General features: G+C 37.9%; 3 protein-coding genes across 3 annotated transcripts; 2 read left to right on the plus strand and 1 right to left on the minus strand.

Moving 5' to 3' along the window:
- The first annotated feature begins 15363 nt into the window (after positions 1-15363).
- LOC141611729 (cellulose synthase A catalytic subunit 1 [UDP-forming]) lies at positions 15364-25352 on the plus strand. Its single transcript, XM_074430338.1, has 14 exons — positions 15364-16125; positions 16900-17095; positions 17982-18160; positions 18445-18565; positions 18658-18844; positions 19649-19915; positions 20415-20760; positions 21010-21147; positions 21239-21364; positions 22063-22275; positions 22367-22622; positions 23093-23289; positions 23755-24105; positions 24521-25352. The coding sequence occupies exons 1-14, from the start codon at positions 16042-16044 to the stop codon at positions 25106-25108; spliced, it is 3249 nt and encodes a 1082-aa protein (XP_074286439.1). The 5' UTR covers positions 15364-16041; the 3' UTR covers positions 25109-25352.
- Positions 25353-30207: 4855 nt separating this feature from the next.
- On the plus strand, positions 30208-32582 carry LOC141613522 (uncharacterized). Its single transcript, XM_074432261.1, has 2 exons — positions 30208-30949; positions 31291-32582. Exons 1-2 carry the CDS (start codon positions 30208-30210, stop codon positions 32580-32582), a joined length of 2034 nt encoding a protein of 677 aa, XP_074288362.1.
- A 30869-nt stretch (positions 32583-63451) lies between these two features.
- LOC141613523 (uncharacterized) lies at positions 63452-63895 on the minus strand. Its single transcript, XM_074432262.1, has one exon. The coding sequence runs from the start codon at positions 63893-63895 to the stop codon at positions 63452-63454; it is 444 nt and encodes a 147-aa protein (XP_074288363.1).
- Positions 63896-72089: the final 8194 nt, after the last annotated feature.

Here is a 72089-nt window from a genome sequence, read left to right on the forward strand (position 1 = left end):
ATCGCACTCCTTCGAAGTCGCCTTAGTTACCCTTAGGCCACCTTCTCACCGATGTTTTCCTTTAGGGTCCCACTCCCCTAGCATAACCTTTATATATCCTTTAGGTTCTAGCCTTAGCTCTTAAGCTTACCCATAGCTCCTACGCGCCTCCGGAAGCATCTCGAGAAAGAAGTCTCAGTATGGTCTCTTCTTATGGCTGGCGAGCTTCCTTACGTAGTCTAATGGACTTTAAACAACCCTCCTCGATAGTCGACAGACTCTAAAATGTTCTCGACGATAGTCCCTTGGCTCAGACCCCTTGAGCCGCCTCACGTCGCCATAGTCGTCAGGTTGTAATCTTCGATTGACCTGATGGCTATACTTTGACTTTCGCCTTGTCCAAGCCTCAGTCAAAGTGGGGGCTCTGTAGATACCTCATTTCTGCACCTCCCGCAAGCCACCTGGTGATGATAGCTCAAATACTTGTGTCTACCCCTTGGTCGTCATCTACGCGCCATTACGGTCGTTTTGACAGTAATTAGAGTACATTTGGAGTCCGGGTCAAAACCCGTCTTCATTTTCTAATAAACCGTTTAAAATGCCGAGATGGAATGTTCTGGAATATTCCGGATATTTCTATTCCATATTTTAATATTAATATTTTGGCAAAATATATCCCGAAATTATATTTTAAACAATAAGGAAGTCGAGATCTACCGCAATTCCATAACAGAAACGCGGAAAATCTTTCTTCCGCAGGAGGAAACTCCTGGGGAAAGGACGCAGCACCTGTTGCGCCTCTTCCAAGAGCCGCATGGGCTCGCGCGCCTCTTCCCAGCTCTTTTCTGCGTATTTTAAGATCTTTTCGAGATTTGTTTCCAAAGTTTTACCGAAACCCTAATTCCTCCGTGTGATTAGTATAAATAGGGAGCTTCGTTCCTCATATTTCTCACGCGAGTGTCCGCCCTTCTCTTCTCCCTTTGCATTCTAAGACCGTGCTCTTTGCTTATTGGCGTCTACGTGCTTGAACTTTCGACCACGTAAGCTCGGATCCTTCTGAGTACCAGCCTCGTTTTGCATGACCGACCAATTTGACCAACTCCACTCAATCAACTTAATCAATTTAATTTAATTCCTCTTACGAGGGCACTTTCGTCATACATTCGAGTCGAGCAATCACTAATCGTTAACTTAGTCAATCTCGTTTCGTCAAACATGTAAGTATGAGGGTGTAAATCCCATGTTTTATTATTGTATAAACTATTATAAGGTTTACGTCGAAAGCATGTTTAAAACCGATTTACAAAACCCTTTTATCAAACCTATTTTTACGGATTAATAGAAGACAGACGTCGAGAAGAAACGCAGCAACTACTGCGCCTCTTCGAAGAGTCGCAGCATCTGCTGCACCTCTTCCTGAGGCTGCTGCAGTTCCTGCTTTTCTTCTTCTTCCTCGTCTTTCTGTTAACTCGTCTTCTTTCATTTTTCTTTCTTATTTTCTTCTTTCTTCTTTCTTCATTCGTATATAATAATTATAATCATAACATGTACAATATCATCTTTAAATTCCGACTTAAATCCCAAGTAATCGATATTTGCGGGTTTTCGTCATTAAAATCAAACCCGGATTTTGGAGATTCGATTCATTCATGTCAAATCTCTGGGATTCGACTTTTGTATATTTTCATCAGTTTATCGCGTCTTACATTCATTTTCGTCTTAGTAATTTGACCTAAATTAGTTGTAATTAATCTCTTATTAATATTTAATACACTCATAATTAGTTTATAATTCGTTCTAATTCATTTAAGTTCATTCTTTATTGCTTTTATGACCAATTCGCGTGTAAATAACCTGTTAAATCACTTCTACTTGAGTCGAGTACCAATAATCGATCATTAAATTACCAACGCACATTAACAATATGCAGTTCCGGCTTCACAGCCAGAACTCACCTTAGGAACAGACGCAGTGACCACTGCGCCTCTTCCAAGGGACGCAACTCTGCTGCGCCTGTTCCGGGGTGATTTATGTCCCTGAACTTCCGTTTCTGCTTTGACCTAGTTTATTAGTCTTACGTATTAATCAACTATTTATCGTAATATCGCCAGTAACCTGTCCGTCTTCTAACCTTTATTATTTTCCTTTTCTTTTCTCAAATTATCCGTTTTAAACGTATTTTCGACGTAAATCATCAAGTCATTGTAATTATTGTAATTTTAATTATTATATTTCATTTATTATACTCTTTATCATCGTATTGTTTGCTTGTTCTCACATGTAATCAATCCTAAATCTCTACTTCGACCCATTGTATGTTAAATTACGTGTTCACCTAATCTCACATGCTAGGTTTAATCTATTGGATGTTGCATTGCATGCATATAATCGACAACATATCAAATATAGATGATTTTCCCTAATCATTAGTAGAGGCCGCTATCGAGGCGGGCGGGATTATGTGTTCAGTAAAAGGACTTCCTAATACGTACCCTCACCCCTTACTCCAGATCTCTGTGAACATCCGTGTTCATTGGCATCCACGAGATTCATTCTAGACATAGAATGCTAAGGGTAACGAGTTCTTAGTGTCTATGTCATTACTTTGTATCTTGACATGACGCGAGGTATTCGAACGGTTTCCAGTTTTCCACAATAAATTGGTGGCGACTCCACAAATGCAAACGCTTGTTTTCCCAAGCGACCTCGTGGGCCCCCCGTGTCTACAGTGGTACAATCATAGGTTTTGTCCCAATTATTCTTTCCGGAATTCATTTTGACATGGATTGAAAAAAGTTCATCAAAATTCAAGATATAATAAATCAAATCATTCAAAACCAGTCCTAAAATTAACGGGTTTTTAACTCTCTAATGTTCAATTCACTGATTAATTCTTTATGACATACTCTATTTTTCTTTGATAAATAAACCAGTGGGCGTTGACGTTTTCCTAGAATTTTTTGTAGACCTCTCTGAGATGAATAATCTTTTTATGTAATTCCAAACTAGTTTAGATCCCGCGCAATAAATGCGCGGTAATTGTAGAGTTTTTATTTTTAGAAAAAAAAAATTAACTATAAAACTATTCAAAAATTTGAGTAATATGTCATGAAATGTATATATTTATAAATAAAATTAATGAAATTGTTTATTGTTTTTTATTAGCATATCATTTAGTTCCGATTTAGCATACAAAGAACGGGTTTTTTATCACAAAAATCTTAGAGATAAATTTTAAAAATAAGAGATTATATCAAAATAGGAAAGTAATAAGAGATTTTATCAAAATAGGAAATGTAGTTTAGGCAGGAAAACTTGAAATTTTTCCTATTCTTTTAGTAAATAGGGGATTTTTATCACAAAAATCTTAGAGACAAAATTTTAAAAATAAGAGATTATATCAAAATAGGAAAGTAATAAGAGATTTTATCAAAATAGGAAATGTAGTTTAGGCGGGAAAACTTGAAATTTTTCCTATTCTTTTAGTAAATAGGGGATGTAAAGTAAGTCTTCGTATCTTAGTGGTAAAACATAAAACTTGAAATTCAACAAATCCCCTGTTTTCCTCTTTTTTTTCATGTGAAATCAAGGATATAAATGCATTTTTATTCATAAATTCTTAAGCTTTCTTACTCCTAAATATGAAATTTTATCAATCAGTAATAATCATGCGAGCTTTTTAAACTGGTATACACATTTTCTTATTTTTTATTAAAAACAACTATGGTGATTCCTTTATAAATCTAATTGAATTGATACGTCAGCAAATTATTATCGTATATCAGAATTGAAGCCAAGACGGCGTAGGCATCGATTTATCTAGTATATAATAGTGAATATATAAAATTATCATAAATGCATTTTAAATTGTGGATACATACGTATTCTTAATAGACTAAAACGACTGTCGTTATTAGTATCAAACCAGTAACGATTCATACAAGCTAAAACTTCTAGTCGATAATTAGGCCAAAGATAGACTTTATACTTTATAACTATAACTGTATTGTTTTCGTGCCTAAGATCTTCGTTTTCATCAAAAAAACTACTACAGTTTTGTATATGATTCCTGTTATAAGATACTGCATTCCTATACATAATATTATTATTATTATTATTATTATTATTATTATTATTATTATTATTATTATTATTGTTACTTGAATTCAAACACATTAGAATTCTCAATTTTCTACGACGCCTAGGTGATAAAATAGTTTCAGGAACAAGTAAATTAAATTTATACCTTGGAATCCATTCATCTGGATTTTTCTTATCAATATTGTCGATGTTTCTTTTTTTATTTTATTTTTGTTTACTTTTATGAATCAATGAAATATGTCCTATAGTTTGGTATAAAATGAATTGTTCGTTGTCTTTTACAGACAGACAAATGGGTTCAATACTAAATATCCCTCTTTTTATCAATTGTGGAAGAGTTAAATCTTGCTGAATCAGCATTATATTCAGATTCATTTCTCTTCTTTCAATCGAGGATATTGTAATTTCTCTGGGATTTGTCAATCTAAGCAGAAGACAATAGACTTTGATATTATTGAGTAATTTTTTATTCAAAGAACCCTCCTATCTCAATTGAAAAAGCAAATATCTTTTAAGGAAGAAATCGAGTTTCGCTTTTGTACTATTCTTGTTTTGTTTTTTTTCCCCTACGACCTTTAATATCTGATCCTATATAATTTTCTTGAATATCTTTTTGGTGCTTTAAGATAACAAACTCAGAATTTTTTTGAACGTCGGATCCGGAATCTCTTTGACTTATGACTTCTTTTTCGCCTTGATTCATATTCTCTAATTCCATAGATTTTATTTCATTTAATATTCTAGATGTTGTAAAATGATTTGTTTTTTTCGTTCTATTGATGTTTTTCTTTTTGCTAAAATTATCAATTCCATTAAAATTTGAAAAAAATTGAATTTATTGGTATAACCCACGGTTTCATTTTATATGCATTATAAAGCAATAAGAATTTGGGGAAGAGCAAAAATTCTAGATTCGATATAGGGTGACTTAGTAATTCTTCATTCATTCCCATCCAATCAAAAGATATTTTATTTTTATGGGATTTTTTTATTTCTTGATAAACTGTGCGGTAAAAAAGATCTTTCTTTTCAGTTTTATCAACAATTTTATAATTTTTCGTTTTAGTCTTAGTATTTTCAGTACTCCCGCTACTAATATTGATTCGAGCCTCAATGTCCATTTTTTTTCTAAGACAAAAATGGATAATTTTCCAATCAAAATATTTTCTATTTGTATTTTCTCTATATCCGGAATAATATTTATTCCTAAATAATTAGTAATAGGGATACTACACCACATATCAATTAATTTGTTTGTAGATATGTAATAATTAGAAGTATAAAATAATTCTTGGTTTTTATTTACTTGTAATGGTTCGCCATAACTATATGAATCCTTCTTATCTTCATAAAAAATGAAATTATATGCTAAAATATTATATTTCTCTTTTTTTTTTTAAATTCTCTTTTTGATCGAGCAATAAATAGTTTTCGGAATTTTTTATATTTTTAGCATTAAATAATTGGTCTTTTTTATTCGAATTCCTTTTGTTCTTTTGTAAAAAAATTTCAACCTCACAATATTCAGTGACTCGATTGCGCCTTTTTTTTAGTCCTAATTGCGACCATTATATTGCTTTTTAATTTTAACCATTTTTCCATTGAGTCCATCCATAATTTTGAAGTTTTTTAGGCTTTAACTTAGAAGAAGTTATTACTTGTGTTACAAAATAATTTTTTATTTCATTTTTTAGAAATAAAAACGTTCTGCGAAAGTGAAAGATAGACCTTAACTTATATAAGTATAAGTTGATAACTTCGGCTTGTGATAATTTATAAAATACATATGCTTGTGACAAAAAAAAGAAATCCGAAATAATCTTTAAATTCTTATTAATATGACTAACAAAATATAAAAGTGATTTTATGAATTGAATTGTTTTTTTATTTGTTTTCTCAACCCTTTCTTTAATTTTTTCATTATTATCAAGGCGTTTTTCATTAAAATTCTTTGTTGATTCAAGACAAAATTCTATATTAATTCAGGAAATATTAATTAGTAAACCTAGAGTAGTGCCGCCCAAGCAAGCACCAATGGGCCCCGGTCGACGTGCCCAATAGGCCTGGGGGGTCGCGTGGATTTTCGCGCCGAACTTGTCCGTTTTCGCAACTTTTAGATTCGTTTTGCATGCCGGAATGACCATTTTACATTTCTACCAGCGATTCAATATTTGAATAAAGACCCGCACACTCTTACACTTTTTTACCGGGATAAACCCATTTTATTTATATGGGTCGTAAGAAGTACGAGTCGCCTTGTGTTCGCATGGCTATGTTTCGGAAAAAATCTTATTTAGCAATCCACAGCGGATGCTACCAACTTCAAATTCAAAACCCACGCTGAAGGCCCAATTATTCAAACTTTTGGTCGAAATGTTCAAATTCAATCCACGGGTCAATGACCCGGTTTTTTCTAAAATGATCCTTTTTCAAAGATCGATGATCCAATTAGTGATGCATCCCCAGCGGATACTCTCAATTCAAATTCAAAACCCGGGCCTAAGGCCCAATTCTTCAAAATGATTCAATTCTCAAAGATCGATGATCTAATTACATATTTATGTGATGGTTATTGTCGTATGTGTTTTTCCATATTTCAAATGTAACAGGAAATACTTCAACTGGAGGCTCTGAAGCCGTTGGCTTTAGAGACCGTTATCAGAATGAACGGATGACATCCACCAGAGTTTTAACTCAATTCAATACAAGAGCACGAAATGGAAGAATTCCGCCGCTGAAAGCAATGAGCATCTGTCAATAGATGATTCAATTCAATAAAAGAGTCAATACAAGAGAGGAATAATTCCGGAGCTGAAAGCAAATATTTGAGAGTGACGACAATGTTCTTGGGAAAAGTCTCATCCATTTGGGCATAGATTAGCAGAATGCATGTCAGCAGTTGTCGAGCTACGACACGGGTTTGATTCCGTCACAACAGATACGTAGGCGCCTCACTTCAGGCTCAACCTACCTTTTATTCAAGATAAATGGGTCGATGACCAACGATGATTCAATCAACATACAAGAGCAAAGGTTAAATCCCCAGCGAAGCTTCAGGTATGATCTCTTCATATGGATAGCGAGCTTATATACGCGAGTCTAATGGACTATAAATGACCCACATAATCCTCGGGTCGAGAGGGGCTTGTAGTATACTTTAACTAGCGCCTTGTCCAATCCTCAGTCAAAGTGACGGCTTTTGTAGATACCCGTATCTGTCGATATTGACATTTATAGAAATCCCGATATACACCCGATAATGATAGGACGACATGTATTGTTCAGTTGGCAGTGCCACTATTTGTAGCTCGTTTAACGATGTTGAATGGACGTCTTCGATGGATATTTATTTTAAATGAAATTTAAATTAATGTTTATTTTTTAAAATAAATTCATTTTATTGTTTTAATTTGAGTATATTTTTCAAGTTTATATTATTGAAAATGAAGTAAATATTTTATGTGGATTTATTTAATTTGATTTGGTAAATCATTTTGAATTTTAATCATTTTATAAAGCGTATTTGAAAAACTCGTTTTTTAGCTCGATTTCTAGTTCGATTTTGAGCACGATTTAAACTCGTTTTGGGCTCAAATTTCAAGGCAAACTTCCACCCAATCCCAGGTTCGAACCCCATAACCCACATTCCAAGCCCTCTATTTTTCAACCATACACAACTCCCATAAACAACCCAACACCGAGCCTCAACCCGTGCTCCTCCCAAGCCTAATCAAAGTCCTTATGCCTCGAAACCCATGCCCATACCAACTCCTAGCCACGCCCAACACTCCAAATCAAATCCCCTAGCTTGCCCACTAAGAAACAACTCAAAATATCTCACACAAACCCTTCCCTAAAACCATTTCAGCAACCCCTTCCCTAAGCCACGAACCCGTCCCATTTCTTGTACCAAATCTGTCTCAAACCCTCTTCTCTCAAGCCAAGACCCATATACATTCATCCATGACTCCTTCCTCAAGTAACCAACCTTCTAGAGCCTTCCAAACACCTCACATTTCAGCCAAAAAACTCTAACTCCCTCTCCAAGTCAATCGACTAAACCCTACCTTCACTCCCTATATATACGTCTTATTCCATCCCCTTCATTTCAAACCCTTAACACCCAAAGCAAGAAGGTTAGTGTTAATAATAGAAGGGAGATATAACTGAATGAGGTGATTAACATTAAGGTAAACGGTTACAATATATAGGGAGTTGCCTTGGGGAATAATCCAAGAATATTCCTAAATAATATCCTAACTACTATCCTCTAATAATATCTCCATATATTCTCTAATACACTCCCTCAGTCAAAGTGGTAGGTAATGGATACTTTGACTGGACACAAATAGTTGATGCCATTGTAGATGAACTGAGGTGATCGTTGTTGACGCTTGAGCCGGATGTAGTGCCTTGCCGTTGTTGGAGATCATGCCAATAGTAGAGCCACATAACACTAATACAATTAATCGTGCACGAGCGTCGAAACAACTCGTAAGACACAAATTAAACTAACGCCAAGGTGCGCGAGGGCCGAAGCAAACTCGTGAAACACCGACAACATAAAAGGAAAAAAAAGGAAAAAAAAATGGTGCACGAGGGCTGAAGCAAACTCGTGAAACACCGGTACGGTGAGGGCCGAAGCAAACTGATCAACCGTACAAAAAAAATAAAACAACAATCCTAAACCAATAACAAAACACACGTCCAGGCTCTTCTATTCGGTTGGGCGAACCCGAGGCGGACGAGGAGAAGGCAATGATGGGGACGTGGCTGAGGTTTAGACCGGTGGCGGTTGCCAAAGCAACAAGGCAGAAAAGGTTGTTTTACCAGCCATAGACAACACGACAAGACAAGAATTATGGCGGCACGGCATAGACGGAATCGGCGGCATCTGCGAAGGCACACCGACGTGAAGAACATAAGAGGGATCGGAGGCGGAGAAATTATTTATTCCTAATAATAATCGTCTAAGGTTTCGGCTGGTTCGTGAATGGTTTAGACGGGGGTTATCGAAGGTGGTGGTTATGGGGCCAGGGTAGGCGGATGGTGAGGGCAGCGAGCTAGGCGGCATCGTTCAAGTTTTGAGTGATGACGGAAGGGGAAGGGGAGCGGTAGAAGGTTAACATTTTCGGGTTGGTGGTGGTCTGGTTATGCGGTGACAACGGCGTGGTTGCACGGAGGGCTGGCAGTGTTTAGTTGGTTGAAGGATAGAAGGGTAGGCGATGGCTGTGTATGGTTGGGGAAGATGACGGGATGGTTTGGGTTTTGTGGGCTACGGAGACCTAGATTATTTTATTGAAAAGATTGAAAAACTAAAGTGCAGCACACTACTACTGAATGAATCATGCGCATGACTTGCTAACTAACGATGTTACGGATACCTGCCGGAGATGGTATAACAGGACCATCTCCGGCCGGCAATTTAAACACGGGGTTGTTGCAAAGCGGAAGAGTTTCGAGGGATCGTTTTTAGGCTGATACCATGTTAATAATAGAAGGGAGATATAACTGAATGAGGTGATTAACATTAAGGTAAACGGTTACAATATATAGGGAGTTGCCTTGGGGAATAATCCAAGAATATTCCTAAATAATATCCTCTAATAATATCTCCATATATTCTCTAATAGTTAGCACGCGCACAATCATACACTCACATACGCCCCTCAACCCATAAGAAAAACATACTCAAAAACCGTCCCAAACCTAGCTCGAATCCCCTCGAAAAACAGAGTGTTTCAACACTCTATTTGTGCGGTTTTTCTAGCATGACCAGCCCCCTATTTGCCTCGTTTTTTGTGCCCTTATACCTAAAACAACCCCTGCTTGTTTACATATCTCAAATCTAAACTATTCCACAATTCCAAAACATCTTTCCAATCGAATTTTCGTTGAGAAACGAGTTCACAATTCAAGTTTGAAAAATAGCCCTTTTTTTCGAAGAAAAAACGTGATTGCAAAGCAATTTGTATTCGTTGACGACGGCCCCTCGGGACAAGATCTACTATCGATTACAACACAAGATTTTGTCAACGATATATGTAGGTTGAGAGTGCATAATAATCCCTCTTTTTTCTCTTTTATTTCGTTTGTTTACACTTTTTTTATGTTATTTTTCGATTATATAAGATCGTCTTACACTAACTAAATGAAACTTAGTTTAGTAAGAGTATGAGTTAAAGTACCATTCTGACACCCGCGTTGACTCGAGTTTAAAAGGCTTAATTCGTCTGGAGTGACCGAAATGCCTCACTCATTTGCATATCCTCATGTTGGAAGAGGGCAATTTATTAAAATGAGTTTATTTAGATTCGTGAAACGGACTTTTTATGCTTATTGTTGGTCACGTTTTACTCGGTCTTTTTACTCCTTTATTCGTTTTTTATTAACTATAATCGTGGCACAATTCTCGAGGCAAGACTTGCTAAATAACATATTTAAATCGAAGATTTATTTTAACTTGTTAAATCTCCATTTCACTAGACATTTTAGGACATAAAATTAACTAGTTAATATGTAAATGAAATTTACAACTTCACTATTTCTAATTTAATTCATCCCTTCTTTCACTAATTTCTCGCCAGTAGGAAGTGTGTGCTTATCATTCTTCCGTTTACACTCGATGACTAAAATGGAAAATTTTCGACTCAAGTCATGCCTCGAAAACTGTGTAGATGGCACGACTTTCTCGTCATTTTTTTTTTTACCTTTTTTTAGTCTTTTTAGCTTCAGTTTTTGACGATCCTATTTTCATAAACAGAGGTCGCTATTAATTTACTAGCATTTTGAATTCGATTTAATTAATAGATCGTATTTAATTTGCTATTCTCTTGTTTGTTTCAACTTGCTTTATAAAATAATTTGACTAACTTAGAATTAGTTAGTTTTGATTCATTTTGTTTCCAAGTCAAGTGAATTTTCTAAAACCTTGATTTTATTTAGTTAGACTTGAATAACGTCTAATTAAAAATTAAGCGATGTGCGCACAGTACAAGGAATGACCCAAGGCCACGTTTGGGCCGTGAGCCATACCTCTTTCGTCACGGTTTTCAAATCCCTTTTGGGCACGTTTTTCAAGGCCTAAGGTCGTGCTTCACGTTGTGTGCCGTAGGTTGTTTTCTATTTGATTTATGCATTAATCTCTAACGTTTGCTATTCTATCTTATGCTAAGCGTAAGCCCTTTCTATCCCTCTCTTTGTTTGCGTTCTCTATTTTCAAATGAACTCACGTGGTAAATTAACTTGACAAGTTTGTTTGCATTAAATCGACTTAGAAACTCAATTCAGATGTTAAGAATTAAGACAATGGTTGCATTTCTCACATGTGCTCATAACCAAAATAGCCATCATTTTCCATTAGTAGAGGTTGTATTGCAACGGGCAGGGTTGTGTGTTTTTCTAATGAAATTATTTACAACTTCTTAACACGTAAGTAATCTCACACGAATTTGAAATCTCTAAAATTGGTTTTCTAAATTCCATTTAAAAATTTAGTGTCGAGTCTTTTAATATGTAATTTTTTTTTGTAAAGAAATATTGCGTGGATGAATTTCCCTTGTCCACAAGAGTCTCATATCAGTAATAGTTTACGACCTCTAGTACAACGATGCAAGCAACTTATCAATTTGGAAAGATGGATCGTCAAAATTGACCATGTTTTTAGAGAGGCAAATCGAGCGGTAGATTGGCTTGCTAATAGAGATGTCGATTCATCTCATGCCATCACTATCCTGGAATCTCCTACTCAAGGTCTTCGAGCTATCCTCCGTGAAGATAATCTTGGGGCTGTTTTCCCCCGTTTAGTATCGATTTAGCATTGTAATCCCGGGGCTTAGCCCGTCTTGCGTACCAAAAAAAAAACGAGTCTTATGACTTTTTTTTCCATTATAATTATAATCAAATCTATAAAATATAATTAAAAGGCTACTCTAAAATGACAAATAAACGCCACCTAGACAAAGCCACGTAGGATCCAAAAAGCCACCTAGATTAAAATTTAATGTGACGTGGCATATTTAAATGTGATGTTGCATATTTTTAATATGACATGGCGAATTAATGTGACATGGATTGTCAATTTATTATTACATGACATTAATTTAAATCATTTATCTATAAATTAATTTAATTCACTTATATCTACTGTATAATATTAAAGGATATTATTATTATTCTTAAATTAATTTTGTATATTAAATATATTGTCTTCTAAAATTTATATAACTCTTACAAATTTACATCAAATTTCATAATTTATAATTAATATTGACATTTTAATTGAAATTTTTGTAATAAAACATGTTAATAAATTTCATAATTTATAATTAAAATTGAATTTTTAATTGAATTGTTTGTAATAAAACATGTTAAGGAATTAATTAAACCTCTTCATATTACTAAACACTCACCATTATTAACATTTTCCTATTTAATTCATTGTTTTAAAAATTTTTGTAATAAAACCTGTTAATAAATTAATTAAACCTCTTCATATTACTGAACACCCACCATTATCAACATTTTCTTATTTAATTTTTTTAATTAAACATGGTAATAAATTGATTAAAACATACTTAATACACACCAAATTAATTAAACATTTTTCCTATTTAATTAATTTTTGTAATATAATATGTTAATAATTTTATTAAAACTCCTTATATTACTTAACACCCATAATCTTCATTAACATTTTGTCCTATTTAATTCATCTCTTGAGATCCTTGGCAATCAATTATCTAATTTAATAATACCACAAAATAAATTAAAAATTAAATTAAAATATGGGAATTTATGGTTGTGTAATGACTATAAAACCTACCATACCTATAATAGTTTCTATTCACTTTATTTATTTAAAATATGCCCATTTGTCACGAGTTTCTAAGTTGTGGATTGTATTTTATGGTTTTATTTATTTATTTTATTATATTGAGTATATTGAGTATTATTGTCAAGTATTATTGTTGAGTGTTGTTGTTGTATATTTTAATTTGTTATGTTGTTGATTTTATGAATCGTTTGCTTTATATTTGAATTCATGTTTCCAGTTGGTTTAATTTAAGTGACTTACACGTGACAATGTTTTGATTCGTTTGCCAAGTTTTTGCCATGTTGATGTTTTATCTTTTGGTCAATGTATTTTTTATATAACTTTAAAGCACCATGAAACATATGTGAATGCAGATAAGGCAAACTATCACGTGGGTAATCTGAAGAGAGAAGAAATACAAAAGGCACGAAACTAAGGTAAAATTAAAGGTAAAAAACTGTAAGGTAGAAACTGATAAGTAATGGATGATTGTTGATCTCAAAATAGAAGTCTTATAATACTTCTTTTAATTTGTTATTAAACGTATATTGTGGTGTAATTTTACTATTATACTTTCCCGACCAACCTATTTGAATTTGTATTTTTGTATTCACGAGTATAATCATCTCTAACGCATATTTTTCTTTTTCATTTTATATGAACTATTATCAAGGCATGTAATAAAAGGAAGCGAAAGTGAACCTTCGGGTAAATATTAAATAGTATGATTTCTAAATTCTACTTCGCATGTTTTTAAGTTCATGTGTTTTTTTTTTGTCAAAATAGGAATAATACATAAAACTTACTCTCATAATTTCCTTAAAAAAAACCTACTCTCATAATTAATGGTAAATAAATAAGTATAAATAATTGAATGAAAAATCTTTAAAATTTCACAATTTACTTTTTGAACCATCATGACAACAATTAATCATTTTAATTATGTCATTTCCTCTTCCAATTTAAGTTTTCTTCAACTCCCACCTTTTGATTGTTTTTCTATAAAATTTACTATACTTTTTTAAGTGGTTTATGCTTTTTTAACCATTATAATTAAGATGATCGTTGATCTCAAAATGGAGATCTTATAATATTTCTTTAAATTTGTTATTAAACGTATATTGTTGTGTAATTTTACTATTATGCTTTCCCGATCAACCTATTTGAATTTGTATTTTTGTATTCATGAGTATAATCATCTCTAACATATATTTTTCTTTTTCATTTCATATGAACTATTATCAAGGCATGTACTAAAAGGAAGCATACTAAAAGGAAGCGAAAGTGAACCTTCAGATAAATATTAAATAGTATGGTTTCTAAATTCTAATCCGTATATTTTTAAGTTTATGTGTTTTTTTTTTCAAAACCGGAATAGATTATTTTATAGTCTTTAATACTATTTTTATTTTTATATAGGATCGTGGACATAAGTATAACAAGAGATGGATCAAATTTTTGAAATAGTAATAAGGAACTTAAAAAATTTAATGAACCTTTTGGAATTCGGATTTAGGGAATATAGTTTTTTAGATTATTGAGCAATTGAAATGAAAATTTAATTCGTAATACATGGAGTAGATACCGATCATACCGTTGAATCGTATCTAATATTTTTCTATCGATATAATAAATGTTTTTCGGATGTAAATAATATTTGAAGCATGCACGTGGTGATAAGACTTCAAAGATATTTCTATGGGGAGTTGGTCTTGCTTAAGACGGGTCGAATATTGAAACGGGTAGTTACACTCACAAAACAAATAGAGGGGACAAGGTGGGGACAACCCCATGTGCCTCCCACTATCACCCAAATGGGCATTTTGTCTCACAAAATGGTATCCGTCTACAATTTCAGACGGATACTGCCGGTCTTAAGTAAGAATTTGTGTTCTATGGGAGGGTTGATGGAGAGGTCTGAAAATAATTTGGAGATGACTATACTGAGGTATTGAGTTTACAACCTTATAAGGCGTTATTGAAGATTTTTCCATACGGAATTTATTATATACGGATGGTTTTAACTTTTAATATTTAAAAAACTCACTTTATTATATTGCGGAGTAAAACACACGTATATATAATGAGTCGTCTTTGTCATTGCTCCGTTGTCAAGTTTCTCAAAATTAGTAGTTATACCACATTGTCACTTGCAGGATTCGATTTAAAAAAATAAACCAAAGTTGTAAAAGAAATAAGATATTAACTAACTAATTTCTATGTATTTCAAGACTGTATATTTTTAAATGGATCAACAACTAATTGCTCGAACAAATATTAACAATACGATAAAAATATCAAAACTAAAACAGATAAACCCGTGAATTTCACGGGTCATAAACCTAGTTAATTACCCCTTAAAACGCATGAACTTTCAACCTAATTTAGAAATAAAGTCTTGGTGAAAGTGACGAAATTACCCTTGGTAGGAACAGCTAAATGACAGCGATGCTCCAAGTGACACTTCCAACAAAGTCCGAACTTGGACTTCTGAGTTCTGACTGAGCCTCTATAAATCTGATGAGGGGGTAAAACAGTAAAAATGGTAAGACAGTCTAGCAAACAATCGAGTCCACCGACGGAGTAGTCGTACTACCGACACTCACTCATTTTGTTAAAGTACAGACTGTCACCCAACACATCTAAACAAATCCCAAAATGCCTTAATTATAAACATTTCTCTCATTTCATTTGTTTACTTAAACATAAAATTATTGTGTTTTACTGTATTATTATCATTATTTTAATATTTTATTATTAGTAGCTGAAATCAAGTGACAATAAGAGCCATTTAAAGAGAAAAAAGAAGAAAGATATATAGATGAGCAAGTAAAGAGAGGGAGACGAAGAAGCAGAGGTGTGTATGATATGTACCCATCTCATTTGCTCAAATTTCTTACAATTTGAGCAATTACCCATTTCAGATCTTCCCAAAATACCCCTCACCCATTAAAATTTAGGATTGAAATCATCACATGTGAGGGTTAGATTGGTAGTGATTGATTGAAGCTGGGGAGAATTTTATATCCTTTTCATTTCCTGCAATTTTACAGATTTGAGCATTTACCCACTTCAGATCTCCCTAAAATACCCCTCCCCCACAAAATTTGATCACATTTTAGAGTTTTGAGTTTTGGGTAGCTTCAATGGAGGCTACTGGTGGAATGGTTGCTGGATCTTACCAAAGAAAAGAGCTTGTTAGGATTCGTCATGATAGTACTGATAGTGGGGTGAGTTTCATCAACTCAATTTTTTTTTTCGTTAAAATATTTTGATTGTGTTAATATATTTTGATTGTGATGTAATTTTTTTATTTTTATTTTTATTTATTTTTTAAGGTTTGAAGCTTACATTTTTGGTCTAAGATCTGTGCTGATGGCGATTTGTGGTGTTATTTTCTTAGTTGATTTTAGTAATGGTGGTTGGTAGATCAATATTTAAGGACTAATAATGTATTGAATTGAATTGATGTCTTGTTTATGAGAATGTTTCAACATTAGAGAGATAATGATGGATGACAATGTTTATAGCGAGAATAGTGAATGATTATTTTGGACTAAGATCTCGTAAAGATGGCAACTATGACTATAATCTGTTCAATTTTGGCTTTTCATTGGCTGTTTGATACTTGATGGCCTCAGTGATCAAAGATCAAATTTGTTGATCTTATTTGAGATCTTAGGTATCCCTTACTAAGCTCACTGTGTCCACGATACGAGATTTGATCAAGTTCAAATTTCAAATATATGTTATTGATCCGATGAAGATGTGTTATCAGTAAAATTTTATCAACTAGTATTGTTATCTTATATACTTATGTGCTGTGAAAACTGTCAGATGCCTGTGAGATGTGGCCTTTGGATAGTTACCTGTTAGTGTGTTTGGTTTTGTCGATTTGGTAGCGATCTTTAATATGTTTCAGCTTGTGGTGTTAGCCTTGTTAGTTGTGACCCGTTTTTTGCTATTACATTGACTTGGAGTTCACTTTTTGTGGGAAATTGCAGTCCAAACCTTTGAAGAATTTGGATGGCCAATTATGTCAAATCTGCGGGGATACCGTGGGAGTTACTCCAAGTGGTGATGTATTTGTTGCTTGCAATGAATGTGCTTTTCCAGTTTGTAGGCCTTGCTATGAATACGAGAGAAAAGATGGAAACCAATGTTGCCCTCAGTGCAAGACTAGATATAAGAGACTCAAAGGTCAGTCTTTTTTTTTTTTGCTGTCCTTTTTTCTGTCTATCCCATTTATATTCTCCTCAAACTGATGATCAAATGATGCCAACGACCATTTATTTACCCAAGTATACATAAATGATACAATGTAAACTTAGATCACATTTTCTTATGTTATCCCTATTGGAAATATTACCTAAACCGTCTCAAAGATTCTTTCCTAGTATATTGTTAGTAGAATTTCCTCATGATATCTTTCCTATTCCTATTTGTGAATAATTGTACTTTATTACATTAGGAAAACAATGTACTAGGAAATAATCTTTGAGACGGTTAAGTAATATTTCATTATTCCAATAATCCCTTGAAAAATCTTCACCAAAAAAAAAATAATCCCTTGAAAAATGTTATAGCTGCCGTATATTGTGAGAAGTTCAAATTAATATAAGGGTTTTTCTAACGTGTGCCCTAATAATCCAAAAAAAGAAAGATTATTGAGAATATATCATCAATGATTGATATACAAACTCACATTTACCATAATTAGTGAAATATTCTCAACAATCTTTTCTTTGTTTGGATTATTAACATGTGCCCTTAGGGCATACGGAGTAACATCTATTGACCATAGAAGTATAATACTCCCTCCGTCCCGGTCAATTGTTGTCCTTTTGTTTTGGCACAAAGACCAAGGAAAGAGGAAATGACCAATAACTAAATGACAAGTGGAACAAATTGAATGAGAATGATCAAATTACTCATCAAGTTCATTCTTAAAATAGAAAGGACAACAAATGACTGAGACACCCAAAAATGGAAAAGGACAACAAATGACCGGGACAGAGGGAGTAATAAGGAGTTAGGGAGTATTTATTAACTACGATGGGTAAAACTGACGCTGCATTTTTTACAGGGAGTCCTCGAGTGGAAGGAGATGAGGATGAGGAGGATGTTGATGATATAGAGAATGAATTCAATTATGCCAGAGGAGCTAGCAAAGCTAAACAACAATGGCATGGAGAGGATATTGACCTCTCTTCATCCTCTAGGCATGAATCTCAGCCAATTCCTCTCCTAACTCATGGTCAATCGGTGGGTAAAAATTACAGTTCTTTTACTCTTCTTTTTCTTATTCTTTGCATTGTTAGAAACTTAGAAGCCCTCTTTCAGGGCAAACATCGTCTATGTGATGTTGAATGTTTTGTTTGGTTACCAAGTGGTCAGTACCTATATTTCTTCGACCCTTCACTTTGGTGATGTGTCCTGTGTCAACACCTCGACATGTCACGACACTTCATTCACATAATGCCAGATAGCTCTATCAACTTGTTTTTTTGTTGTACTTTTCTGCTGGCTTATCAATCTGAATATGTCAGGTTTCTGGAGAAATACCAATGGCTACACCAGACAACCGATCTGTGAGAAGCAATTCAGGTCCTCTAGGTCCTGAGAAACGTGGTAACCACTCGCTTCCTTATGTTGACCCATGCCAACCAGGTAATTTAATGACCTTATCATTGTAGCACTTCCTTCTTTATTATATGGTGTAGTTTTTTCATCATGGATGAAATGCAATGTGTTTGTGACAGTTCCTGTGAGAATTGTGGACCCTTCAAAAGACTTGAATTCCTATGGGCTTGGTAGTGTTGATTGGAAAGAAAGGGTTGAAGGCTGGAAGCTTAAGCAGGAGAAGAATAATGTGCACACTAACCGTTACTCCGAAGGAAAAGGAGGTGACATTGAAGGCTCTGGTTCGAATGGGGAAGAACTACAGTTGTGAGCATCTCTCTTGTGGTTTCTGGTATTTTCTGTGCATATTTCTCATGTGGTGTGACGTGACAGCTCAGTGAAAGGACCATGTTAGCTGTATTCGTACCCTCCCTTACCCTGCTTGTTCTGGCCTAGAAGTTTTCATATGATTTGATGCTTACATTCACTTTCATAACTTCTTTCAGAGACATTTCCTTGCTTGCCCAAACCATTTGTCTAAGATTCATTGTTTATTTTGGTTTGGGTGTATTCCAAGGATTTTGCAACTGCACAAGTCCACATGAGATGGTCTCATGATATTATTATTTTAAGACCGATTCATATAAGAAATGGGGTAGGTATTCTACAGTCTAGTGGATTAATGGGGAAGTAGGTGGAGTTTATGACTAAATGGGAGGGTCTCACATTATATGAACATGAAACTGTCTAGTGGATTAATGGGGAAGTAGGTGGAGTTTATGACTAAATGGGAGGGTCTCACATTATATGAACATGAAACCGTCTTTTGCGAGACTAAGGCCCTGTTATTGTAGATAGTTTCAAATCAGGTCAGGTTAGGCCCTATAAGTTCAATTCAGTTCCGTTTTACTTTTCACTTTAGTTCAGGTTGGTCTTATAAGTTTAGTTCAGTTAAAAAAGTTTTCAGTCCATAAGAACGGGTCGTAATTGTTACAAGGAAGGGTTGATAAAGATTAAGATTTTCATCACCCATAATGTGGACCATTAATGATCAAATCATGTATGAGAATTGTGATAATATCAGACTTCAGATTTCTCTTTTCTATGATTAACACAAGTCTTGTTTTACAGGGCTGATGATATTCGTCAACCTATGAGTCGTATCGTCCCTGTTTCTTCAGCCCATCTCACCCCTTATCGTGCTGTGATCATTCTTCGTCTCATCATCCTTGCCATCTTCTTGCAATATCGTATTACTCATCCTGTCAAGAATGCATATCCTCTATGGCTTACATCTGTAATTTGTGAGATCTGGTTTGCTTTGTCTTGGCTTTTGGATCAGTTTCCAAAATGGTACCCCATCAACCGTGAGACGTACCTTGACAGGCTTGCACTAAGGTTTGTTCTTTGATTTTAAATGCATCCCTTCTTTAGACACAAGTACTTGTATAGTTGTATGAGATTGTCTCACAGTGAAACTTACTAACTAATAACTACTACTTACCCATATAATTGGATTAGATATTAAGAAGTAATTGAAAACATCTTACCATGAGACATAGTTTTAGTTATTGGCCGTAACGCCTTTACCAGACCGAGATCTAAAGGGTTTGGAGTTCACTGCGACCGCATTTTACCGCGTTTTGAAATGATATTGACCGCATTTAGCGAGATTAGGTGGTGGTGACCAGTCCCGTCATGCGATAGAAAACAAGATTAAATTCCATAGTTGAGACTACTCTTGGTAAATAATTTCCCGTGCACCCATCTCGGGGGAAAAGATAGTGTCGTACACTACTTGCTGATCTTCATATAGTTGTATGACTATCATAACATTGTTTGGGATGTTGTAGTGAAGTTCTTATGTTCCTTGCAATTTCTTTTTCACTTCTGCTAGGTATGATCGGGAGGGAGAACCTTCACAGTTAGCTCCTATTGACGTCTTTGTCAGTACAGTGGATCCTATGAAAGAACCACCTATAATAACAGCTAATACTGTGCTGTCCATTTTGGCGGTGGAGTATCCAGTAGACAAAGTTTCTTGTTATGTTTCTGATGATGGGTCAGCGATGTTGACTTTCGAGGCACTTTCTGAAACTGCCGAGTTTGCAAGAAAATGGGTGCCATTCTGTAAAAAGTTCACTATCGAGCCAAGGGCTCCAGAATTTTACTTCGCTCAGAAGATAGATTACTTGAAAGACAAGATTCAGCCTTCTTTTGTTAAGGAACGCCGAGCAATGAAGGTAAACTTTTTAGGCATAGATTGTCTTAAGAGCCATTTTTGTAATAAACCATCCCCCTGTTCAAAATTTCCCTCACAAAGTGGTATTGGGATATTCAGAATAGTACGAGACTTTAGAAAGATATTAAATTATGTATATTAATTCAAAATTTTCATTTTATTGTTATTTGAGTATGATAAAATGATAAAATTTTACCTTTCAACAGTCGTATTCACACTTTTACATTGTTTTTCTTTACTTTTTTTGCAGAGGGAATATGAGGAGTTCAAAGTAAGAATCAATTCTCTTGTTGCTAAAGCACAAAAGATGCCTGAAGAAGGTTGGACAATGCAAGATGGTACAGCTTGGCCTGGAAACAACCCAAGGGACCATCCAGGAATGATCCAAGTAAGTTGAATTTCTTAGACAATAAATGTGGTGTCCTTTGATTTCTAGGCTGATATCAAAGACTCAAAATCCTCTAATCTTTGCTTTACAGGTGTTTTTGGGCCACAGTGGAGGGCTTGACACAGATGGAAATGAGTTGCCGCGGTTGGTCTATGTTTCTCGTGAGAAGAGACCTGGATTTCAACATCACAAAAAAGCTGGTGCCATGAATGCTTTGGTTTGTATTTTCTCAATTTCTGTAATTTCAGCTCTTCGTAATCGTTTTGGAGTGTGCACTATTTATTTATCTCACATTCTCTTCGAAATATTACTTTGAAATCCTCATATTCCTTTGAAATCCTCATATTCCTTTTCGACATATCTAAGTCTATTGTTCATGTGCCTCTTTAGGGTTAGTTTTTGTAAAGTGGAAATGACTTAATTGCCCTCTATTTTTCTGCAAACAACTCATTGTCGATGGGCCCTCTATCTTTTGTATGTGGAACTTGTCTTTTCAATCTAAATGTTTCCAAAATCAAATGAAAGTAATTCACATAGATAAGAGGGAGTAGTATAGTTGCCGACTTGCATTGCTGTGCTTTCATTAGACTCTAAAGCTCTTGTCCGCAAGAGCGCGAACCACATTGTGTACGACTTGCCAAGGTTTACACGATTGCGTTTTGAGGCGATATTGGCCAAAATTTGTGGCCCCACAACTAAGTTCAGGCTGCCACGATCTATTACAAGATCAGGCTGCCACTATTTACACCAAGCATTATGTCTCAAACAAAGATTTAAGGCCATGCCAGTGACCTATTTCTTTCTTTCTTTCACTTATTAAGCATTGTGCCCTGATCTGCGCACAGCTTATACTCCTTTTTTGTCCACTGTATTTGCTGCATGTGTACTTGAGATTAATTATATTTTGCTGTGCAGATTCGTGTGTCTGCAGTTTTGACCAATGGTGCATATATACTCAATGTCGATTGTGATCACTACTTCAACAACAGCAAATGTCTTAAAGAGGCCATGTGTTTCATGATGGATCCAGCTTATGGAAAGAAAACCTGCTATGTGCAGTTCCCTCAGAGATTTGATGGCATAGATTTGCATGATCGATATGCTAACAGAAATATAGTGTTTTTTGATGTATGCGACGACCTCTCATTTATCCAAGTTTTACATTAAATTACATTTTAGTCTACAAGTTTGAATAATTTGTTATCCTTACATTTATTAGGTCAACATGAAAGGGTTGGATGGCCTCCAAGGACCTGTTTATGTGGGAACTGGATGTTGTTTCAACAGGCAAGCTCTCTATGGCTATGATCCAGTCTTGACTGAAGAAGATTTGCAGCCAAATATCATTGTCAAGAATTGTTGTGGATCGAGGAAGAAGAAGAACAAAAAGTACACGGATAAGAAGAGGGGACCTAAAAGAAGTGAATCATCTATACCTATTTTCAACATGGAAGACATCGAAGAGGGAGTTGAAGGTAAGTAAATTAAGTTCATGTTTTCAACCCCTTTAGTTAACGGTCATATATCTTTAGAGTACTTGATCAAATCACTTTGGTAGTAATTGTGGTAATATCTGATACTCCCTCCATTCACTTGGATTTGGATTCACTGCATTTTTCGTTTTGGATCATTCAAACAAAATCATCACATTCCTGCTCAGGGGTTTGATTACGAATATGCCATTTCAAAGTCTGTGGATTCCACTGTCCATCGACTTATTTTACTTTCTCCCTCTATTCACTTGACATAAATGCCGTTCCCAGTTAGACCTTTCTTAAAACTTATGTCATGTGGGAATGTAAATCCAAATGAACAAAGGGGCCACCTTTTTACAAGTTTGTACTTCTATCACGGCAAGAAAGATTAAATACCAGTGTAAGGTGCTAATACTAAGATCCAGAACTGTCCAAACATAAAGTGCTCACCTGCTCTTTTGATCACACAGGGTATGACGACGAGAAGTCTATTCTTGTCTCTCAAAAGAGACTGGAAAAGCGTTTTGGTCAGTCTCCAGTGTTCATTGCAGCCACGTTCATGGAGATGGGTGGTATTCCACCTTCAACAAACCCTGCAACTCTTTTGAGAGAAGCCATCCATGTCATCAGCTGTGGATACGAGGACAAGTCAGAATGGGGTAAAGAGGTGAGCATACAGCTACCTCCTCTGCTCTTTTTTTTTTTTTAGTGATGATTTCTTGATTTACGTAATTTTACTTCAATACACCAATCAATTGCTTTCCTATGTGACAGTGCTATAGTATGATAGATACCCATACGGAGAGTAGCCAAGAGGAAAATACTTGTATTACATCACATTACTTCTATTCTGAAATTTGATATTTTGTTATGATGACGAACAGTTTTTTAAGTCATCTAAGTTCATCATTATTAAGTACTCTCTCCATTTAATTCAATTAGCCCCATTATTCAAAATTGTTCTTACATAAAAAAGCAAATGCGAATAAGTAGGGGAAATAGAGGGAGTAGGTTGCATGATAATTATTCCTTATATTTCTGAGCTGCATACTGTTAACAATCTGGGATTTCTTAATCATGAGACAATCTGTATAGTAATTCCTGCATAATTGACAATGTACTTTGTGCGCAGATTGGGTGGATTTACGGTTCCGTCACCGAAGATATTCTGACAGGGTTCAAGATGCATGCCCGAGGCTGGATTTCGATCTACTGCATGCCACCAAGGCCGGCATTTAAGGGTTCAGCTCCCCTCAATCTTTCGGATCGTTTGAACCAGGTCCTTCGGTGGGCTTTGGGATCCATCGAGATTATGCTTAGCAGGCATTGTCCCATATGGTATGGCTACAATGGGAAGCTGAAATTTTTGGAGAGATTGGCGTACATCAATACCGTCGTTTATCCCTTGACGTCAATTCCACTCATTGCCTACTGTATTCTGCCTGCTATGTGTCTCCTTACTGACAGATTTATCATTCCTGAGGTGCGTAGATGTCCGAGCTGTAATTTCTCTCAAATATCTTCCCGTTTTTCTAAATTTCTGTTCCTTCAGTCACCTAGAACCTTCTTGAATAAAGCTGTCCATAAGCCAAGTTTTGAGCCTTCTACCTCCATGGCTCCTCGCAGTTTATTGTCCCTGTTTGACTTGTGTGGTTCAAATTTTTCTAGTTTGACCATTAAATTTCTTACTAAAGGAAAATGAGTTTGCGCCACGCACAAGTATAAGTATTATGTTCTCACATGAAATATTATACTAATACAATATGACCCTCCCATCACCTTCATATTGCCATATCAAATGTACTTGTAGGCTGTAGCTAGTGTATTGTGAGAAGGTATTAGGAAGGACATATTTGTTACTCTGTTGGTATTTGACCTGACTTGGTGCTCTTTTGCAGATAAGCAACTTGGCTAGTCTATGGTTCATCATGCTCTTCGTGTCTATTGCTGCTACCGGAATCCTCGAACTTAGGTGGAGTGGAGTTTCCATTGAAGATTGGTGGAGAAACGAACAGTTTTGGGTCATTGGTGGTACCTCGGCCCATCTTTTTGCTGTCTTTCAGGGTTTGTTAAAGGTGCTTGCTGGTATAGACACCAACTTTACAGTCACTTCCAAGGCAGCCGATGAGGATGGTGACTTTGCCGAGCTTTACTTATTCAAATGGACGTCGCTCCTCATCCCGCCCACTACTGTCCTCATCGTCAACTTGGTCGGAGTCGTTGCTGGCGTTTCATACGCCATTAACAGCGGGTACCAGTCATGGGGTCCACTCTTCGGGAAACTTTTCTTCGCTCTTTGGGTGATAGTTCACTTGTACCCTTTCCTCAAGGGTTTGTTGGGACGTCAAAATCGGACCCCGACCATTGTCATTGTCTGGTCCATTCTATTGGCATCCATCTTCTCCTTGCTTTGGGTCAGGATCAACCCATTCATGTCCGACCCGAATAAAATATCGGCTGCTAATCAATGTGGTATCAATTGCTAAGATGCTCCCTAAGTTATGTTGTTTCTTCTTTTTGGCCCAAACTCTCAGCTTTGTAATCGAACCGTGTACCGAGTTCGTTGGTATTTATGTATGTAGCATTGTGGTAAGTTATAATTGTAGAAAACGTATACAACTGTATTCTTTTGGACAATTACTTTATATACTCTGGTGAATTCTTGTATTTAGTATCGTTGTTAACATTGAATGTCATGGTTTTACTCATCTTCCCTCTTTTGGGGTAAAACATTGTCAAATTTTGGTCAAAGAAACTCATTTGCTCAAGAATTTATTAGCAAAGTTGATGACTTGATGCAATGTAATAAGCTGAAGCCACCGTAAATAACATTTGCTTAGAAGTAAAGTTGAAGTTTTGACTTTTGCGTTCTATTAACATTTCCCAAACTCTTCCCTCAAAAAAAAAAAACATTTCCCAAACTCCACTCATAGTAAATACAAATACTCAATTTAGATTGCTTAAAATACTCAAATTAAATCGCTTAAAATATTACGATCGCCACTTCATATGAGACACCTTTTTAATAAGTAACTAAGTATAAATATCTTTCAAAGTATGATATATATTGACTTGCGAATTTAAGAAATTAAGTTATTTTAAGGTATAATAATATAACTACGGAGTACTTTAGGGTATATTTGGTAGGAAAAAAAAGGAGGGAAAGGGAGGGGGAATGAGGGAAGGGAAAGGAAGGGAAGGGGAGGGGAGAGGAGGGAGAATGCAGGAGTTGATTTTCCCTTCAAATCTTGTCTATATTGGTGGGAAAATAATTGTCTTGTAGGAGGGAAATAGAGTGATTCATTTTACCTCTCACCCAAATCCTTCCACCTTCATTTTGTTACCAACCAATGAATTTTTCATCCTTCTGATTCCCTTCCCTCTTTTTCACTCTAAATCACTCAATCCAAACACACATATACGGTCTCATACAAAGAGACGATTTTGTATGTAACAAAACCAACCCATTTAAATAATGCTTAAAAAATAAAGCCCTCTATAACTAAAAGAATAAGCATCCTAACTTTTTTTCCCGCTCAATTACAATAGCTAGGGAGTGGGTCATGTTAGATACTGTCATTCTATCAAATTATTGTGTTAATTTTTTGCCTGAGTCCATGCCTAATAGACTTCGAGCCTGTCACCCTCGGGTGGCTTACCTGGTATACGTGGTTTGCAGGCTATTACGTATACCCGAGGGTTTATCCAGTGCGCACCGAAGGTAGCGGCTGCGGGTTCCCTCGTTACCAAAAAAAAAAAAAAATAATTATTGTGTAATAAAAGCTAGACCCACTTGTGTAAAAGTTCAATAACCAATTCCCATAAAACAAGAAATTTCATTTGCTGCAAATAATTTCATTTGCTGTAAATAATTTCAATAACCAATTCTAGTGTTAATGGATAAAGTAGGTTTTTGGAATGTTCGTGGAATGAATAACCCAAATAAACAGCTAGATATTAAGAGATTTTTATATCAGAATAAGGTTGGTTTATTTGGCTTAGTGGAAACTAAAATAAAAGAGCATGACTTCTTAAATGTTCTGCATAGATTAGGTCATTATTGGGAGGGCATCATCCTGGAGGACGAGTTTGGTTAATGTGGCTGCCACAATTATTTTCTATTCAGCTCCTTGCTAGTTCAGATCAGCACATTACTGTTGAGGCTACTGAACTTAGCTCTGGAGATTCCTTTTGGTATACTGTGGTTTATGGTTTTAATTCTGAAGGGGAGAGGCAGAGCTTATGGAGCCACCTCAATACTCTTAAAGATAATTGTTCTAAACCTTGGTGCATATGTGGTGACTTTAATTCTTTATTTAACTATAATGAGAGGCTTGGGAGTGATGTGACTTGGAATGAAATCAGAGAATTTAGGCAGTGTGTGAGTTATTGTGAAGTTACTGATATTCAGGCTTATGGTTCCTTCTTTACTTGGAACAATAAGCAGGACCCCTCCACAAGAGTCTTCTCTAGAATTGACAGATTCATGGTTAACATTGACTGGATGCTTCTTTACCCTGATAGTAAGGCATATTTCATGAATGAGGGCAATTTTGATCATTGCCCCTGCATTGTATCTAGGAAACCTGATACCCCTGCTAGGAAACCTAGCTTCAGATACTTCAACATGTGGAGTCTTGACCCTCAGTTTAAAGATATTATTCAACAGGAGTGGAAAAGAATTGTGGTTGGGGTCAAAATGTATCAAGTGGTTACTAAGCTTAGAAATTTGAAGAAACCACTGAAGCTTCTTAATAAGAATAAGTTTTCTGATGTGGAACGTACTGCTGATATGGCTAGAATTGTGTTGGATGATTTGCAGACTCAGCTCCATCAGCACCCTCATGATACTCAGATCAGTCTTGCTGAAAGAGAGGCTGCTGCTTCTTATGCCATTTTACAGAATGCAAAAATTAGCTACTTGAAACAGAAATCCAAAGCTGATTGGTTGCAAGGGGGTGATGAAAACTCCAGATATTTTCATAGTCAGATAAAACAGAGACAAATTCAGAACAAAGTTTTTCAGATTAAAGATGTTCATGGGAATCTTCATCAGGATCCTTAAGACATTGAGAGTGCCTTCTTGGAGTATTATGTTAGCCTGTTGGGGACTAGCAAGACTACTACTAAAGTTCATAAAGCCACTGTTAGATCTGGTAAAGTTGTTGATGCTTCCTTGGCTAACATTCTTTTACAGCCTGTCACTTCTGAGGAAATTAAGGATTGCTTCTTCTCTATTCCAGCTTCTAAAAGTCCTGGTCCAGATGGTTTTAATAGTCAGTTCTTTAAGGACTCTTGGGACTTGGTGGGGCCTGGCATTTGTGATGCTATTAAGGACTTTTTTTCTACTGGCAAACTACTCAAACAGCTCAATACTACCAATATTATCCTTATTCCCAAAGTCAGTAACCCTACAAGTGTCCTTGAATTCAGACCTATAGCCTGTTGCAATACTATTTACAAATGTATTGCTAAACTCCTTTGCAACAGGTTGGGGAGTGTCTTGCCTGATCTTGCGAGTGTTAATCAAGGGGGCTTCATTAAAGGTAGAAATATTGTTGAGAATGTCCTTATTTGTCAGGACCTTGTGAGGTTATACAATAGGAAAGCTGCCTCCCCTAGGTGCCTTGTCAATATTGATCTGAGGAAGGCTTATGATAGTGTTGAGTGGGACTTCCTTTCTCAGATGCTCCATCACCTTAAGTTCCCTGATCAGTTCATTGGGTGGATTATGAGTTGTGTCTCTTCTCCTACATATTCTTTGACTCTTAATGGAAATTCTTTTGGTTTTTTCAAAGGTAAACGTGGACTTAGACAAGGTGATCCTCTATCCTCTCTCCTCTTTAATATTTGTATGGAATATCTATCCAGGATTCTCACTGTTGTAGGGCATCAAGATGATTTTAGATTCCATCCACTGTGTGGTCATTTGAGACTGAATCACCTTTTATTTGCTGATGACCTCCTTCTCTTCTCCAAAGGCACTGATACTTCTATTATGTGGATCCTAAGGGCTTTTGCTACCTTCTCAGCTGCCTCTAGATTAAGTCTTAACAAAGAGAAGACTGAAATTTACTTCAATGGTGTTCAACCTCAGACTGTGGAGGATATTTTGCAGATTTCTGGGTTTAAAAAGGGTTCCCTTCCCTTCAAGTATCTGGGGGTCCCTATCTCGTCTAAGAAGCTCACTAAAGCTGAGGGGAGGAAACTTATGGATAAGATTACTGCTAGGATTAGATCTTGGGGGGCTAATCATCTGTCTTATGCTGGTAGACTTACATTGGTCACCTCAGTTCTACAGTCCTTGCATTCTTATTGGTCTACAATCTTTTTAATTCCTAATGGTATAATGAATAGGATTGACAGTCTTTGTAGGAATTTCTTATGGGGGGGCAAGGACTCTTACTTACGTGCTCCTGCAGTGAGTTGGGATAAATGTTGCCTACCCAAAGCTGAAGGTGGCTTGGGAATCAAGCACTCTAAAAATTGGAACAAGGCTTTGCTTGGAAAGTATGTGTGGTGGATTGCCTCAAAGAAAGATCATTTGTGGGTGAAGTGGGTTTCTCATGTTTATTTGAAGGGTCTTCACTGGACCAACTATGATCCTCCACCTGATTGCAGCTGGTCTTGGAAAAAAATTGCACATATTATGGCCACTTTTAGGCCTGCTTACTCTGTTGATTGCTAGATGGGGAAGCAGGCTGATTATTCTGTTAAAGAAGGGTACAACTGGTTAAGAGGTACTAATCCTGAAGTCAGTTGGTGGAGAGTCTGCTGGTGCTCTATGAATGTTCCTAAAGCTTCCTTTATCTATTGGGCTGCTGTTCTAGGCAGGTTACTTACTAAAGATCGTCTGGCTCGTATGGGTGGTGTCTCTGATCTTAGCTGTTTTCTCTGTGCCAGTCATGGTGAATCTCATGACCATCTCTTTTCTGACTGCTGCTATTCTTCCAGATGTGTGCAGATACTGCAACATAAGCTTCAATTTTCGTTTGACCCTCGTGGCCTTGTCAGCTGGTATAAAAGAGGGAGAAGGAATAGTCTTTTGGTGAGAAGGATCACTTGTGCTTGTTATATTCAACTGGTATATCTTATTTGGCAGGAGCGGAACAAAGCAAGATTGTACTTCAAAGTCACCCAACCTGATATTATTGTTACTCAAGGAATTCAGTTAGTGTGCACTCGGTTTAGAACAAGAAACAAGTCTGCTATTACTAGAGATGATGAAGCGTGGATCCAACATTTGACTCAATAGATTGATAGATTGTTAGTAGGACATTTTTGATTATACTAGATAGATACTAGTTTGTAATCAGTTACATATACGAACTTTTTGTACTCCTTGTTGATGATTAATATACTTAACCTTTCCCAAAAAAATAATTACTACAATACAATTTCAATTCCAAGAATAGTGATGGAATATAGTAATGTCGTTATATGAAATAAAATAATCTCTCTCTTTATACACCAGGAACAACTTATTAACTTGTTCAAAGGTTATTAACACACTAGTGGAGTTACCTAATAAGTTTCAGGTTAATTGGAATAGAACAAGGCGGATATGAGTAAAGCATATGATAGGATGGATTGGAATTTTATTGAAGGAACCCTTTCCATATTGGGACTACCTCGGAAGGTCATTGACCTTATTATGCAATGCATTTCTACTGTTTCATATGAGGTTCTTATTAATGGTATCCCTTCGTCTTCTATCAAGCCGTCTTGTGGTTTACGTCAAGGTGATCCTCTATCACCCTATATTTTTGTGTTATGTACGGAAATGTTATCACTTAACCTTCTGAAGGCTGAGGAAGACGGGAATCTACGTGGTACTTCTGTATGTAGAAATAGTCTTCCGTTGTCTCATCTGCTCTTTGCGGATGACTCCATTTTTTTCGTGGAAGGTCACGAAAAATCTTGTCAGGTACTTTTTTCTATCCTTGAGAAATATTGTCGAGCGTCTGGTCAAGCAATAAATCATGATAAGTCTGCACTTTTAATTAGCCCAAGTTCTACAATGTCTTTTGCTAAAACATGTATGCAAGCACCGATTTCTAACTCATTAGGCACTTACCTAGGTTTACCATCGGATGTTGGTAATGCTCTTGAAAAAGTGACCAAAAAATGTCTTTTTAATTTTGTCATTGAAAAGATACAGCGAAGAATAGCTTCTTGGAATGGGATTCTACTGTCTCCAGCTGGTCGTCTAACTCTTATTACGTCTGTCCTTTCCTCTATCTCTATTTACTTTCTATCGGTATTTAAATTACCGGTAAGTGTGTCTAACAAGATTGATTCTATGTTGTCACATTTTTGGTGGAAAGGTTGTCGTGTGGGAAAGACTATTAGTTGGTGTAGTAAACTTTTTCTGAGTCAATCTAAATCTTTGGGTGGTTTGGGTGTTCGGAATTTAAAATGCTTCAATCAAGCGTTTTAGCTAAAGTCGCCTGGCGTATTATTTCTAATCCATCTTCGTTGATTGGTCGTACTTTGGGTCTTAAGTATGGTATGATAAATCTTTTAAATGGAAGTAAAAAGAGTCCTACTTCTAATGTCTCTTGGGGAGGAAGAAGTATTCTATAGGGCTACGATCTTATTAAACCTTCTTGAGCTTGGAAAATTTCCCCACATTCTTCTCTGAATGTGTGGTCTGTGAAATGGGTAGAGGGGTGTTGTCCATCTCCTAAGGATACAGAGTTGCTTGCTAATAGTCCGAACCTATCATCTTTACAAGTGAGGCACTTAATTAATGTGGAGTCTTTATCTTGGGATGAATTCCGTGTGTGTTGTTTCTTTGAAGAGGGATGGGTGGGTAAAATCTTAGCCATACCTATTAGTTTATCACTTTCTGAGGATATTCTTTACTGGAATGAGTCGCATGGGGGGCAATATATGGTGAAGCAGGGGTATTTCTTAGCTCATCAACGTCATTGGAATGAAAATGCAACAAGGAAGGATTTAAGCAGACTTGGGGATGATTATAAGATGTTTATAAAGAAAACTTTGTGGCATTTACCGGGACCAAGAGTTTGGTCTGTTCTTCTCTGGAAGATTTTAACCGACTCTTTGCCGGTGGGTTATGAGTTCCAAAGGCGACGACTTGATAGGTTTGTTTTGGAATGCCCTATGTTGGATACGTGTTCAACAATTGAAACTACTGCTCATTTGTTTCGAGATTGTGAGGTAGCCAAAAGACTGTGGTTGGGAAGTTATTTGGGCATTAAGATCGTCAATGGCTTACAGTTGGATATCTTTAAAAGATGGATCATAAATTGGACTAATCTACTTAAGAAGTCTAAGGACAATAATGTAGGTCTTCTATCTTTCTTATGTACGCTTTGGACATTATGGAAGGTCCGTAACTGTAATGCTTTTGGGGATGGATGTAATGCTATGGCGGGGTGTCGACTGTATGAGGGTCATTTCAATTTAGCAAGATCAGTGATTGATAATCTTTCTCCAACTGGGCCACCAGGGTTTGCAAAAACTATCACCTTTGATGATGACTCTGATGTGCTTCAAAGATTACGGGCAGGGGAGGAGATTAATCTTTTTGATTTACGCTATAAGTGTATTAAGTATTCTATCTGTGTGGATTCATCATGGACTCCTTCTTGGAAAATTGGAGTTGGATGGGTTTGTTATGGACTAGAAGGTTCTGCCACATCCTGCTCTATGTCTTCCTTTGCACAAAGCCCGGAACAAGCGGAGGGAAGGGGTATTTTGGAGGCACTTCTGTGGGCACGCAGGATGAAACACTTGCACATCTCTATTGCCTCTGATTGTCTTTGTTTACTTGCTCAAATTGTTGAAGGAGAGTCCAACAACCATTTGACAACTACAATTGTTCCCGATATCATGGATTTGGCTAAAGAGTTTCATTGTATTTCTTTTTCTTTTATTAGTAGATCTTGTAATGTTGCCGCTCATAAACTAGCATACTCGGCTAGTCGATGAGTTTGGCGTTTCATCTTGTCAAAAAAAAAAAAAAATTGGAATAGAAATGGTACATATGTAATACTCGGTCTTTGTGGGACCCGTACTTAGACCTTGAGACGCATGAGAGGAGGTTTAGACCGATAAGAGAGCACTCGGAAGGGAAGGATAACCTTACACTACACCTGAGCCTAGACCGAGTGGTGTTGCAGCGGATCAAGTGGGTCTAAAGGTACACTTGACCGAGTGAGTCCACTCGACCGAGTGGACTCGGCACTCGGTCGAGTGCCGCTGTTTCAGAACACGGGATTTAATCCCTTTCCCCTCTAACCCTAAAATCATTTCCACCATCCTCCTTATCTCTCCAAACTCCCTCCCCTCTCTCTAAAACCCTCACAAAGACCTTGCACTTGGGATTCAAGCTTGGATTAGGAGATCTACCACCTTCCTCTTCATTTCCTTCACCTAGTAAGTAAAGATCTCTCCTTTTCTAGTCTTTAATCCATAACTTTTGAGGGAATTCGTCATGGGTAATTAATTAGTGTTTAGTAGGTGTATTTGGGGTAATTAAGGGGTGATAATAAGGGGTTTTGTAGTGTATATTAGTATAGGATGTATTGTGATAGGTATCATGTGATTTGTATAGGATGAGACAGTTCCTTGAGACGGTTTCAGTCCGAATTCGAGTAGCTTGAGGAGATTGTTAAAAGGTAGGTTAATCCTACTCGGTTTCAATGATGTGAAGTTGTTTATGTTGATGTCGTAGTTGGTCTTGCATAATTAGGGTATTTGCATTATAACATGTTTAGTGGTAATCACATCATTAAGAGGATGATTATGATATGTTGGTTGTGGTTCATGCATTGGTTACCGTCATATGTGTTGGAGGATTTGTTGTTATTGTTGTAGTTATTGTGGTTGTTTTGGAGACGTAAGACGGTTGGGAGACCGTCTTACGCTTAAGTCGCCTCTTGGAGCTTCCCACTCCAAGAGGGATGTGCACATTAATGGCTTGAGTTACGGAGAGACTCGTGTGGTTGAGACACGACGTCTGGCAGGGGATCCGGTTGGCTTCCGGACCCAGTATGTCTGGTACTTGTTTGTGGTTATCGGTATGTATGGGCGTGTCCCGGTACTAGGGTGGGTGTCGGTATTCCTGGGCGTGTCCCGGTACCGTGGTGGTGGTCATTTAGTATTATGTCATTCACATCTATAGTCATATTGTATATTCACACTTTAGTTTTGTCGTCGTTTAATTGTTCATTGAAACTGACGTTTGTTGTGTCTGTGTGTTTGTCACCTGTCTCTTTTGAGGTGGCCTGTGTTGATCCATATGATATCCTTTGGTCATATGGGGAGCAGGTTAGATGTAGATTGTCGGATAGTACGCGGGAGACGGGGCGAGCTTGATAAGTCACGAGACGAGTGTAGCTAGTTAGATGAGTATAGTAACCACGAGTTGTATTTTTATTCATTAGCTGATGGTTTGTAATCACTAAACTTGTCATTTATAATAAATGTTTCTTTATCGTATCTCCGATTTACTGCCTCGGGAAACCGAGAAGGTAACATCTCCCAATTACCTTGGCCGGGTAAGAAGGGAGTGTTACAAAGTGGTATCAGAGCGACGATTTTGGAACCTACACCAATGAACCAAAATGAACCTAGGTGCGTCTAATAAAATGAACCCGACTTAAGTACGATAGGAGATCGGTTTTGGATGAGTGGGCGCCCTCATATCAAAACTAGTGCCTATTGTCTCGGTTGGTCACTACGTGGGTGGTTAAAAGTATGGGTGAACACTAGGTGGAAAGCTGTATGGTGGCATGATTGCATGAAAGTGTGTGGAAGTTGAATGCCAGGTTGTTAGGAGTACTATGCTTAGAAATAGTAGTATATGTTGGTATACGAATGATGACATGGCTTTTGAATTTTAGACCGTGTGCTAAATGAATGCATGTTAGTGTAATTGTCGTATATGATTGGTGAATTATGTTGGTAGAGTAGCCATTAGTACTACGATATTATACAAAAGATGGTAAAATGGGATGACATATGAGCTAACTCGGGTGAGTCACCGAAAGCCGATGGACTCCCGAACCTTCTCTTTGTGTTGCAAGGATTTCATCGTTCTCTTTCGACTCGAAATTTCCAACCATAAGCAACCACTCTACCGAGTACGAGTTCGCACCCGACCGAGTAACCTCTCACTCGACTGAGTGGGCCCTGACACTCGACCGAGTGGACCATTTTCCAGAAGATGGAAATATCCTGAAAAATAGGGCACTCGACCGAGTGAACTAGGCCACTCGACCGAGTGAAAAACTCACTCGACCGAGTGAACTTGCCACTCCACCGAGTGGAGCTGGGATGGGATTTACACGGGTTTGATTCTCTATTCTTCATTCCTTATCTTTTTCATATCTCATTTTCACCTCACTCCAACAACACCAAAATTCCACTAAAAATAATTCTAAAACTCCATTTTTGGTGATTTGCTACTTGGCTAAGTTTTCCACTCACAATTTCCGTCTCAAATCTCTCCTAATTAGCAATGTAAGTAGACCATTCTTCTTCTTATTCCTTTATCTTGAAGTTGGTAGATCTACACTAGTGTGCTTGAGGCGTGTCAATTAATTTCATGCTTTTACTTAATACATAGCAACAAGATAGCTTCCTACTTTGTGGTTGTTGCTAAAAATCAATTGTTGTGTCAAAATTTTGGTCATCACCAAGGAAAACGAAATTTTGATGATGAATTTATATGTGGATTTTGGTGATTGTTGATGTGTATAATTGGACAACAAAGGCTTAACCTTTGTTGTTATGGATGGATTTTGTTTGAATATGTGAAAATTTCGCCTTAAAACTTTGACTTAAATTTTCTAATTTCAGACAAGTCATGCCCAAATTTTGATTTTCTTGAGTAAAGGTTGGTTTAATTGTCTTATAAGACTACCAAGTCTAATTGGTAATACGGTATGTGATCTCAAAATGAAATTTCCCATCTTAAAATTTGGGTGAAACTCTTAAAAGCTTCCTAAGTATCCATGAACAACTTTGATTTTGTCTTGAAAATGGTTTGAGAAGTGTCGATAAATTAGGAATTTGATGGTTATTACTACTATAATATGAGGTAAATTCGGAAAGTTTCATCTTAAAAATGTAAAAGAATTTCTCAAACTTTAACACTCACTATGTCAAAAACTTCGTTTTGATGCTCACTACATGGTCAATTACTAAATTGGGAATTTGGGGGAGAATTTCATCCGCTTTCAAAGTTAGTCACAAGTCTCATCTTTCCTTCTATGTCTTGTGTGTGATTTCTCTTGTAGCATGTCAAGAAACACGAGGAGCAACCGTGGGAGAAACAACCGTCAACCCCAACCTGAACAGGAGGCACCACCCGTCTTTACCCACCCAGGATACCCGGGGTTAGAATTTGAAAGTGAACCCCATAGGAATACCTTCCTAGCCCTCACCGAGAGACGTATAAACGCCACTAGGTGTGTATCGGAGAATGTCTTAGAAGCCTTGGGGATAGAGGCGCAAGTGCATGATATCTTTAGCGTGCTTGGAATGGAGGGATTGTATAACTTAGCGGAAATAAGCTACCATACCCTTACCTTAGAATTTTTGAGCTCCTTCCTCTACAATTAAAAAGACCACACCGTGAGTTTCCGACTCAAGAACACCTACTTTCACCTATCTAGTGATGTCTTTGCGAAGCGGCTAGGTGAAGAAAAAAGGACCCCCCATACCCTTGACAAGGGGGGGAAGGAAATGAAAGCCACAAAATACATCAACCTTTACACGGGTAACCGCAATACCGACGTTAGTGCCATGAAAATAAATGATGTGGAACACCCCGTTTTGAAAATTTTCCTTCGCCTTTTGACCAACCTCCTTTACGGAAGAAAGGACCCTAGTAAACTCAATTCCTAGAAAGTACTACTTCTAAGCTCGTACCTCAATCCATACTACGAGAGGAGTTTTTACTTTAGCCCCGTGTCTATGGTGTGCTTAGCATTTGAAAGGATGACCAAGTCCGACAAGTGCTCCTTTGATTGTGGCGCCCTAGTGACTAGGCTATCCAAGAACCTCTTGGGTTATGAACCGGGGGGCAATTGATAGACCCATGAGTTCGGAGGTGCCATACTTCGACATTGCCTACATGAAAGACATGTTTTGGGTTGTGGACAGGAAAGACAAAAATGGGTACTCATGGAGAGTGAACACGGACTTATACATCAAGCTTCCCGCAAACGGGAGATTGCCCGAAACCTCTCACTTACCCCAACTAGCCCCACCTCGCCCTCCGGCCCGATCCTACCTCATCCCCGAAAGTCTTACTTACACTCTTGATGGTGAAGCGGTACGTGGGGAACCAACCCCACAACTCCTTTCCGATCCTCCGAGGACTTCTCCACATGCCCCATCGTCCTCCCATGTGCCCATTACCTCGCCGCCCTTTGATCGCCCTAGACACTCCACTTACGTCCCGCCCTCCTCTTTTATGCACGAACCTTCACCGCACCATGACCCTCCCCGACATTCCATGAACATGCCGTCTTTAACTGAAGGATACAACCAACCACCGCCGGCCTATGGTCACCAATACCCCATGGCGGACCTAGTTGAGAGAGTGAACAACTCTTTGGTCCTAAGAGATATGCATGATTTCACCTATAACCAAAGGGTAAGGCTGACTGAACGCCCTAGTTTTTGGTCCGGGGATGGGGACACTTCCGGGGTATTCAAAGCCTATGGTATTCAACCCTCGGATTGGGGTCACAGGATTCCTCACAGTGACGGACACTTGCTTGGTCCTTGGGCGGGACCTCACTATACCATCGGGAGTTTCTTCAATGATACGCACCAAAGTTGAGGCTACCAAGAGAATGTGGGTGGCGATTACTAGGGTAATGTGGGTAGTTCGTACCGAGAGGAGGTGGGAGGTGTCTCTCACGAGGGTGGGGGCAATGTTTTCTACAGAAGCAGGAGTGAAGGTGGAGCATCTAGTTAGGCACCAGGAGTTATGTAGTATCACGGCCGCTATGTCAACGCAATTGTAGAAGACGCGACGATGGACACCTCGTGTAATACTACGGTTTTATGAGTCTCTGGATACTCTATCGAGTGGGGCTTACTCTGTCGAGTAAGTATGTTTAGTATACGAAACAGTAGTCTGCCTGTAGGGTACTCGATCGAGTAGCCTTGGCACTCGATCGAGTACGTGACTTACTCGATCGAGTAAGTCGGTTATTGGGTGTTGTTTGACGGGTTTTGTTAATAAGGCGGATTAATATATAATACCTTTCGTCATCTTCTTTAAACACTTTTACAAAACCTAATTCACTGATTAAGAGAGATTTCAAGTTACGTTGCTTTGTTCTTCCGCTTTATTGGCAAATCCCGGAGCTAGAGGTGTCGGTTTCCTTTTTTCTTATACCTTTGTGATCCTTGCCTCAAGGGTAAGTTCTACATATCATTGTTTTATAGCATTTGGTTAATGTTGGTTAAACCCTAATTTGGGAATTGGGGGTTTTATGATTGTATTGTTGTGGTAGTAATTGTATGAATATGTGTATATGAGGAGGGTTCGTAGAAGAGAGGTTTTGAGACAGCTGCTAAATCGTCTGAGTCTGTGATTGCATTCCAGGTAGGGTTTTCCTACTCGGTATTAATTACATGATGTGTGTGGTGGTTGTATTATTATTGTTGATTTATCGTACTGCTGGTGATTATGACGGTTGTTGATTAATATCGTTGATTGTTGTTGTTGTATTTGTTTGTGATCTTCGGTGTGCGTCCCTGGCTGAGTGGAGTCACTTGCGGGAGTGGCTTCACGCCCTTGATTCGCCTTCTGTGGAACCCGCCACAGAAGGGATGTGCACATTAAGGAACATGGGTTTATCGCTCGATGGAGATGAGCGAGGCTTAGGTGGGAACGACTGCGGTCCCCCACTGGCAGTGTGGAGTATCTGTTGCGATGGGTACTCTGGCAGGACTAAACACTTTAGTGTGTAGTCAGTTGTGTGGAGGTTGATTATGGAGTTTGGGGTTTGATGTGACGATTGAGCTGTTTGGCATTGTTTTATCGTGATTTGTATTGTGTAATTAGTATTGACCCCGTTGTTTGTTTTGTAAAACTGTGGTGATCCATTCTGGGATGGTGAGCAGTTATTGAGCAGGTTTGATATGATGCATATGGGCTAGCTGGGATGAGTCATCACTTGCAGTTAGAAGAGTCTTCCGCTGTGTCAGACGACGTCCTTTAGTTTTTCAGTTTTATCAGTAGACAGTTTTGGTTTGGTTGTATTTCACTTTACAGTTTGGTTTGAGACATGTAATCACTTAAACTATATTTACTTTTAAAGTACGTTTCTTTATTGTCTTATGATATCCATTGCCTCGGATAACCGAGATGGTGACGTTCCTATACCTGAGTGGTCATGGTAAGGCACTTGGAGTATGGGGGTGTCACAAAGTGGTATCAGAGCGACGTTCCTGAAACCTGTAACCAATGAATCTAATGAATATAGGGAATCAAATTAAAATGAACCCGAGGTAGAAGTTTTAGGAGCTAATGCAAAGGCTTGGGAGACGTCCTAAAGCCGCGAACTCGCCCTGCAATTTTGAACCGGTCACATGGGGTACGTGTCGGGATCGTATGTGTTGTCTTCTGGTTTGTGTATCTATATAGTAGCACGTGGTGTGAATTGATGGATGTATGAATGTGGAGGATTGGAGGTGTGGAATAGAAGTTGAAAGATATGTGATTTATATGTTGGATTGGATGAAGGCATGTTGTTTGTTTTATAATGTGGCATATTAGTGATATGAAGTAAATTGTTTTGTTGAGTATATAAAGAGTTGCATATATCTGCATGCATATTTGTTGCTGTTATGTTGAAAGTATATAAGTTGTATATAATGTTGGGAAGGTAAGATGAACATGCGGGTAGTGTTTACGAGTCAGCATGGCTCGATCGAGCGAGTCTGACTCGATCGAGGGGGTAGTTTATGTTTTATGGGCAGAAGCGAGCTTTTGGGCACTCGATCGAGTAAGTAGGGGCACTCAATCGAGTGGGGTCAGCTCGATCGAGTGGGTTAGAGGCTCGATCGAGTATGTGTTAGAAAAGTTTCTGGTCAGATTCTGGAGTCGAGGCACTCGATCAAGTAGGTGTGGCACTCGATCGAGTGGCCTAAACTCGATCAAGTTTGTTTTGGTGCTCGATCGAGTGGGTTCTGTACAGGTTGTATGCGTGTTTTGGGTTATAGTATGAGTGTTTATGTCTACCTTTTCTTATATAGTTACAAGATGCCGCCAAAGAAAACCGCCTTGTATGCTAGGGCTGAGAGCATGAACATTGTGTTGGGAAATGTGTCCTCAACAATAGTGCGATTACATGATTTAAATATCATTACTAAATCTCATTTTAAGAATACAATTGGAAAGTAATTTTGTTACTGTCAACTGGTCAACATATATCGGTAATGATTGGCTGACTAGAGTTTGACATTACTGTCGTGTGTGGTGGTGGTGATCAGTTGACCCCTAGGTCATACCTATAGGGCAATACTCTTAATTGATTATTTAATTAATCGTATAATGTTGCGAGTTAATTAAATTACTTGAAAATTGACGGACGATTTTGGAAGTAAAATTTACGTATCATATTAAAATATGATTTAATAAGATACGGTCTGAGTAATTGAATTGTATCATTACGCGGATGAAATTATTGTTTAAAGAAACAATCGGAACTGAATGAATTATTATAAATACAATCAGTTGTAATTTATAAATGGTAAAATATTTTGGCACAAGTAATTATAAAATTACTAAGTCGATTTTTTGTATGTGACGTATTTTTGATAATACGTTGATTTTTAATATGTTAAAAATACATAACAAATTTATGTCACATATGACATGTGACATATTGACAATTGACAAAAATAATATGGAATCCATATTATAGATTGGGCCGAAAAATTGGAGGAGAATTAAGCTAAAATTGTGTTTACATTTTTAGTGGTGAACATAATGATTAAAAGCAAGTATAGCCATGCAACCCTATAAGACATTGTGAAGACAAATGAGGGCATGCATTGGCTCTCCTACCTCTCTCCTTTGGGCCGGTTTTTGAGAGTGGAAAAACTAATTGTTTTTCCTCTCAATTTTACCTAATATACAATAATGAAAGATTATTATTCATTCATTCTTTCCACCATCTAAAATATGAGTTTTAGAGAGATAAAAACTCCCATCTTCTTCCTCCCCAAAAACCGAAATATTCAAGAGTTATATAAATATTTTGGTTCAATTTTCTACCTAATTAATATTATACTAGTCTTGTAATATTAATTAAATTAAGAGAAAGCCTTGGGTATAAAGCTTAGGGAGAGATCCTACACTTGGATCTTGGTTCACCCATAAGGAAAAGCTCAAGAACAAGAGAGAAAGGTGATCTCTCTTGTGCCCAATATAACCGAAATCTACAATGTAAGGACTTGATTTCTCTTCTCTTATATTATTGTTTGCATGCATAAAATCCGTTTTAATTTTATGACAAATTTTTAGACATATAAGAGTATGTTATAATGTATATAGATCTACATTTCCTTCAATCGGTATCAAGAGCCACGGTTGTTTGCATGCAAATTGGTTAAAAGTTTTTCCGAGTTATATGAATAACAAAATAAAACTTGAAAAATTTGTGTTATTATGATATATCACGAAATAATTACATGCATGTTAATATTTCTGGTCCTAAAGTGTTTTAGGATATTTTGGTTAATTTTTCGGATTTTTATTGTTCATATATAATAATAATGACATTTAAATGTGATTTTATGAGTAAAAATGTCATTTTTGGTCGAAAATTAGCTATACTTCGAATTTTCACTTGGTTTTTGGATATGTTGTTACATATATTATTTTGAGATAACCTGTAAATTTTCATAATTTTTGGACTTGTTATGCTCGAAAAATGAATTTTTCACTATTAAATTCGGATTTAAGAGAAAAATAGGTTAATATGAGTTAAATTTCGAATCTGGTCATAGAAAATTAATATGTTGTCACATGCAATTTTACAAGATGTGTGTAAAATAATTGGCTATAAAGAAGTCTTTTAGCATGATTTATGAATTTTTGAAGAAAAATGGCATAAATAGTGACATTATTAGTTGAAAATTAATAAAACATAACCTATGACTTAGGAAAAACGTCTAATGTTGCATTTTATTATATTTTTCAGATCTAAAATTGAAAAGTTAATGAAAATAATTTTTCCATGTTTTTATGATTTTTTATTAAATATCGATAAACCGCAACATTGTTTTTCCGGAAAAATTTCGAAATTTTTAACCTAAGATTTTGAACATTATGAGTGTCATGGAATTTTTCCAGAATGTTCATGAATTTAAATTTCAAATTTCAAATTTATTTGAAATTTTTGGATTTATTTGAAGTTTAATAGCTTATTTTTGTAATTTTTGTCCATTTATGAACAATTTTGTAAATAAAAGTTAATTATGGTCAAATTATTAGTGAAGACTATATTTTGAGTCCTAAGAGGTTAGGGTAATTAACTTATGCATAAATATGAGTTTATGTATTTTTGTGATTATAAAATGTTGAAATCACGCAAATCCGTAAAAACCGAGTAATATACGATATTGGCTAATTAAAAGGCGATTTAGCATAAAAATTCAGCATGTTCATACATATTATAATGCTGCATTTTTCTTTATGATTGTCATAATTTTAATTTATGTAATTTTGAATTATGTAATTTTACTTAGTATGGCCTTAGATTTAATTGGTATTTCCCGAAATGTATGGGAATATCGATTCGGTTGTAATTTTAATTGTGATCTCGTATCACCGTTTTGTAATTTAATAGATTTATTTTATTTTAGTTACAAATGTATAATAGGAAATTATGTAATTCATTATGTAATTTTATTCATTCCGGAGTTCCCAAAGACGGATTTCTTCAAGAATGACGATACATAAAGACGGTGTTACCTCGAGATGCGTGCCACAACCGAAGTTCAAGGGACCAATGGAGTTGGTTTCCGAATATGTAATAGATTAAGAGTTTTTCTATTTTAGGAAAGGCCATACTAGGATTTATTTACTTTTATGCTTGCATTTTATTTTATGTCACATGCATTGCTAAATCGCCATAACTAAAACATGCATTTTTTATTTTATCGAGTTTATCGACCGTGTCAATTAAAATTATCGTAGTTCACCGCTTTAGTTCACTTAAAACGTGATAGATAATAAATTGACATGACCTCTCGCTAAAACAATTAATTGAGACATAGCCTTACCAAATAGTAGAAACCATGAAAACCTATTTCGCGAGGGAGTGCGCTCGGCCACACCGGGGTACAAACCTTGTTACGTAGGGGAAGTGGGTGATGAATGTTAATCCACCGAATTCATGTTGATAAGGGATGTATCGGCTACCCCGTGCCCAAATTGATGTGGGTTTGGATAATGGACACATTTATTCGAAATTTGGATTGAACTCAACAAACGTATTTGATAAGGGATGTATCGGCTACCCCGTGCCCTTGTTGATGTGTTTTGGGCTATAGATAAACATTAGAGTAATTTTATCGACCAAGAGTTCTAAAAGTAGAATCGATTAAAAGGTTAATCCACCGAGTTATATTGATGAAGGTTGCATCGGCTACCCCGTGCCTAAGTCGATATGAATTTGGGTCTTGGAATCATTTATCATAGTTGGGTAGAGGTCACTATGTAAATGCTTTACTTGTTATTTACAAGTATTAATATAACGATGAATGTTTTTTGTTTTCCACTATTCCGTTATCATATTGTTCTATTTCTTTACCACAATTCATATACGATATCATTTCGTTTTTGATTCAAATCTCCATTAAAATATCGTAACTAAAGACAAATATGAATTTGCTTCTAAAACCTCAAATGAACCATTGTTAAGGATCTCTTGTAAAGAGTATAGATTAAAAGTTGTTCATTATCAAACAGGTTTTTGATACTTGACTAACACATCTACTTACAATGGATTGTTTTTCCATATACTTAAAAGAATTAAGTACATTGAAGCGATAAATTGTTTTGGTGATTAGATTTTCAGAATTCGTAATTGACCAAAATAACGCAACCACTTCAATGAAAGTTTTAAGACTAAAACGAACAAATGAAGAGTAATCTTCATGAATTCAATTTTGCTTCTCAAAGCAAAGACTCATTGAAACAAGTGGGAGCATTCTCTTAAACTGTTAAGATGAGGACGAGGTTCAAGAAGTAAAAGGAATTGATACAAGGTAATGTTAAAGGTAAAGTTGTTGAGAATGACGATACTAAACCTATCAATCCCGACCGATAAAGTTTCCATTATCCTAAAATGTTGGACACGAGAAAGGAAACTACCCCAAATTATTGAAGTATCAACAAGTTAGTTGTGGGACATCTAATGGGACCTTCTTCTTTAAAAATGTTTATTTGATTAAACATAAATTTTGCTAGTATTACTTCGTCAATATTAGAAACCGGTGGTGGTTTTCATCATTATGTTTGATACATAGGATGATTAGAATATGACGACTAGCAACAATGAAGTCGAGAGATAGAGTAATTGTGTACTCAATCTAGTTTTTGGATTTAAAGTGGTACTTGATTGTGACTATTAAGTACATAAACTCTAAATAAGAATTTAAACTTGTTAAGAGACAAAAGAGGTTCTCACTTTTGTGACCCTACACACCACTATTTGATGAATGGCTAGCCCATTATCAAGGTGATTATATTCTAAACCAAACTAGAATGACATATCATGTAGATGATGTAAGATTCAAATTGGTAACCCAAGATTAAACCTTAAATTTTGGAATGATGAACGCAAAGAGTTATCAAGTACTCTTGAAACCATTAGATCATTAATGGTATATGCGTATCTTGTATTCAAAGCAAGATGTCTCGTGCCTTTTGGTTGAAAAGGAGATCGAGGTTGTAAATCATTGATCCAAAATAGGTTGATCATTTTTACCAACGATTTAAGTTGACGCTAATATGTTCACTTAATAAGGTAAATAGAGAAATCTTTGAAGAACTTCAAAGAGTTCAAGGAATCACGATTTAGTCGTGATGGGATTATCAAAGTGAAGACTTTGATGTAAGCCAAAGAAAATGTGATATAGAATCACAAGTTAATCTCTCGTAGCACGCATTATGGAATAATGTGTGATTAGATAAGAAATCAAACGCTATTCGATATGGTTTGGATTTCAATCAAGTTACTTTGAGTTACTTGATCCTTTTGGGGATTTTATCATTTTGTCTAAATTATTTTCCACTAAATCGAATCATATGAGATATGAAATGGTAAGGGTACCATGTTTGTAAGTTTTCACAAGAAACAAATGCTCATTTTTTCCCTTTCAATTATCATGAGTACGACGGGTTTGCGGCTCGTCAAGCTGTCTCACTAAAATACAAGTTTATTTCTAGAAGACAGAGTGGGAGAAATTATTCAAGAGCCACAGAGAATGTTATGTCGCAAGAAACTGGTCTTTCTTGGCTACATGAGACGTTTTGTGTAAGACATTGTTTCTTTAAAACCTAGGAGGTTAAATTCGTCACTTGTTAAAAATGATGAATTCATGCTACTTTTAAGAAAGTAAAGAGCTTATAACTTACAAAAGAAATTGTTTGATTCAAGTTGATTACTTCTAGAAAGTAATGAACATATGACTTACATAAGAGTGTTTAAAGTCACAACTCAATACAAGGCTTAGAGCCATGAAAATCCGAAACAAAAAGGCTTGATTAGTGACAAAGAGTTTTTGCACTAATAAAGAGATATTTCAAAGCAAGATTGGTTGCAAAGGGTTTTGCACTAATTGAAATGCTTAAGTCTATTTGGATCTTCTTAAAGATTGTGTTTCATTATGAGGTTATGAAATACATAGCAAGTGAATCTAAAACCCACTTCTTCAATAGAAGGAATGTATTCAATACATGTCTTGAGTTTAGTAGATTCTTGCAATCCTAAGATAATGTGAAACTTAAGAGAGGGTCTTAAGTAGGACATCAATGAGTTAGAATCAACATTTTGATCATGTGATAAAACATTTCTCGATAAGTCGAGAAGTTGTGTTTATATATGGAGTTTAGTGGGAGTTACGGAAGTTTTAATTAGTCTTATATGTGGATGACATATTGATCATTGCGAATGATATAAGACTTTTGGAGTATTATAATACATCTTTATTATCCGGATTTATGAAGATAAATCCACATGATATTAGCGTCAGTAAGAAGTCTTATGTTGATAAGATTCATGACTAGTTCAATTAAATTGAACATATTTGATTGATTCCATTTGCTTCCGCTGCCGGATCAATTAAATAGGTAATGATGTATAACACTTCATATACTTCGAGTATGATGAATTGTTTTCAAAATCGAATTTTAGTAATCTTTGCCAAGTACGCCATAAAGATTACCCTTAAGTGCTTGCAGAAGCATTAAGAAAGTAAAAGCAGAGTGTTTATGATGCAATTTTGTGTAAGGGTGTTACACAAGTGACAATTGACAATTGAGGTTGCGCATGGTTTCCGACAAAACCATAATCAAAACACATAAGGATGGTTAAGATACCATTGTGGCTATGATAATTAAGAAGTAGATTTTCTAGAATCGTTCTAGGCAATAAAGAACAATGAGAGATATTTATAACGGAAATTGAGTACACTTGTGATCATGAGATGTGCAAGAAGGATGAGTCCCACACACTTTGTGAAAAAAAGTGGGAGCTATTCTTAGGCTAGAAAGCCTATGTCTTGATTGGATCTCGACGGTACTCCAGAAAGTTTTGTAATGCAAATGTATACATTATAAAGGAAAACGAGTATGTAGTAAGGTTGAGTAAGGTACAAGAAGTTGATAAAACCTACTAACCAAAGCCTTCTCAAAGGCTAAACATGATGAGTCATGTCATTTCAATTGAATTGAAATGAACAACTACGTACAAGATCAAATTAGATTATAGAACATGAAATAGTAATCAGGCATTGACTATTCATGTGTGATAATCGCATTTGTCGTTCGAGTTTTATCTTTAAAACTCTTTTATTATACTTTGTTACATCCAAACGGGTTGTAGAGACAATTGAACCCCGTTAAAGTGAACATGGATTAACATTGTATTCGCCCATAGTCACTTGTATGAGGTGACGTCTCGAAGTGACTAGAGTGTGATGCGATTGATGGCAAGTTCAAGTGCCATACAGTCATGTGAGATGACTAGTCGATCACATAGGCAGATGTTAGGAACACCTTGTCGGGCCTTATGACCGCTTATAGAGTTCTGGCAAATTTATATAGCCTGGTCGTTGCGAGAGCTGCTATAGTATTCTAATGAGTCGATTCTTTTGACTAAAGACTATTCACCTAAGATGGCACAGTTTCAGATTAACTTTGATTTGTGTTACTACGACCTTCGTAAATGGGGTCAAATGGGCATATTTTGGGTTATGATGGCTGTGGCTAGTCGAAGGGAATGAGTGCGATAGGAATTGTCCATCCCCTTGTCAGGGTTAAAACAATATCTCAGGGCCACTCGAGGAGTAATGAACTGGAAATGCGTGGCCACGCTCGGAAAGTATCTATGATAGATAAGTCCGGTCAATCAGTTATTCTCCAGATCGAGGAAACCACTCTTGATATGATCACTTGCAAGTACGACCTGAAAGACACCTTGCATTGAGTGGGAGATAGTAATAGGACAAGAGAATTGGTGACGCACACTTGTCGAGGACAAGTGGGAGATTGTTGGGAAATGTGTCCTCAACAATAGTGCGATTACATGATTTAAATATCATTACTAAATCTCATTTTAAGAATACAATTGGAAAGTAATTTTGTTACTGTCAACTGGTCAACATATATCGGTAATGATTGGCTGACTAGAGTTTGACATTCTTCGTGTGTGACGGTGGTGATCAGTTGACCCCCTAGGTCATACCTATAGGGCAATACTCTTAATTGATTATTTAATTAATCGTATAATGTTGCGAGTTAATTAAATTACTTGAAAATTGACGGACGATTTTGGAAGTAAAATTTACGTATCATATTAAAATATGATTTAATAAGATACGGTCTGAGTAATTGAATTGTATCATTACTCGGATGAAATTATTGTTTAAAGAAACAATCGGAACTGAATGAATTATTATAAATACAATCAGTTGTAATTTATAAATGGTAAAATATTTTGGCACAAGTAATTATAAAATTACTAAGTCGATTTTTTGTATGTGACGTATTTTTGATAATACGTTGATTTTTAATATGTTAAAAATACATAACAAATTTATGTCACATATGACATGTGACATATTGACAATTGACAAAAATAATATGGAATCCATATTATAGATTGGGCCGAAAAATTGGAGGAGAATTAAGCTAAAATTGTGTTTACATTTTTAGTGGTGAACATAATGATTAAAAGCAAGTATAGCCATGCAACCCTATAAGACATTGTGAAGACAAATGAGGGCATGCATTGGCTCTCCTACCTCTCTCCTTTGGGCCGGTTTTTGAGAGTGGAAAAACTAATTGTTTTTCCTCTCAATTTTACCTAATATACAATAATGAAAGATTATTATTCATTCATTCTTTCCACCATCTAAAATATGAGTTTTAGAGAGATAAAAACTCCCATCTTCTTCCTCCCCAAAAACCGAAATATTCAAGAGTTATATAAATATTTTGGTTCAATTTTCTACCTAATTAATATTATACTAGTCTTGTAATATTAATTAAATTAAGAGAAAGCCTTGGGTATAAAGCTTAGGGAGAGATCCTACACTTGGATCTTGGTTCATCCATAAGGAAAAGCTCAAGAACAAGAGAGAAAGGTGATCTCTCTTGTGCCCAATATAACCGAAATCTACAATGTAAGGACTTGATTTCTCTTCTCTTATATTATTGTTTGCATGCATAAAATCCGTTTTAATTTTATGACAAATTTTTAGACATATAAGAGTATGTTATAATGTATATAGATCTACATTTCCTTCACATTGATGACATTGTAAAGATGTTGGAGCAACAAGATGCTCTTACGGAAGCTTTGAAGAGAGTGGGAAAGGATAAGGAGGTTGATCACTCCAAGATCAGTATCCACATATCTAGGTTCAGTCCGAAAGAGTATAAGGGAACCAGGGCGCCAATTCTTCTAGATAATAGGCACAAGGAGATGGAGAATATCCTGGAGTTAGTTCACTGCCCGGATGAGTTGAAAGTGGAACAAGCTGCGTTCTACTTGAGGGAAGCGACAGGTGGGTGGTGGGATAAGGTCAAGGTGAGTGCTAGGGAGATGTATATGAAGCAGGGACTACCTGCAATACCTTGGGAAGAGTTCAGGAGAGCCATGAGACGTGAGTTTGTGCCGGAACATGTGAGGAGTAAGCTGAGAGAGGAGTTCGATGAGTTTAAGATGACATCTGATATGACGGTGGCTGAGTACTACCGTAAGTTTAATGAGAAGTCCAGATACGCTGAGGATATGGGGCTAAGTGAGGAGAACCTAACTTTGAGGTTTGAGAAGGGCTTGACCCCTAAGATTATGGAGAAGCTACCGGTGGGAGTCCTTACAGATGTTAAGGAAGTCTAAGAGAGAGCTGGGAGGGCTGAGAGGTTGGTGGAGATGACCAGGGAGAGGGGTGCTGAGAAGAGAAAGGCTGAGAGCGAGGGTGGTGGTCAATCCAACTATAAGAAGGGTAACCACACTCAAGCGAGAGCATATTCATCTAGCTCGGGGTTTAGTGCTGGGGCTTCATATGGGCGTGGCCGTGGGAGTGGTAGCAGTAGCTGGGGAATGACCTGTTTTAACTGTGGCGGTGTGGGCCACAAGAGATATGAGTGCACCAGTACGGTGAGTGGGGGTTTCCAGAGGCCGTTACAAGGGAGCTTTTCACAGGGTCCTGCACAGAGTTATGCGAGTAACAGACCGGCTGGGTCATGGAACAACAGGGGAGGTCAGAACAACAACGGTGGGGGTAACCGCAATGGCGGTAATTCTTATCAGAAATTAGCTACGAACACCATCAACAACCAGGGGTCGGGTGCTAAACCGACTACCTCAGCTAGTACTGTCCAGGGAGGTGGGCAGAAGACCAGTGGCAAGCTGTTTATGATGGAGAAGAAAGAAGCTGAGGACGACGCTCATGTTATCACTGGTATATTTCTTGTTAATGGTGTTTATACCTTTGTTTTGTTTAATTCGGGGGCGTCACAGTCGTTTGTATCTTCGAGTCATGTTAAAAGGTTGGGTTTGAGTGAGTTTGAGTCTGTAAGAGAGGAAGTTTTTATACCTTCGGGTGAGTCTGTATCTTGTGGGAGGTTGTATAGGGGTGTGTCCATGATGGTTGGGCAAGTTGATCTACCTGTAGATTTGTTGGAGTTTCCTATAGATGGGTTTGAGATGATAGTCGGGATGGATTGGTTGGAAAAGTACAAAGCTAAGATATATTGTCATCAAAAGAAAGTTTCTCTGAAAGGTCCTAAGGGGATTAGTGTGTCTTATCGTGGGTTTGTTGTCAAACCCAAAGTTAAGTTGATTGCAGTTGTGACCTTGAAGTCCTATCTGAGGAAGGGGTGCCCTTTGATCTTGTGCCATGTGAGGGATCACAGAGTAGAGAGTCCGACAGTTGAGCAGATACCAGTTGTGGGAGAGTTTCCAGATGTCTTTCCAGAGGAGATTCCGGGGTTGCCACCAAAGAGGGAGATAGATTTCAGTGTTGAGCTGAAACCGGGGACGAGGCCAATCCCTAAGGCACCGTATCGGATGGGTCCTAAGGAGTTGGAGGAGCTAAGGAAGCAGTTAGATTATCTGATTGAGAGGGGATACATTAGACCTAGTGTATCACCGTGGGGAGCACCAGTTCTGTTTGTGAAAAAGAAAGATGGGAGCCTGAGGTTGGGCATAGATTACGGGGAGCTGAACAGAGTGACGGTGAAGAACAAGTATCCTTTGCCAAGGATAGATGATTTGTTTGATCAGTTGAGTGGTGCAGCAGTTTTTCTAAGATTGATTTGAGGTCGGGGTACCATCAGGTGAAGATTAGAGAGGAGGACATACCAAAGACAGCTTTCACGTCGAGGTATGGCCATTATGAGTATGTGGTGATGCCGTTTGGGTTATCTAATGCACCAGCTGTGTTTATGGATTTGATGAACCGGGTCTTCAGTCAGTTCTTGGACAAGTTTGTGGTGGTTTTCATAGATGACATCTTAGTCTTTTCTAAGACTAAGGAGGAGTATGAGGAGCATCTGAGGATTGTGTTGCAGACCTTGAGGGAACATGAGTTATATGCAAAGTTGTCCAAGTGTGAGTTCGGGTTGGAGGAAGTTGCTTTTCTGGGGCATGTGATTTCAAACTAGGGGGTAGCTGTGGATCCTGCAAAGATTGAGGCAGTTACCAAGTGGGAAGCACCATAGAATGTAGCTGAGATAAGGAGTTTCTTGGGTTTAGCAGGATATTATCGACGGTTCGTGAAATATTTCTCCAAGATTGCTAGACCTATGACAGTTTTGATGAGGAAAGAGAACAGGTTTCGTTGGGATGAAAGTTGTGAGACGGCGTTCCAAACATTAAAGGAGCGTTTGACCACAGCTCCAATCTTAGCATTGCCTGAAGGGAGTGAGAACTTTGAAGTGTATACAGATGCTTCAAAGAATGGGTTGGGTTGTGTGTTGATGAAGAATGGGAAAGTGATTGCCTACGCTTCTAGGCAATTGAAGCCTTATGAGGATAATTATCCTACACATGATCTGGAGTTGGGTGCAGTTGTGTTTGCTCTTAAGATTTGGAGACATTACCTATATGGGGCGACCTTTAAGGTATTTTCATATCACAAGAGTCTCAAGTACATCTTCACTCAAAAGGAGTTGAACATGAGATAGAGGAGGTGGATGGAGTTGATTGGCTATTATGACATGGATATTATCTACCATGAAGGGAAAGCCAATGTAGTTGCAGATGCTTTGAGCAGGAAGAGTGTGGATTCTTTGTGCACATCTATATCTTTGATGAGATTGAGAGATGAGGTGGGGAAGTTCGGGATACATATGATCCAGAAAGGGGATGCCATGGGATATTTGACAGTGCAACCTAATCTTTATGATGATATTCGCGGTAAACAGGTGTTGGATCCCAAGATTATAGAGTGGAGAGCTGGAGTAGAGAAAGGGACAGTGTCTAGATTCTCTATTCATACAGATGGTAGTCTGAGGTTCGATGGGAGGTGGTGTGTTCCTAATGACGAGGAGCTGAAAAAGATGATCATGACAGAGGCTCATTGCACATCATACTCAGTACATCCAGGTGGTGACAAGCTATATAAGGATTTGAAGAAGACTTTCTGGTGGCCTGGGATGAAGAAAGAAACAGCTGAGTTTGTGGCTCGTTGTTTGACATGTCAGAGAGTGAAAGGGGAGTAGCGACGATCACAAGGTAAGATTCAGTCTCTTGAGGTACCTGAGTGGAAGTGGGAGTCCATTTCTATGGATTTTATCGTGGGTTTACCGAAGAGTCAACATGGTAACAACATGATATGGGTTATAGTGGATCGACTGACCAAGTCAGCTTATTTTGTGCCAATGAAAGATACATAGATTAAGGCACAGTTAGCTATGGCTTATAGGAAGAATGTAGTGAGATTGCATTGGGTGCCTAAAGATATAGTGTCTGACAGAGATTCGAGGTTTATCTCACGGTTTTGGAAAGAGTTGCAGGAGTCTTTGGGAACTACCTTGAAGATGAGTACATCATTTCATCCTGCGACAGATGGTTAGACAGAGAGGACAATCAAGACTCTAGAGGATATGTTCCGAGCTTGTGTTATGGATTTTGGTGGTAGCTGGGAACAGAGGTTAGATTTGCTCGAGTTTTCTTACAACAATAGCTATCACACCAGTATTGGCATGACGCCATTTGAGGCTTTATATGGGAGGAGATGTAGGAGTCCGATTTGTTGGGACGATAGTGCTGAGGCAGTGGTTTTAGGACCAGAGATGGTACATGAGATGGTGGAGCAGATTAAGCTGATCAGACAGAGGATGAGAGTGGCCCAGGATCGCCAAAAGAGTTATGCCGATCTACATCGACGAGATATAGATTTTCAGGTTGGGGACAAGGTTCTTTTGAAAGTGTCTCCTATGCGTGGGGTCATGAGATTTGATAAGAAAGGGAAGTTGAGTCAGAAGTTCATAGGACCATATGAGATCTTAGACCGTGTTGGAGAGGTTGCTTATCGGTTGGCTTTACCATCTTTTTTGGATAGGGTACATAATGTGTTTCATGTGTCTCAGCTGCGAAAGTATGTTAGTGATCCGCCACATGTGTTAGAGGTAGAGAACATAGAGCTGGATGAGTCCTTGTCTTATCTTGAGGTGCCTAAACAGATTCTTGACCGGAAAGTTAGGAAAACTAGACATGGTGAGACAGTGTTGCTTAAGGTTCTTTGGTCTAATCATGAGGTTGAGGAGGCTACATGGGAGGCGGAAGAAGCCATGAGAGAGCGCTACCCGTCTATTTTTTATCAGGTATGTATGGTTACGGGGACGTAACCTTGTTTCTTTTAGGGGGGTAGGAGATGGTCGCGAAGTGTTTTTGCATGTTTTTATGTTGATTTTGATATAATTTGTGGTTGTTTGAGTTGGGTTGAGTTTGGTTGGTAAGTATGTTTTGGAGTTTTATGTGGAGTTTTGTTTTTATTGTTGTGTCGGCAGAGTGTTAGTATGTTTTTGTTTTGTTGTGGTTTGAACTTCGGGGACGAAGTTCTATTTAAGGAGGGAAGACTGTAATACTACGGTTTTATGAGTCTCTGGGTACTCTATCGAGTGGGGCTTACTCTGTCGAGTAAGTGTGTTTGGTATACGAAACAGTAGTCTGCCTGTAGGGTACTCCATCGAGTAGCCTTGGCACTCCATCGAGTAAGTGGCACTCGATCGAGTACGTGACTTACTCGATCGAGTAAGTCGGTTATCAGGTGTTGTTTGACGGGTTTTGTTAATAAGACGGATTAATATATAATACCTTTCGTCATCTTCTTTAAACACTTTTACAAAACCCAATTCACTGATTAAGAGAGATTTCAAGTTACGTTGCTTTGTTCTTCCGCTTTATTGGCAAATCCCGGAGCTAGAGGTGTCGGTTTCCTTGGTTCTTTATACCTTTGTGATCCTTGCGTCAAGGGTAAGTTCTACATATCATTTTTTTATAGCATTTGGTTAATGTTGGTTAAACCCTAATTTGGGAATTGGGGGTTTTATGATTGTATTGTTGTGGTAGTAATTGTATGAATATGTGTATAGGAGGAGGGTTCGTAGAAGAGAGGTTTTGAGACAACTGCTAAATCGTCTAAGTCTGTGATTGCATTCCAGGTAGGTTTTCCCTACTCGGTATTAATTACATGATGTGTGTGGTGGTTGTATTATTATTGTTGATTTATCGTACTGCTGGTGATTACGACGGTTGTTGATTAATATCGTTGATTGTTGTTGTTGTATCTGTCTGTGATCTTCGGGGTGCGTCCCTGGCTGAGTGGAGTCACTTGCGGGAGTGGCTTCACGCCCTTGATTCGCCTTCTGTGGAACCCGCCACAGAAGGGATGTGCATATTAAGGAACATGGGTTTATCGCTCGATGGAGATGAGCGGGGCTTAGGTGGGAACGGTTGCGGTTCCCCACTCGCGGTGTGGAGTATCTGTTGCGATGGGTACTCTGGAAGGACTACACACTTTAGTGTGTAGTCAGTTGTGTGGAGATTGATTATGGAGTTTGGGGTTTGATGTGACGATTGAGCTGTTTGGCATTGTTTTATCGTGATTTGTATTGTGTAATTAGTACTGACCCGTTGTTTGTTTTGTAAAGCGTGGTGATCCATTCGGGGATGGTGAGCGATTATTGAGCGAGTTTGATATGATGCATATGGGCTAGCTGGGATGAGTCATCACTTGCGATTAGAAGAGTCTTCATTTGTGTCGACGATGTCCTTTAGTTATTCGATTTTATCGATGAGACGAGTTTTGGTTTGGTTGTATTTCACTTTACAGTTTGGTTTGAGACATGTAATCACTTAAACTATATTTACTTTTAAAGTACGTTTCTTTATTGTCTTATGATATTCATTGCCTCGGGTAACCGAGATGGTGACGTTCCTATACCTGAGTGGTCCTGGTAAGGCACTTGGAGTATGGGGGTGTCACACCTCGGGCGATACAAGGAGTGAAGAACTTAGCACGCAGAGGGAGGAGTCACCGGTAAACAACCAAGGAGCCTTGGTTCGGTGGGTGAAGAGGCTTGGCAAGAGGAGGAAGTCATCTTCATAGTTTTACCCACTCACGTGGAAACTTGTGTGACCTTGTGTCGGTTGAGTCTCGAACAATTTGCTTTTCTCGCGTTATAAACTCGGCCATAAGGCCAAAACCTAGTAGATGTTGTGTGGTGGGATGATGCTATGATCACCATTGAGACCCTTTTTGCAAGTATGATCGACCACAGGCAAGTTTAGAAACCATGAAAGACCAGATTTTGAACTATCAGGTAATACTCGGCCGAGCCCCGTTTTCACTCGACTGAGTGTCCCCTCTCACTCAATCGAGTGAGCCGAAATCAGACTCCGGGAACTTTCTGTAAGAGCCTGTACTCGACCGAGTGACCCTCTCACTCGACCGAGTGCCACCCCGACCCCCACTTGACCGAGTAAGTCTCCACTCGACCTAGTGGACTGCTTTGACCCTGTTGGATTGTTTTGAATAGACATGGATTGAGTACTTCCGTTTTATAACCCGACCGCTCCCTAGTAGTTGTGTAAGCGTAGAAATCAGTAAGGAATGAATTAAAATGAGTTGTTTATATTGTTATGTGCCATGTTATACGTGGTAACATTAAATATATTTAGTCGATGGATGAGACCTAACATGCTTAGTAAGGATAATAATGACGCGGTAATCAGTAAGCATAAGTGAAAATTCTATTAGTCTTACGCGATCGAGTCTTGTGGCAACTAGAGTGAGATGATATGATACGAAGACGGATAAGAATACATGCATGATCACATGGTTTATGCACAACATGAATTAGTCGGGAATAAGGAATATGGAAGAGAGTGAGTCACAGTAGGCGAGGTACTCGACCGCGTTATGATTGTTATATACGGAGTCATGAGTTATACATATATACCTAGAGTCACAAACTATGCACGGTAAGACTAGAGCTTAGCCATGATAGTGGGAATGAATGCTGAGCTTGACTTGTACTCGAACCCATGAGCCTAGATCGAGTGAATAAGAGGATCCTTCTTGCGAGAGATCGAGTGGCGAACTTCGGGATGAAGTTCTCTTTTAGGGGGAGTGAATGTAACATTTAGGAATAAGAAAAGGCATGAGAACATAAAGAGCACGTAAGGTAAAGAACTATGCGTGAGCACTAGTGAGAGAGACGAGTGAATGCTTGAGGAAGAGATAGGGAGTGAGGCATGACTCGAATGAGATGTAAGGAAGGGTGAAGGATAAGTGAGGGTGAGGCAAACTTTGAGGACGGAGTTCATTTCTAAGGAGAAAAGATTGTAATACCCGGCCTTTGTGGGACCCGTACTTAGACCTTGGGACGCGTGAGAAGAGGTTTAAACCGATAAGAGAGTACTCGGGAGGGAAGGATAGCCTTACACTAGACCTAAGCCTAGACTGAGTGGTGTTGCAGTGGATCAAGTGGGTCTACTAGGTCGAATGAAAGGTACACTCGACCGAGTGGATTCGACACTCGGTCGAGTGCCGCTGTTTCAGAACATGGGATTTAATCCCTTTCTCCCTTAACCCTAAAATCATTTCCACCATCCTCCTTATCTCTCCAAACTCTCTCCCCTCTCTCTAAAACCCTCACAAACACCTTCCACTTGGGATTCAAGCTTGGAGTAGGAGATCTACCACCTTCCTCTTCATCTCCTTCACCTAGTAAGTAAAGATCTCTCCTTTTCTAGTCTTTAAACCCTAACTTTTGAGGAATTCATCATGGGTAATTAATTAGTGTTTAGTAGGTGTATTTGGGGTAATTAAGGGGTGATAATAAAGGGCTTTATAGTGTATATTAGTATAGGATGTATTGTGATAGTTATCATATGATTTGTATAGGATGAGACGGTTCCTTGAGACGGTTTTGGTCCTGATTCGAGTAGCTTGAGGAAATTGCTAAAAAGTAGGTTAATTATACTCGGTTTCAATGATGTGAAGTTGTTTATGTTGATGTTGTAGTTAGTCTTGCACAATTAGGGTATTTACATTATAACATGTTTAGTTGTAATCACATCATTAAGTGGATGATTATGATATGTTGGTTGTGGTTCATGCATTGGTTAACGTCATATGTGTTGGAGGATTTGTTGTTATTGTTGTAGTTGTTGTGGTTGTTTTGGAGACGTAAGACGGTTGGGAGATCGTCTTACGCTTAAGTCGCCTCTTGGAGCTTCCCACTCCAAGAGGGATGTGCACATTAATGGCTTGAGTTACGGAGGGACTCGCGTGGTTGAGACACGACGTCTGGCAGAGGATCTGGTTGGCTTCCGATCCCGGTACGTCTGGGCGTGTCCCAGTACCTATTTGTGGTTATCGGTATGTATTGGCGTGTCCTGGTACCAGTGTGGGTGTCGGTATGCCTGGGCGTGTTGTGGTACCGTGGGGGTGGTCATTCAGTATTATGTCATTCACATCTATAGTCATATTGTATATTCACGCTTTAGTTGTGTCGTCTTTTAATTGTTCATTGAAACTGACGTTTGTTGTGTCTGTGTGTTTGTCACCTGTCTCTTTTGGGGTGACATGTGTTGATCCATATGATATCCTTTGGTCATATAGGGAGCAGGTTAGATGCAGATTGTCGGATAGTACGCGGGAGACGGGACGAGCTTGATGAGTCACGAGACGAGTGTAGCTAGTTAGATGAGTATAATAACCATGATTTGTATTTTTATTCATTAGCTGATGGTTTGTAATCACTAAACTTGTCATTTATAATAAATGTTTCTTTATTGTATCTCCGATTTACTGCCTCGGGAAACCGAGAAAGTAACATCTCACAATTACCTTGGCCGGGTAAGAAGAGGGTGTTACAACATATCACATGGCAACTCCTGCAAGGGCAATAATTAGGCTGAGCAGACAAGAATTACTTGATAAAGATGGCTGTTCAGTTCGCTTTAGTGACTATTCTCTCCTGGATGCATTAAACAATGTTACTCCCAAATTAGACATTGGTACTAAATCACATGTATTACCCTCTGAGGGGGTGGTACGCAATGATTGGCTTTTGGAATGTAAGAGGGTTGAATAGTCCATACAAACAGATGCATATCAAATGGTTCCTACATCAACATCATATTGGACTGTTTGGCCTCCTAGAGACGAAAGTTAGGCCTTCATCTCTAAATAAAATTAGACAGAATGTGTGTGAAGGATTGTGTATTTCAACCAATACTCCATGTCATAAAGGAGGTAGGGTTTGGTTGCTTTGTAAGCCACACCTGTATCAAGTTCATTTTATTGAGTATAATGCTCAATTTATTCATGTATTCATTAATGAGCTTACTACTGGGAGTTTTTTCCACTTTACTCCGGTGTATGTTTTTAATGGTGTTCAAGAGAGGAAGGTGCTTTGGACTAAACTAGGGTAGTTTAGTTCTACAATCAATGGACCTTGGCTAGTCTGTGGAGATTTCAATACTATCCTAAAATCTTGTGAAAGATTAGGTGGGCAGTCAACTGAGGAGGAAATGGAAGATTTTGAGAACTGCGTTGATAACTGCAATGTCTTTGATATTACTGCCTATGGTTCCTTCTTTACTTCGAACAATTAGCAGGAACCAACTACAAGGGTTTTCAGTAGATTGGATAGAGTTTTTGTTAACCATGAATGGATGATGTTGAAACCTGAGTATTATGCTCACTTCCATGTTGAGGGTTACTTTGACCATACCCCCTGCATTATACAGTCTGCTGGAAGTGTACAAAAGAAGAAAAAGTGTTTCAAATATTTAATATGTGGAGTGGTGTAGATCAGTTCCTCCCTTGTGTGACTTCTATCTGGAATGGTCATACTCATGGGACTCCTATGTATCAACTGGTGAGGAAATTGAAATTTTAAAACAACCTTTGAGAAACCTCAATAAAAGAAGGGATTTGTTGGTCCTTAAAATGGTTTTAAAAGACAAATCTCCAGGACCATATGCATGTTACAAATCAGAATTAAACTAAATAAAGAGGGCAATCGAATTACCTCGCAGCGGAATTAATCCGTGAGCAAATAATGTCCAGCAAATAAGAAAAACAAGAACCAGATCAGATAACCCAACTGCTACAAATAATCACGAGCACCCCAATTGTTGTGCCTCCATTAGTATCCACACGTATGAATAGGAGATACGATTAGTATCCTAGTACAAGGGTAGGGTTTTATTTCTCACAGAGGAATAAGATGGATGAAACTGACTCCCATATATCTCTATATATATAGGAGTAATAACTCAGTTTCCTAATCAAACCCTAACTTTAATCGCAGCTGGGCCTAATCTAATTAGAGCCCTATTTTCATATTTCAGTCTGACTGTAAAAGGAAACACCGTATTCATATTGTGTATGACCCAGTGGGCCCGTTTAATTCTACACGAGTCCTTAAACTCATTTAAGACTCGGTCCGTAAAGCGGCTTCTAGAAAAACGTTACGGTTAAATAGAATATAAACCGGGTTACCTAATTAGACTCTGGACATAAATCCAACAGTCTTCCACTTGTACTGTGTCCAATTAAACATGTCTCTTTGCTTCTATTGCTCCAATCAAGACTAAGGTAGGAAAATTGTCAACCTTATATGTCTTAATCATTTTTTTTCGAATCTTTGAGTTGAATTGTTAAAGCAGACGACCGACAATCACCTCGTCTGAGCGCGGCCATGCATTTTACAATTCACACTCTTCGAGAGGCCAGAAACAATAAACTTTCTTCAGTAAGGAAGGAACAAATCCCATGTTGTTTAACCATATCCTATCACATGATCCATAGTAAGTCCAAGCATTGCCGTTATAGTCACCAGTTACGGCTGACGTTTGACAATGTCAAAACAAACTACTTAGCATGTACAGAATAGTGAAAAACTCAGGTCTAAAGACTGTATATTCACTACTAACTAGTGATAAGAAACTTTACTGACACTAAGCGAATGCTTAGTAAAGTTCTTAACGGGCCAGTCTAATACATGCTCTCTAACATGTACCCATATGCCTGGTTTAATATCCCAATATCATGACTTAAGGAACTTAGTCATCAACCAGCTCATATACTAATCATTTTTAGGCATTCAAGTGTTCCAATTTAATGCCCTGATTAGCGACTATAATAGAAAACATCTTCCAAATAGAGTTCCAAAACTAAGTCACGTACTTAGTGATCTATTTAATCAATGTTGACTATTGTGGAACAAACATTCAATTAAACAATAAAATGAATAAAATCAAATAACAATTTTATTGAATAAATGAAGTAAATGTTACATATAACTAATTAAACATGTCAAATAAACTCCCACTAAAACAAAGATCTCATAATAGGACTAAGACCACTCGCTAATGCATCTTAGACCAATGGTAGCTCTATGACGCTCATGCTTAGACTGCAGGAGAGGTTTTGTTAAGGGATCTGTAACATTTGCATCAGTCGGTACTCTGCATATCTTTACCTCACCTTTATCAATATAAAAGCTAGCATCAGTGTAACCACTTACAACGAGCTCCTCATACCCATCAAATACCAAGAACATATCCTTAATTTCTTTCAGACACTCAAGGATATTCTTGACAGCTGTCCAGTGACCTTCACCAGGATTAGATTGGTATCTACTCGTCATACTCAATGCAGAAGCTACATCAGGACGAGTTCTTAATATGGCATACATGATAGAACATATGGCGGAAGCATAAGGAATCTTTCTCATGTGCTCTTGCTCATCAGGTGTCGAAGGACACTGAGTCTTGCTAAGAGTAATGCTATGAGACATAGGCAAGAAATCTTTCTTGGAATCAATCATATTGAAACGTCGAATCACCTTATCTATATAAGTCCTTTGACTCAGACCAATAAGTATGTTAGGTCTATATCTATAGATTCTAATACCCAAGATGTAAGATGCATCACCCATATCTTTCATAGAAAAACAACTTCCAAGCCAGTCTTTAACGGACTGTAGCATTGGAATGTCATTTCCCATTAGGAGAATGTCATCAACATAAAGAACCAGAAATGAAACTGCACTCCCACTATTCTTCTTGTACACACATGGTACTTCTTCGTTTCTAAGGAAACCAAACTCTTTGATTGCCTGATTAAAACGAAGATTCCAACTCCGAGATGCTTGCTTCAATCCATAAATGGATCGTTGAAGCTTGCAAATCTTCCCAGCATGTGTTGTGAAACCTTCAGGTTGTGTCATGTACACATCCTCTTGGAGATTTCCATTAAGGAAAGCTGTTTTCACATCCATTTGCCAAATTTTATAATCATGAAATGCAGCAACTGCTAGGAGAATCCAAATGGACTTAAGCATCGCTACTGGAGAATAGGTTTCATCATAATCAATACCATGAATTTGCTTGAAACCTTTAGCTACCAGTCGCGCCTTATATATATCCACATTTCCATCCATGTCAATCTTCTTCTTAAATACCCATTTACACTCAATGGTTTTAACACCATCAGGTGGATCAACCAAAGTCCATACTTGGTTATGGTACATGGATTCCATTTCGGACTTCATGGCCTCAAGTCATTTTTCGGAGTCAGAGCCCATCATTGCTTCTTTATATGACCTTGGCTCATCATTCTCTACCAAAAGTAGATCGCGATGCTCAATCACTAAGAATCCATATCGTATGGGATCCTTACCAAAATTAGATCTTTCAGATCTACGTAGTGTAACACCCCACGACAATTGAAGAGGTCCAGTTATAGGCTTAAATGACTAGTGCTTAAAGGGATTGAAAGTACTACTCATATCAACAAAGTGTACTTTCTTTTATGGTCATCCATGCAAAAGAACTCCACAGTTAAGCGTGCTTGGCTGGGAGTAGTTTTAGGATGGGTGACCTTCTGGGAATCTTCCCGGGATGCGCATGAGTGAGGACAAAATGCGCTATAAAGGACCCGTGTTGATATGTGGGCCATGTACACAGTCTGGTGAGCTATCATAAGTAACCGCTCCCGACCCGGTTTGGGCCGGGGTGTTACACGTAGGGCGGGTTCCACAGGAGTAGAAACTATAACTCTTTGTAAATCTAAATGTTGTTCCTCCTCATTAAGTGGAGGAATTTCCTGTGTCTCTCGAATTTCTTCGAGATCAACTCTACTCCCACTGGTTCCTTTGGAAAAAAATTCTTTTTTCCAAAAAGACACCATACCGAGCTACAAGCACTTTGCCCTCAGATGGGTTGTAGGAATAGTACCCTTTAGTCTCCTTAGGATACCCTACAAAGAAGCATTTGTCGGATTTGGTGCCAAATTTTTCAGGAATTAATTTCCTTACAAAAGCTTCGCAACCCCAAATCTTTAGGAAAGACATCTTAGGAACGTTTCCTATCCATATCTCATATGGCGTCTTTTCTATCGACTTTGATGGACACCTGTTAAGTGTGAATGCAGAAGTTTCAAGTGCATAACCCCAAAATGAAATTGGAAGACTAGCATGACTCATCATAGACCGAACCATATCAAGCAAAGTCCGGTTCCTCCTCTCAGACACACCATTCCATTGTGGTGTTCCTGGTGGAGTTAGTTGTGAAACGATTCCACAACCTCTAAGACGATAACCAAACTCTTGGCTCAAGTATTCTCCTCCACGATCAGATTGTAAAGCTTTAATTGTCTTGCCAAGCTGATTCTGCACCTCATTCTGAAATTCTTTGAATTTTTCAAAAGATTCAGACTTGTGTTTCATCAAGTAAACATAACCATATCTACTGAAATCATCAGTAAATATTATGAAATACTGAAATCCACCTCTAGCATTATGACTCATTGGACCACAAACATCAGAATGTATAAGGCCTAATAAATCAGCCGCCCTCTCACTGTAACCAGTAAAAGGCGTTTTTGTCATTTTGCCAAACAAACAAGACTCGCATCTCTCAAATGATTCAAAATCAAATGAATCCAAAAGTCCATCTTTATGAAGCTTTTGTACGCGTTTCTCATTTATATGACCCAAACGACAGTGCCAGAGATAATTAGGATTAGAATCATTAGTTTTTAATCTTTTGGCATTAATGTTATAGACCTGCATAGTTAAATTTAGAACATATAGTCCATCAACAATATGAGCTTGACCATATAAAATACCATTACGCATAATAGAAAAAAAATTTGTCTTTTATTCGAATATCAAAGCAATTCATGTCCAAACACGAAACAGAAATAATATTCATGCTAATGGCAGATACATGTTAACAATTATCTAGTTCTAAAACTAAGCCAGAAGGCAACGATAAATGAAATGTTCCTACAGCTAAAGCAGCAACTCTTGCTCCATTGCCCACGCGTAGGTCCGCTTCACCTTTTGCCAATGATCTACTCCTTTTTAGTTCCTGCACATTACAACAAATGTGAGAACCACAACCGGTATCTAATACCCAAGAAGTAGAACAACGAGTAGTAACATTTACTTCTACAAGATGAATACCTGAAGTGGAAGCAACACTTCCATTCTTCACATCTTCCAAGTACTTTTTGCAGTTCCTCTTCCAATGCCCCTTTTCATTACAATAATGTCAGACATCTTCAGAAGGCTTACCCTTTACTGACTTGGGCTTAGATTTGAGTTTGGCAACAATTGCCTTACTCTTACCCGTACCCTTATCCGAACCTTGCTTTTTAAAGCCCTTTCCTTTCTGTATCATTAGAACATTAGAGGTAGGAGCTTTCTTAATGCTAGGCTCAGCTGTCTTAAGCATCCCATGCAATTCTTTCAGAGATTTGTCCAAGTTATGCATATTATTATTTAAAATAAAATCATTATAACTTGGATTCAAGGACTGAAGCACAATATCAGTAGCCAACTGTTGGCTTATTCCAGCATCAAGTCTTTCAAGGTTATCAAAATAACCTATCATTTTTATGACATGTGGACTAACAGGCTCATCTTTTCCCATCTTACAGTCAAAGATAACCTTAACAGTATTATACCTTTCAGTTCTAGCTTGCTCCTGAAACATAGCTTTCAGGTTTTCAACAATCTCATATGCCGACTCCACGTTCTCTTATTGCTTCTGAAGCTCAGAGTTCATGGTGGCAAGAATCGGACAGCAAACATCAGTATTAGCATCAGAATGCTCTTTCCACACGTTCTTAGCGGTGGTATGGGCATTACTATCTGGTTTCTTAGACAATTCCTTCTCAAGGACATATACCTTTTTCTCCTACTTGAGAACAATTCTCAAATTGCGATACCATTCCAAAAAGTTTGAACCATTCAACTTTTCCTTCTCAAGGAGGGAACAGAGAGAAAATGAATTGGTGGGATGAGACATTATCTACAACAATATAAATATGCAAGTGTAAGTAACATGTTAAAATAAGCAACAAAAGAATCCTAAACAATTTTAAAAATTGTACATGTAACCCTCATACACATACAATATTCCAAGACCCCAAATACCTATAACTTAAGTGAGCTTTGGCTCATTGCCTAAATTATAATGATTAAGGTAAACATCTCTATGTTAATCGCATCTCATATACAACTCTCAGTTTGTTAAATAATCATCATATGAATTTTAACTGCATGCCTCAAAGTTCAAAACTGTTTTGAAAACCTTTGTTAAGATAACCAACCTACATGTGTGGATAATTGTTATCCACCTGCTCAACTTACATAACCAAAATGCTCTACTTTGGCAGACCCATCACTTGATGATATAAGTTTATTACAGTCATTAGGTTGGAAAAGCATAAACTTAATATTCAGATTGAGAGTGTAACACCCCCATATTCCGAGGAGCCTTAACTAGGCCTTCCTTGGAATATAAGGGCATTACCATCTCGGTTGCCCGAGATAAGTAATCATCAAAAGTCGATAAAAGAACATTTATGGTTACATTTATAAGTGTTACATCAAACCAACAAAATAAAGATACAACTCATCAACTACACACTATCTCTACCAGAACTCGTGACGACTCATTCCCGCCAGGACTCCAGCTATCAACCACATCAACACCTGCTAAGATTGACTGCTCACCATAAGGGATCACGGCAGACACATAAATAAACAAGACAACCACAGAAGGTCAGTAACCGAGGCAAGACTCAACATGAACCAGAACAATTATCAACTCAACACAGCACAACCAGTCACACACAATCACACCCACTCCAATCAATCTCCGTCACCGACTGTCCACCGGACCAGCCCTGCCAGTGGGGGACCGCAGCCGTACCCACAAAATCCCCGCTCATCATACGGAGCGATAACCCTGTCCCATTAATGTGCACATCCCCTCCCGTGGCGGGTTCCACGGAGGGCGAAACTAGGGCGTGAAGCCACTCCCGCAAGCGACTCAACTCAGCCGAGGACGCACCTCGAGAACCAGAGACAAACAATCACAGACAGCTGCAATACAACAACAACCAACAAACTGTATACACCAACCGAATACCGCATATACGCTGCCACACAACACAACTACAACACAACAACTACGACACAACAACCGACACGCTAGACCATCCACAGAAACTGAGTAGGCGAACCTACCTTTACCCAACTGCAACGATTCCATGTCCACACACGCAATATCCAGCAATCAAGCAACACCTATACACACAATACAATCATCTATTACTACCATTCTAACCCTAACTGGAAACACAAGGCACAGATGATGATGACGACATACCTACACGAGGAAAACTTGGCAAAGGACTGCTACCCGACTCAAGCCACGCACTCCTAAGGCATAAGGACCTTCAAGGGCTTCCATGGAGGACATTTGGTGAAGGGAAGAGGAAAGGGCGACACTTAGGTTTAGGAGAAAGAGGCGGAAATGCTTTGCGGATTTAACAAAATACGATTATAAACCCTCGCTGAAAAGACGCTACTCGATCGAGTGGCCCACCTACTCGATCGAGTATCCAACCTACTCGATCGAGTAGCCTCTACTCTATCGAGTACCACCCCTAACTCAAAACACATGATAACTTTGGTACGCACTTCTAAGGACTATTACTGCTCCCTAGGTCGGTCAATGCTGGTCAACGGGTCTCTAAAAGGGCGGGTATTACAGTCTTCCCCCCTTAAAAAGAACTTCGTCCCAGAAGTTCAACTCACCCAACCAAAGCACACGATACGGAAACAAAGCGGCCTCACAACTCCTCCGACATAGGTCACTATTCTCGAAAACACCATCCCCCCCCCCCCCCCTTGTCATCATCATCAACTGTCTAACGCTCCATATAGATCGACCTCTACAAACTACCACTTGAAATACCAACCTCACAACACGAACTGGCACAACCAACGATTACCCAACACATTACGAGATTACACTTTCACTAGCAACAACCATCATCACGAAATAAATCACGTTAACACAACTATGTTATCCAACGATACGATTCTATTCCAGCGCATGACATCATAACTAACTTTCTATGACCGTCTTTTAAGCATACTAATCAACTTTACTTCAACATACCAGTTACTCAACGAACAAGTGCAAACAGTTATAATTTCATACAAGAAATGTAACCCAAAGTAATAGAAAACATTATAAACAAACAACAACATAATTGCAATATCGGCCTTTTTATTTCGCGACATTACTCTTCCCCTCTAAAAGGGAACTTCGTCCCCGAAGTTCACCACCAAATTACTACACATGTTACGTACTACTTACATCTTGACATATATCCAACCCATATTATTCATTATTGACATTACTCATTAATCTTACAACCATTAAACCATAAAAACATATGCAACCATATTCGAATAACTTGCCACCGTCAAGAATGCATGTATATACCATATGTATTTGTATATGGAAGGACACAGCTCCGGTGAAATATAATTAGTAGACATTACGGATGTAAAATGAATGCAATAAGAACCAACTACTACTCCACTATTCGTTATGAATACGCATCCAAAATCCAAACACGACTTCCAACATATGAAATTAACGGTTCAAACATGTTACTAATCATCAATAACCATGTTAAACACCAAAACATGTAATTATATAACCATTAAACAATTTTATTTTACGAAAAGTTCTGTAATAAAGTGCTACTCGATCGAGTATATGGTACTCGATCGAGTGCCCGCTACTCGATCGAGTGTCTTGGCTACTCGATCGAGTAGCCCTGAGATCAGAATACCCTATTCCTGTCACACCTGCAGCTACTCGACCGAGTATGGGGTACTCTGTCTAGTAGCCACAGGTCAAAATCTTAGAAAATTCCTGTCATAACACCATATATATATATATATATATATATATATATATATATAAAACGTCACATAAACGCGAGTCGGGATGACAACCCGACCCCCAAAATCCTGCAAATAAGTTCAAACTAAGCAAATCCGGCCTTATGGCCATCCATACAAACCAAAATAAAAGTTCCAACTAAAAACGACTACCATCATCCAACATCCTCAACCATAAACAAAGAGAAAGAAAAGGAGTATCACTCCTGCTGCTGCTGCTGCTCATCCATCATCTCATCTCCACCACCATCTCCTCCCGAGGTGCCTGCTCCCGATGACCCAAGACCCGCATCGACCCCCGCTTTGACTCCAGGGACTCACATACCATGGGGTCAAACCACCAAAAGCAAAGGATCGTGGTGTCCCCAGCCGACCGATCCACCCCGTAAGAGTGTAAAACCCCACTGTAGTCCCCAACTCCGCTCCACCACACCGGATGTGGTCCCTCGGTCCCAATCCCCTGAGCATACGCCATCTCATGCATGATCCGGAGTGTCAAAGTGGATGACACTCTCTCTGCCAAGTAGCTCGAACGCGTCTCCGGGGTATCGAGGTAGGGGTAACAAGGAAAAGGGTGCTGTTGGCCGTGGTCTGGTCTCAGTTGTCCTCTCCCTCACCCGACGAGGTCCTCTCCCTCACCCGACGAGGTCCTCTCCCCAACATGGGTCTCTCCTCCACTGCTGCCACGTTCTCCCCCTTCTTCGGCTCGGGTATCACCTAAAGGATCGTGTCATCAATGAGGTATGTCTGCAACTGCCGAGGTACATCATCATCCTCCTCCTCCTCATCGGAGTCAACAGCTATCACCACTGGGTCTAACGGCTCTGTCGGTGGGAGATGCTCAGGAGCCGGGATCCTCATCCAGCTCATACCCCACACCCTCCAAGCTAGGCTACCATCAGCTAAAGTTCTCAACCATTTCAGGTCGAGGTAGTAGTCTCTGTCCATGGTAGGCACTGGTGTAGACAGGGAAACGTACTCAGAAGAAGCCTCAAAGGAGGCTAGCTTTTCAGCTAGCCGAGTGGCAATAGCACCACAACTCAAGTATCGAGTGGTAGAAGTAGCCATCAAGGCCAGGCTAGCACAGACCATGGCAGGAGCATTGAAGACCACCCTCTCGGTCCGCTTCGGGTTAAGATAAGACATCAAAAGCAACAGTTCATGATTGTTCAGCTTACTCATATCCGGCCTCTCATAAAGAAGGTTCGAAATGGAACGAAGAAAGATCCTCAAAGTAACATGTTGAACATCATTAATCAACATGTTGCTGGAGGTGGGAGCTGACTTTCTGGAAAGACAAGGCATAAGGCAGCAAACACCGCACTCAGATGGAATCTCACTGATGGAATCCTTGTGAGGCTTGGCCAACCCAAGGTGAGAAGCAAAGAGGTCCATGGTCAACATGAAACTCGTGTTCATAAGACGGAACTCAACAGTTTGTGCAGCTGGCTTGTAATTAAACGAGCTCATAAACTCCAAAGTCAGAAAAGGGTAGGAATTCTTCCTCAACCGATACAACCCCATGAACCCCAAAGTCTCAAAGATATGACGGACATCCGTCTCAATTCCCAAGTCATCAAGAAGTGTGGTATCCACACAACGGGTGGGTCTCATTTTGCGTTTCTGCAACGCCACAAATCTCTCCCTCTGTTTAAAGTCCACAAACACCACCGAAGGGTATTCCGGTACAGCGGGTACCACGGGTCCACTACCTTCCCCAACTTCGGGCTGTGAAGCCCTTCCCCTCTTACTCTGATGGGTCCCTATGTTTAGTCTCGGCATCTGTTTCAGCATACGGTTTAAACAAACTTGCATAGGCACTTAAAACACATAATTTACACAATTGAACATTGAATAATCATCTAGGTGTTCACTTTCACCAACAAATTCCCAATTTGATATATAAATTCAGTTTATAGCATTTCAGACGATCTCTATAGCTGTGAAAAGTTTAACATGGTAAACATGATTTACTCGACCAATTCAGCTATCATGGCATGGCTCAAATGCTACTCCATATATATATATATATACTTGATAACATGTGAAACATTCATATATGTTCATAGAAAGGCAATTTAATACATGCCATCACCAACCTTCAACATTATGAGCAAACCTCTCAATTAAACTAATCAGACGGTCTCTACAGCTGTAACGATTTTGACACATTCATCAAGAATTAACATCACCACTACTATATTAAAAGTTTAACTCTTGCATATACATTCATAGACAACACAAAATCTCAATTATAGAAAACGAATTTCAATTTGGGGCACTTTTAAGACGGAGTTTTAAGGCAAGTTTTAAGGTGAAAAATCACAAAATCCAACTTCCAACATGATATATACAACATATAGTACTCAATTTCATCATCCAACATGTAGAAAACAACCAAAATCAATTTTGATTTTGCAAACCCTAGAAATATTCGTCCCCAATTTTGCAATTTCTATTCTATTTTTGGGGCAATTAACATCAACAATCATGAAAGGGAAGCATGTGAATCACATTACAACAATTACAAGCAATTTTTGTCCATGTGAATCAAAATTTTCGGACTATTCTATCATTCTAATAGGTTCAAAGTGATAAAAACATGTAAAAAGGGAAGAAATTCATACCTTGGTTAGATAGGAAGTAATAGAACGAAATTAAACAAAGAAAACAACCCAAACTAATCACCACAACCATAAGAATATGAGAGCTTTTGAGAGATTTAGGGCTTAAGATCTCGAATAAGTAAGGAAGAATAAGAAGAATGAGAAGAAATAAGGGTTTTAAGAAACCTGTAAAAGCCTCTGTACTGTAGCCTACTCGATCGAGTGCCTAGGGTACTCGATCGAGTGCCCTCTACTCGATAGAGTGCCCTCTACTCGATCGAGTAGGTGCTATTTCGTCGAGTATCTGCAGAAAATTCCTACATTTCGACGTCATAGTTTCCTAACTAGATCGAGTGAGGTCTACTCGGTCTAGTAAGAACTCGCACTCGGTCAAGTAAGGTTGAGTACTCGGCCAGAAGTACAAAATTAATTGAAGGTTCCTGCAAAACAATATCATGTGTCGATTCCAAACTAAATTCGAAAGTCGTCACTGGTTATCGTACTCACTTCTATATCACCATTACTATTCAAACATATCATACCGTCTCATCAGATAAGGTTCATATCATATTACGCTACAACAAATTCACACAACACGGTCTACCTGCTACCGAGTCATTCATATACACAATTACGTCACCATATCGTATCTAAACTCGTCTTACCACATTGCTAGCAAACTTATGCTCACGTCAATTTAAAACATATAATTAACGATAAATTTCCACATGTCATCCAAGTGTATTACTATCATATTCCCGTTCAACAAAAACAAGTTATTCTACACAAATTAATCACCACGCAAGCGGAAACTTTCGGCCATTAAACATTGTACAAATGCATCACTGTATGCTATTTCTCATACTACAACTCAAGACTTCTTTAATTATCATCATTATAGCTACGGTAGGACTTATAAACTCATAAAGGATCGCCATCACTAACAACTTGAAGCAAACACCAACACGACTATACTTCCATATTACAACATATACTTCCGCACTTTTCACGCATTTCTATTAAATAAAACCTTTTTACGTTTCTTATTATCATCACATATACTCACTAATTCTACCAAGACTTCACCATACACGATCCAGATGCAACTATCATACCTATATCAACTTCAACAAAGACTCAACCACAGATAGTTCCAACGAAATCCACATTCACGTTAAGCACATACTCACGAACTCCACACTCCCATACCCAGTGACTGGCTTAAGTACAATGGGGCCAAGATTTTGAAATGAGGGTGTTGGAGCTAGTGTCCTCCACAATTAGTGTGATAACATATATAAATCTCTTATAGGTTCACAAGGGTATACTTAGTATTTTATTAGTTGATTAACGTTTACTTAATAACGGTTGGCTTGCTAGAAGTTTGACGTTATTATCATACTGATGGCGGTGATCAACTGGTCCCTAAAAGTCACACCTAAAGGATGTGTTTGAGAGATGTGATTATATGTAAATATAATCACATTGATGCCTTATATGACTAAAAGGTTAGTCCATGTATTTGACTAAAAGGTTAGTCAATGTGATGATGAGACGATTATTTAATACAATTAAATAATATTAGCTGAGACGAATTAATTGTTAATTCATAAATTGAATATAAACTGTTATATTTAAGTATTGTATATAATGTTTGTAACACCCCGTATTTTATAATAAGATTTTATTATAAAAGTATTTTATTAAATTAATTATTTCGATATTTAATAATGTATTTTGAATATTTATATTTATCGTCTTCGTTCTCTATTTTATTATTTCACGTTTTGGACTACTTTTGAATGGGTTAAAATGTCCGTGCACGATTTTACTATTTTAATTTAATAACTACTTTTCTATTACAAGGCCTTCTTGCGTTTTAATATGGTCCAGTCCAACTTATAATCAGATAATCCATTGTATAAGCTAATGGACCCAAAGCCCATTAGTTAATCCCTTATAAATAAAATTAACCTAGCAAGCAACTAGGTTAACCTATTTGTTTTCACATAAAACCCACGCACGCCTCTCCTCTCTTATATAAATAAAACCCTAAAGCTAGCAAGCAGGTTGCTCATTCTTTTCTTCCTCACGTAAAACCTAACCTAGCAGGCAAACTGCTCTCTCTTTTTCTCACGCGTGAAGTGCCGCGGCAGCCTCCCTCCTTTTCTTTCTTTTGTTCTCTTTTCTCCCTTTGACTCCATTGTTGAATATCTTTCTTTCTTCCAAACTCATACACAAATTATATTTTCATAATCCTTGCTCTTATCTTGACAACATATTCATCTCCAAATAATTTTATGGGGATTA

Source organism: Silene latifolia, chromosome 11 (genome assembly GCF_048544455.1).
Source record: "Silene latifolia isolate original U9 population chromosome 11, ASM4854445v1, whole genome shotgun sequence".
Taxonomy (NCBI): domain Eukaryota; kingdom Viridiplantae; phylum Streptophyta; class Magnoliopsida; order Caryophyllales; family Caryophyllaceae; genus Silene; species Silene latifolia.

What these genes read in the sequence shown, in the direction of transcription:
- LOC141611729 (XM_074430338.1), top strand. Translation starts at nt 16,042, where the DNA reads ATGGAGGCTACTGGTGGAATGGTTGCTGGATCTTACCAAAGAAAAGAG. An exon ending in CTTGACAGGCTTGCACTAAG is followed by an intron (nt 19,916 to 20,414) that starts GTTTGTTCTTTG and finishes CACTTCTGCTAG; the next exon opens with GTATGATCGGGAGGGAGAAC. An exon ending in CATCGAAGAGGGAGTTGAAG is followed by an intron (nt 22,623 to 23,092) that starts GTAAGTAAATTA and finishes TTGATCACACAG; the next exon opens with GGTATGACGACGAGAAGTCT.
- LOC141613522 (XM_074432261.1), top strand. Translation starts at nt 30,208, where the DNA reads ATGGATTGGAATTTTATTGAAGGAACCCTTTCCATATTGGGACTACCT. An exon ending in GTCACATTTTTGGTGGAAAG is followed by an intron (nt 30,950 to 31,290) that starts GTTGTCGTGTGG and finishes TGAAATGGGTAG; the next exon opens with AGGGGTGTTGTCCATCTCCT.
- LOC141613523 (XM_074432262.1), bottom strand. Translation starts at nt 63,895, where the DNA reads ATGTTTCAGGAGCAAGCTAGAACTGAAAGGTATAATACTGTTAAGGTT.